This window comes from Pan troglodytes, chromosome 4 (assembly GCF_028858775.2).
Source record: "Pan troglodytes isolate AG18354 chromosome 4, NHGRI_mPanTro3-v2.0_pri, whole genome shotgun sequence".
Lineage (NCBI taxonomy): Eukaryota > Metazoa > Chordata > Mammalia > Primates > Hominidae > Pan > Pan troglodytes.
This window is the reverse complement of record NC_072402.2, coordinates 10,925,143-10,986,090: the sequence shown is the minus strand read 5'-3', so window position 1 is coordinate 10,986,090 and position 60,948 is coordinate 10,925,143. Positions and strand designations below refer to the sequence as shown.

Genomic DNA, 60,948 nt, shown 5'->3' with positions numbered 1-60,948 from the left:
AAAAAAAGCTGGGCATGGTGGCAGGTGCCTGTGGTCCCAGCTACTTGGGAGGCTGAGGCAGCAGAATCCCAGGAACCTGGGAGATGGAGATTGCAGTGAGCGGAGATCTCACCATTGCACTCCAGCCTGGGTGACAGAGTGAGACTCCATCTCATTAAAAAAAAAAAAAAAAAAACCAGAAACGATACCTGGCCCTCCAAGGATGAGAATGCTGGCAGCACTGAAGGCCTAATTATATATAACTCACATGCCACAGCAGTCCCTCCTCTCAAGGGCACAAACTCCATGAGTCACATGCTGTGCAACCATGACCACAACCCCCTTTTCCTCTCTAAAAAGCCATACCTATTCACAATCACGCTCACGCCCTCCTTTGCCCCAGCCCCTGGCGACCACTAATCTGCTTTCTTTCTCTATAAATTTGACTATTTCTGGACATTTCACATGAATGAAATCATATAATATGTGATCTTTTGTAACTGGCGTCTTGCACTTAGCATGTTTTCAAGGCCCATCCGCATTGTAGCACGAATCGGTCCCTCCTTTTATAGCCAAACGGTATTCCATCGTATGGGTATATCACAGTTCACTTATGCCTTTGTGGGTTGATGGACATTTGGGTGGTTTCCATTTCTTGGCTATTGTGAATAATGCTGCTATGAGCATTCAGGTGTACATTTTTGTGTGGAATATGATTTCAATTCTTTTGGCTATATACCTTGGAGTGGAGTTGCTGGATTATATGATAACTAACATTTTCAGGAACTGTCAAAGACTTAATTTTAGATATTTTGGAAGACGGATGTGGGTCCTGTTCAAAAAGCAACTGCACAGATCTGCAACAGCCAGCACTGGATAGATGACCTCCCAGACATCTAAGGAGAACCCACTAGGTGGGAGGAACTGCTCACTATATTGAAAGGAAGGAGACAGAACCCAGGGAGGGTTCGATCCTGTAAAGACCCCCTTCTCAGCGAAAAGGGAGGCAGACATTCCAACTCCCAGCTATAACCCATTACAGATGTTTCAACACAGAGAGTGCAGAAATCCACAGGAACAGCCCAGAAGCTCATGGAGCTGGGGGCTTTGATGAGGACGTGGAGAGGAGCTTGCCAGCTGAACTAATATTTGCCTTCACCTCCAAGCGACTTTGTGTTTTGGCAGCAAGTCAGAGAAGAGCCTTCTGGGAAGAGAGAGCAGCTTGGGTTAAAGCCCAGCCACGTGGGAGTGCTTGATGTACTTGGCAGTGATGAGAGGAGGAGGGCAGGACTTGGGGGAGACAGGCTTGGAAGGGTAAACTGAGCCATGACTTCAGTGCTATGCTAGGGAGCCTGGACTTGAACCTATAAGCACTGAGCATCAGTCGAGGACTTCGGGTTGGGCAGGGTGGTCAGCTTGTGTCCTGGAGCCGCAGCCTTGGAGGTGGTGAGGGAAGGAGGCCTGAAGATGGAGTCTTGGGGGAGGCTGCAGTTGGGAGAGAGAGACCACGAAGAGCTGAGAGTATACTTGGGGGGGAAGGGGAGGATGGGGAGGAGGAAACAGATCAGAATGTCCGCAGGACTGCATAGAAGGTGGAGGATAGCGAGGGAGAGGGGAGAGCCAGCCGGATTCATCATTTTAGTTATTTTTGTGCAGGGAGAGAGAAATGACAGTGTCTATGACATTGACAGCCCCCAGGGCATATACAGCCCTTAAATGCTTTAACTGCATGACGGTTTCATGCCATTGAGCTCCAAGAAGTTAGCTTCAGAAGAAAACTCAGAACTTGTATGGAAGTTTGCAAGTCTTTTGGTTTGGGAGAAAGCCTTAGCTGTCTGTCTTGATGTCTTGACTGGAGCGCCCCACCCAGTAGTGACTGCCCAGGAAGGCTCCCATCCTGGCACACACACCACCCCATCCATGCCCAGCAACACATGTGCAAACCCCTCCCGGCTCCTTGCTGGCACTTTAAAGGCCACCTCAGCATCAGCAGAAGTGTGGAGAAGGAAACATTTGTCTCCAGGAGCCACCCTTTTCCTTCCTCGTTTCCTCATTTCTCTGTTTCTTTGTTTCTTCTCCGTTTCCGTATTCCTCTGTCACACCCAGAGCTCTCCAGCTGCCTCGTGTCCCGGAAGGACCCGTTCCCAGGGTAGCATCATGTCTCCTCCAGAATTAAGGCCCTGGGCTCTGGCACAGGCTGGTGGGTCACAGAAAGGGCCCATATCTCAAGGGATCAGAGGATAAAACATTCTCAAAGGATGGATGGAGGCTGAAGATCTGGACTGGGTGCTACATAGAGTGGCGAGCTAGGGAGTACTTCCAGGACACCAAGTCCCTCACTTAAGCCCCTAAGCTTAGGTAAGGACATGACTTACCTAAATGTTCTTGAGAGTCAAGTGCATGGTCAGGGAGAACAGCTAATGCAAGGGCCTTGAAGTGGGAAAGAGCATGAAGAATCTGGCGAGGGTGAATAACTGGCACAGCTGTGTGGGCAGTTCCCCCGCCAGGATGTTTCTGCATGGCACTTTCTTCTGAGGGATTTCTTGGAATTCGCCCAGACTGCAGAGGTGGTCAGATGTCAGCATGGTCCTGGTCCCCATCCAAGCATTGCTCCTTATTGCCAGAATGTGACAGGCTTGGCAGCGTGTGGCGACAGGGGCCAAATCTGAGCTGCACGCACAAGGATTATCCTGGTCTTTCTCTGTGTCTTTTGCCCCAGAAAGCTAACAGTGGTCTGGCTGCAGTGTATAATTGTGTTCAGATGTGCTCACATCCTCTGGGGAGCTGGATCCTTTCATAATTCCATAAATTGTGAAATGTTTAGACATTAGGAAACCAAAGAGAGTTGACCTACAATTAGAGAATAATAGTGCATTTAAAATAGCTAATGGATTCCACATTACTTTTCTCTAAGTTGATAGTTAAAATCCCCATAAAAAAACAGGGGGTCAAGCTTCTCTGACTCATCTATAAGTAATTTCTCATAGTTTTGAAATAAGGGTTAACTACATTAAAGCTGAGCTGAATGTGGGCTTCCAATCCAAAATTCATCTTTAGCCTAATTTCATCCAGTTTACTAATGGTTCAGAGCCAAGAGCAATTTAATCAATGTTTATATCCACTTTAAACATCACTAACAATTGTGTGGTAGACTGTTACAGCCATGGCCCCTAGTGAATAGTGTCCCTGTGTCCTCACTCCTTTGCAATGTGACTTGCTGCTTCTCCCGAAATCAAGAGGTGGGACCTATTTCTCTATCCCTTGACTCTGAGCTGGACTTGAGACTTGTTGTAACCAATAAAATGCAGCAGAAGTGACATTGTGAAGCCTCTGAGAATAGGCCTTAAGAAGTATTGTAAATTCCATTTTTAATCACTTGGAACACCCAGGGTCCACGGATGAAAAGTCCAGCCGGCAGCTGTACCAAGGCCCGAGACTTACGAATGAAGTCATCTAGACCCTCCAGTCTCAGTGAGCCCAGATGAGACCAGCAGAATCGTGAGGAACAATACATTGTTGTTTTAAGCTACTAAGTTTTAGGGACATTTGTTCTGCAGCAGTACATAATTAATGCAAATAGTATCCTAAAAGGTGACAGAATGGATTCATTTTCCTATAAAAATAGACCTCATCTCTAAAAAGAAATGAGACATTTCCAAACTTTCCGGAACAGTAGAGTAGGGTTTCACCTTTGAAATAAGAAAGCAAGGTTGTTCAAGAAAGCCTACGATTTTAGATTCAAATGCCAAAATAAAATACTCTTTACCCACTTAACACGCCTGAGGAGTTTGATCATTGAGACTAAGAGCTAGTCAGGGAGAAAAGAAAAAGAACTTGATGCTGGGCACAGTGGCTCATGCCAGAAGTCAGGAGTTTGAGGCCAGCCTGACCAACATGGTGAAAACCCATCTCTACTAAAAATACAAAATTAGCTGAGCATGGTGGCACATGCCTGTAATCCCAGCTACTTGGGAAGCTGAGGCAGGAGAATCACTTGAACCCGGGAGGTGGAGATTGCAGTGAGCTGAGATCGCACCACTGTACTCCAGCCTAGGCAACAAGAGTGAGACCCGGCCTTAAAAAAAAAAAAAAAGAACTTGATAAAGGGGTTTGATGATGGTGATTGTGCCTCATTTTGCCCTTTCCAGTGCTTTGCTTGCTCCCAACTGGAAGGAGCCGGAGGCTGCCCTCCTTTGCACTTCACTGCTGTTTGCATTAGTGAAATCGTGCTCTCCCTTTCTGCCCTTTCTTCAGAGCAGCTCTCTCTGCACTAGTAGACATTGCTGTTTCCAAAAGGATGCGGTTTCCCTGTACTCTGTGGTCTCACCCTGACATCATGACGTCACTTGCAAGAATTTAAATTAAAACTTGTGCCCCCAGGTTATGATTTCAGGAAGAACTTCTCTGTTGTTTTAGTAGAAAAAACCCACCTGATTGGATGATACTCCTTTCATGGGTTCTCCTGAAATTAAGGAATTTGGTAACAGAATTTATTCCTCTATTTGCCAATTCTGAGCAGCAAATACCTGGAGAAAAAAGAACAAGAAATTATTGTCAAACGTGGTGGGTTCACACCTGTAATCCCAACACTTTGGGAGGCCGAAACAGAAGGATCGCTTGAGCCCAGGAGCCCCAGCTCAGCCTGGGCAGCATAGGGAGACCCTGTCTCGCCAAAAAAATACAAAAATCAGCCGGGCACAGTGGCGCATGCCTCTGGTCCCATCTACTCAGGAGGCTGAGGTAGAAGGAGAGCTTAGGTCTGGGAGATGGAGGCTGCAAGTGAGCAGTGATTGTGCCATTGCACTCCAGCCTGGGCAGGAGAGCGAGACCCTGTCTCAAAAATTAAAAAAAGGAAAGAAAAGAAAAGAAATTATTGTCTATGTTATATAATATTTGTCTATTTCTGCATTTTACATTATTTTAATTTGCATACTATAAAATGGTCTCACTACGTTGCCGAGGCTGATCTCAAACTCCAAGGCTCAAGCAATCCTCCTGCTTTGGCCTCCAAAGTTTTGGATTACAGGTGTGAGCCACTGTGCCCAGCCAAAATTGACTTTCAAGTTTGGTGTACAGTTCTGTGAGTTTAACAGGTGTATAGATAGTACAGATATATGTATCCACCACCAAAATCAGGAAACAGAGCAATTTCCTTCCCTCAGAAAACCCCCTCAAGTACCTTTTTGCTGTCAAACCCACCCCCGACCTCAGCCATTCACAATCACCAGGTTTCCCTTCCTGCAGGGTCACCTTTCAGAGTGACGTATCAATGGAGTCAGGTAGGTGGTAACCTTTTGAGACTGACCTCTTTCACTTATTCATTCATGTTTTAAGATGTATGAATACTTTTAAAAAAATATCTGAGTAGGCCAGGCGCGGTGGCTCATGCCTGTAATCCCAGCACTTTGGGAGGCCGAGGCGGGTGGATCACGAGATCAGGAGTTCAAGATCAGCCTGGCCAAGATGGTGAAACCCCGTCTCTACTAAAAATACAAGAAAAAAAAAAATTAGCCGGGCACGGTGGCAGGCGCCTGTAATCCCAGCTACTCGGGAGGATGAGGCAGGAGAATTGCTTGAACCCAGAGGGCAGAGGTTGCAGTGAGCCGAGATCGCACCACTGCACTCCAGCCTGGGCAACAGAGCAAGACTCCGTCTCAAAAAAAAAAAAAAAGAAAAAAAGAAAAAAAAAAAGAAAGAAAATTTGAGTAGTATTTCATTATATGGGTTACTAGGATTTGTTTATCCATTCGTTCACTGAGAGATGTCTGAGTTGTTTCCAGTTCGGGGCAATTACAAATAGAGCTGCTATAAACATGTCTTCATTTTATTTTTATTTTTAAAATTTTATTTTTTCATTTTTTTATTTTTTGGGGACAGAATTTCGCTCTGTCGCCCAGGCTGGAGTGCAGTGGCACAATCTCGGCTCACTGCAACCTCCACCTCCCAGGTTCAAGCGATTCTCCTGCCTCAGCCTCTGAGTAGGTGGGATTACAGGTGCGTGCCACCACACCCAGCTAATTTTTTGTATTTTTAGTAGAGATGGAGTTTCACCATGTTGCCCAGGCTGGTTTTGAACTCCTAAGCTCAGGCAATCCACCTGCCTCAGCCTCCCAAAGTGCTAGGATTATAGGCCTGAGCCACTGCGCCTGGCCTCTTCATTTTAATTCATAGAACTGTAATGCAATATTCACAGGCCTGGTAATTAGGAACAACAACAACAACAGTAATGCAAGGCCCGGCACAGGCACATTGAGCCCAGGAGCTCAAGGATGCATGAGCCATGCTCACACCACTGCACTCCAGCCTGTACAACAGAGCAAGACCCTGTCTCAAAAACAACAAATAAACAAAAACCTGTAACGCTGTTGATTTCAAAGCTACTTTGTCAGCAGAAATATTAAACAGTAGTTTATGATACTTTACTTTTTATTTCAAGAATTTACTCAAGAGCCGGGCACGGTGGTTCATACCTGTAATCCCAGCACTCTGGGAGGCTGAGGTGGGTGGATCACCTGAGGTCAGGAGTTCGAGACCAGCCTGGCCAACATGGCGAAACCCTATCTCTACTAAAAATACAAAAATTAGCTGGGCGTGGTGGGTGTGCCTGTAGACTCAGCTACTCAGGAGGCTGAGGTGGGAGGATCACTTGAACCTGGGAGGGGGAGGTTGCAGTGAGCCAAGATTGTACCACTGCACTCCAGCCTGGGTGACAGAGCGAGACTCTGTCTCAAAAAAAAAGGCCGGGTGTGTTGGCTCATGCCTGTAATCCCAGCACTTCGGGAGGCCGAGGTGGGTGGATCATGAGGTCAGGAGATCGAGACCATCCTGGCTAACACGGTGAAAACCTGTCTCTGCTAAAAACACACAAAAATTAGCCAGGTGTGGTGGCGGGCGCCTGTAGTCCCAGCTACTTGGGAGGCTGAGGCAGGAGAATGGCGTGAACCCAGGAGGTAGAGCTTGCAGTGAGCCTAGATCGCGCCACTGCACTCCAGCCTGGGCGACAGAGCAAGACTCCGTCTCAAAAAAAAAAAAGTACTCAAGTAGTTTCAGGGGAGGAGTTAAGCTTTTATTTTTAGAAAATCTAGGTGCAACCAGGCCGGGCGCAATGGCTCACGCCTGTAATCCTAGCACTTTGGGAGGCCGAAGCGGGTGGATTGCCTGAGCTCAAGAATTCGAGACCAGCCTGGGCAACATGGTGAAACCCCGTCTCTACTAAAAAATATAAAAAATTAGCTGGGTGTGGTGGCATGCACCTGTAATCCCAGCTACTCGGGAAACTGAGGCAGGAGAATTGCTTGAATCTGGGAGGTGGAGGTTGCAGTGAGCTGAGACCATGCCACTGCACTCCAGCCTGGGCAATAGAGCAAGACTCTGTCTCAAAAAAAAAAAAAAAATCTAGGTGTAACCGCTTACATTAAACAACCAATAGGTTGGATGGATTATAAAGGCCAGCACTGGAGTCAGCTGAATGACTGTATATGATGAAGTGTCATATTTCATTCTGCTGTGTCAATTAGGGGCCTTCAGAGAAACAGAACAAATAGGATGGATGGATAGATAGATACATGTATAGAAAGACAGACAGAAGATAGATAGATAGATGACAGAGACAGACAGACAGACAGATACAGACAGACAGACAGATAGGCAGATAGACACAGACAGACAGACAGACAGACAGATGGATAGAGTTCCGCCCTGGATTGTGTCCTCCCCAAATTCATAGGTTGAAGCCCTAACCCCAGTGTGTTTGTATTTGGAGATAGGGCCCTGGGGGGCGTGATTAAGAGTAAATGAAATCCTAAGGGTGGGGCCCTAACCCAATAGGACTGCGGTCCTTGTTAAGAAGAGGAAGAGGCACCAAGAGATCTCTTGCTCTGCAGGTACACAGAAGAAAGGCCATGTGAGGACACAGCGAGAAGCAGATATCTGCAAGTCAAGAAGAAAGGCCTCAACAGACACCAGCCCTGCCAGCACCTTGATCTTGGACTTCTGGCCTCCAGAACTGTGAAAGAATAAAATTCTGTTGTTTAAGCCACCCAGTTTGTGGTACTTTATATGGTAGCCCTACCAGACTAACATAGATAGAGATTTATTTTAAGGAACTGGCTTATGCAACTATGGAACTTGGCAAGTCTGAAATCTGTAGGGCAGGTTGGCAGGCTGAAAACTCAGGCAGGATTTCTATATTACAGTCTTGAAGCAGAATTCCTTATTCTCTGTGAAGCCTCAGGCTTCGCTCTTAAGGCCAACTGATTGGATGAGGGTCACCTACGTTATCAAGGGTAAAAATCTCCTTTAATCACATCTACAAATTAACTTCACAGCAACAACCAGACTCGTGTTTGACCAAACTACTGGACACCATAGCCTAGCCAAAGTGATACATAATATTACCCATCGCACTGTCCATCAAATTTTAGGAAAGCTCTCGTTTGGAACAGAGATAAGAGATATCTTCCTCCACATTGCTGCCCTTTGTCATCTTGCTTTGTAGATAGAAAAATTAATTGATGACTAAGGGGATTGTTTTTCTAGTCAGCCCACCAAGGCTGCTGTTTGAACAAGCATTGGATCCAGAATCCATTTCTTTGAACCCAGCCACCTTGCTGCAGAGACTGAGAAATCCCGCCTCTATATTCAACTCAGTAAGACTGATCTCTTTGCACAATGAGCTTGCAATGTCATGGTACAGTTTAGGAACACTGAAGTTCACAAACATGATAGTATCTTATTTATTGATTGAATGTTTACCAAGTACCAGGCATTGTTCTAAGCACTTAACATACAATTTAATCTGTTAGTCATACAGTTTAATCCTTAAAATAGCTTGTGTGCAGTAGACACAATTTCTACCCCCTTTTACAGATGAGCAAAGAAGCATTGAGAGTTAAGCACAGCAGCAGAGCTGTGATTTGCACGCAAGCAGTCTGCTCCAGAGCTCAGAGTTCTGCCGCTTAACTACCATGACTTAACACATTTCACAAACCATGACAACTCAAGCAAAGCACTTAAAGTTCACATAATAGTTTTAAATCAAGTAAAATGGTGGTTTAGAGCAGGGCAATTTAACATGTGATCTGAATTACAGAAAGGTAGGAATTAAAAAAACATTTTAACTTGGTGCATTGTAGTTGGACCTTAAAAAGTATTCAATACATTGGCAGCCAGAAATGGACAAGGGATGGCATGGATTTGTTAAAACGAGGTTTTTGGTATCCTTGAGGGTAGCTTGTAGGTACAGAGGAACTATGCAGATGTTCATTTTGGCTTTATGTTTTGATTTTCAACATATTAAATGTACAAATCCTAAATGTGTATTCTTTCATTAGTTATTAAAGTTTAGGTTATAGATCTCATTTTTCTTATACATCTAGGATACTCAGGAATCTGTTTTAAGAGGTCTTTGGATATTACTTGGTCTTATTTACTAACTTAGTTAATTAAAAAAGAAAAGTTTTTTTTTTTTGAGACAAGGTCTCACTTTGTCACCCAGGCTGGAGTCAGTGGTGTGATCTTGGCTCACTGCAGCCTCAACCTCCTGGGCTCGAGTGATCCTTTCACCTCAGCCCCCTAAGTAGCTGGGACTACAGGCACTCACCACCATGTCTGGCTAATTTTTTAATTTTCTGTAGAGATGGGGTTTCACCATGTTGCCCAGACTGGTCTCCAACTCCTGAACTCAAGCGATCTGCCCGCCTTAGCCTCCCAACGTGCTAGGATGATAAGTGTGAGCCACTGCGCCCAGCCTAACTTAGTTAATTAACCATCTTCAAACCTTTTCAACAACATTTATAAATTTAATGTAACTGATTTCCTTTTAGAGTACTTTTGCTGTCTGAATTAACAACAACAAAAATTCCCGAATACTAAATAATTATAGGAAATGTAATACATTAAATTTGCAAAGGAAGAAAAACAAATTCTCTCCTGAGCATTTCAATATGGTAAATAAAATGAGACTTCATCCTTAAATCACAAGTCTAAATTAACTATTTACTCATACCTTTTAACTTTATGTTACATGTCTGACCTTTTTAACAGGCCAAATTCTCTTAACTATATTAAGAACATAAAATACCAAAAATGCACATATCCCTATTTAAACAAATTTCATATTAATACTATGGTATGGTTTTGAGTCTCACAAGTTTTCAGTACTTAATTATAAATCTTCTCCAACCAAAAGATACATACCTGTCTGGTTATGGTGGTTCATGCCTGTAATCCCAGCACTTCGGGAGGCTGAGGTGGAAGGATCACTGGAGGCCAAGACTTGGAAACCAGCCTGGGAAACATAGCTAGACCCCACCCATCTCTGCAAAAAATGACTTAAAACAATTCTTCAGGCATGGTGGCGTGTGCCAAGGTTGCTAAGTAGTAAAAAGAGAGATGGCTGGGTGCGGTGGCTCACCTGCATTTCATGATACTGGTAATCCCAGCATTTTGGGAGGCATGGTGGGTGGATCATCTGAGGTCACGAGTTTTGAGACCAGCCTGGCCCACATGGCAAAACCCCATCTCTACTAAAAATACAAAAATTAGCCTGGTGTGGTGGTGCACACCTGTAACCCCAGCTGCTCCAGAGGCTGAGGCAGGAGAATCACTTGAACCTGGGAGGTGGAGACTGCAGTGAGCCGAGATGACACCACCGCACTCCAGCCTGGGCGACAGAGCGAGACTCAGTCTGGAAGAAAAAAAAAAGGATAGTTACCATGCTGGTTAATTAAGGCCACTAAGGTCAGGGACTGCAGGCAAACGTGAGTCCCAGTGCTGCAGGGATCTCGAATGACTCTTCCCACTGCCATTCGTCATGCAGGGCCCTTTCTACAGTTGCTTTGTCAATGACCCACCCCCATAACCTGAAGAAGTGTTAGCGTGGCCTATGTTGCTACACTTCAGTTATACACTTTGCTTAATTCAAACACCTTTGACTTTAATAGGGATCCATAAATATGTAAATCCTTGTTCCTTTCAATATGAACGAATTTAAACCTTGTTTGAATCTTGCTTTTTCTTATTTTTCAGACCACACACAACTTTTGTGGATATTTAAAATGCTATATGTTTGGAATCGATATAACACATGCACCAATTTTTTTTTCTTTTTTTTGAGACGGAGTCTCACTCTGTCACCCAGGCTGCAGTGCAGTGGCAACATCTTGGCTCACTGCAACCTGCCTCCCAGGTTCAAGCCATTCTCATGCTTCAAACTCCTGAGTAGCTGCGATGATAGGCATATGCCATGATGCCTAGCTAATTTTTGTATTTTTTGTAGAGACGGGGTTTCACTATGTTGGCCAGGCTGGTCTCGAACTCCCAATCTCTAGTGATCTGCCTGCCTCAGCCTCCCAAAGTGTTGGGATTACAGGCATGAGCCCCCGCTCCTGGTAGATGCACCAAGTTTTGAGGGTATTCTGACTGAGGCCTGGCAAGAATCCTGCCTGAGGTATGAGGTGCTTGCCCTAATACCCAGAATTCATTAATGTGAGCTTATTAGGAAAAAGGGTCTTTGCAGATGTGATTAAGTCAAGCATCTTGAGATGGGATCTTCCTGAATGATCTGGGTGAGCCCTAAATTCAAGAAGTGTCCTTGTAAAAGACAGAAGATGATGCAGCCCACGGAGGGGGGACAGAGATTGGAGTGATGCGGCCAAAAGCCAAGGAACACGTGGATCCTCCAGAAGCCAGAAGAGGCAAGAAGGGATTCTCCTTGATATGGTTTGGTTCTGTGCCCCACCCAAATCTCCTGTCGAATTGTCAGCCTCAATGTTGGAGGAGGGGCCTGGTGGGAGGTGATTGGATCACGGTGGTGGGGGAGTGGACTTCCCCTTTGCTGTTCTCCTCATCATGAGTTCTCAAGATCTGGTTGTTTAGAGTGTGTGGCACCTCCCCCTTCCCTCTCTCTTCTCCTGCTCCAGCCAGGTGAAGATGTGCCAGCTTCCCCTTCCCCTTCCACCATGATTGTAGGTCTCCTGAGGCCTTCCAGCCATGCTTCCTCTACAGCCTGTGGAACTGTGAGTCAATTAAACCTCTTTTCTTCATAAATTACTCAGTCTCAGGTAGTTCTTTTCTTTTCTTTTGAGACAGAGTTTCACTCTTGTTGTCCAGGCTGGAGTACAATGGCATGATCTCAGCTCACTGTAACCTCTGCCTCCTGGGTTCAAGCGATTCTCCTGCCTTAGCCTCCCGAGTAGCTGGGATTACAGGCATGCACCATGGCACCCAGCTAATTTTTTTTTTTTTTTTGTATTTTTAGTAGAGATGGGGTTTCACCATGTTGGCCAGGCTGGTCTCGAACTTCTGATCTCAAGTGATCCGCCCACTTAAGCCTCCCAAAGTGCTGGGATTACAGGTGTGAGCCACTGCACTCAGCCACAGGTAGCTGTTTATAGCAATGTGAGATCAGAATAATACACTCCCCTAGAGTCTTCAGAGGGGGCACACCCTGCCAGACTTGCGGTCTTCAGAACTGTGAAATAATATGTTTCTGTTGTTTGAATCCACCAAGCTTCTGGTCATTTGTTATGACAGCCACAAGAAATTAATATAGGTCTGGTCAGGGGCATATCTGCATGAAGTTCGTTCAGGCATGTGTATTACGAATCTTAAATTGCAAATACAGGCAGGGCGTGGTGGCTCATGCCTGTAATCCCAGCACTTTGGGAGGCCAAGGTGGGTGGATCACTTGAGGTCAGGAGTTCGAGACCAGCCTGGCCAACATGGTGAAACCCTGTCTCTACTAAAAAATACAAAAATTAGTCAGGTATAGTGACACACGCCTGTAATCCCAGCTACTGGAGAGGCTGAGGCATAACAATCGCTTGAACCTGGGAGGCAGAGGTTGCAGGGAGCTTGCGTCACTGGAGACCGAGCCACTGCACTCCAGCCTGGGTAACACAGTGAGAACCTGTCTCAAAAAAATTTTTAAAAGTTGCTAGAAATCCAGTATGAGAAATAAAAGTGAAATTCTAAGCCTCCTAAGCAACTGATGGTCTCCAGACTCCCTCCTGGCCAAGGGGACCCCAGAGAAACCTTGAAAACTGAGTTCCTGACCATGATGGTATGGAAGGTTGGACATGCCTCATTATACCCCGATGCCCTGGATAACGACCATGAGGCTTTCCTTCCTAGGGGTCTAAACAGAAACCAACCCTTGGGAAAGAGGCTTCACTCCTGGTATCAACCAGCCAGCTAATGCTGCCCTGCCCTCATGTGGTCTGGACAAAATAACTGACCGGCATCCTTGGTTAAGAGGACTACTAGCTGCGGAGTAGTTAGATAAGAGACTGCTGGCCACGAAGTCGTTCTGGCAGATCTCCAAAGGATGCACAGTGAGGATTTTCATGTCCTCTGACTCATCTTTTGATGTCAGAGGCCTGAAAACTCCACCCTCGGATCATGCTAACCCTGCCATTTTTTGAACACAGGTCCCAGGGAGAGGCATGGAGCTCGACTGCACATGTGCCTATGTCTCTTCTCATCAATATTCAATGCTCCTCCCATAGCTTATCAAATGTGTGTATTTGGTACCTCATTCAGCATAAATTCCTGTCTTGTTCTTCTGCCCCTGGAAGGGTCTGTTTCTGGCTTCTGGCTGGAGGCTCTGCTTCTCAGCCTGTCACAATGGCTGCCCTGCAGGCTGCAGCCCTTTATGAGAAGAAAGCTCTTCTTTCTAGGTTTATGAACCTCGTCATTCCTCAGTTGACAAGTGACATTATCTGAAATGTAAAAGGGACAATTTTAAGGATGGAGTTTGCTAGAACTGAAGGTCGGGGTGGATCTGGGCCTCTGAAAGGGATGGGAGCCGGAACCTAAAACATTGGCAGGACCCTCCCTAATTTTCATCTTCTTCATTGTTTCTCCTCACATTAGACCTGCTTCCCTAGCAGAATATGGCCAACCCACGGCTCCTGCATTTATCTGTTACTATTCCGGCACACTAGCTAGTTTACTGTCACCCTAAATCAAAGGTCTAACTTACATCAGGTGCCCACCCTAGTCTGATCCACCATGGTCCCGGGGGCAGGATCTTGCTGTCTAAACATGGCAGCTGCATGCCCACACCTATGGACCAGCAGGCTGATTCTCTGAGAAAAGCAGGCTGGTGAATGTAGCAGCAATCTCATTTGGCTGTGTGTGCTGCCTAAAAACACCAACCCAAAATGAAGTGCCTGAAAACAACATTATTTATTTTCACAGATCTGGAGGCCAGCTGAGGTAGACTGGGCTTGGCTGGACAGTGCTGCTTCAAGGGATGACTCTGGCTGGGGCTCAGGTTCAGGGGAGGACAGCTGCCTGGGAGAAGCCCTTCTCGTGGTAATGGCAGACACAGGAAGGCAGGCCCAAGCACACTAGCATGCTTCAAGCCTCAACTTGCATCATGTATACTAATATCCTATTGGCCAAAGCGAGTCCCATGGCTGAGCCAAGTAGCAGTGAGATCGCAAAAACACCCCTCTTATGAGAACTGGATGGGCCAGGGAGGATTTCTGGGCAATAATCTACTCTGCCACGTGGTATGAGATGTTTAGTAATGGAACCAAGTGATCAAACTTAACACCACTAATAGTAGAGTATCTAGCATGTACCTCCTGATTTATTGTGACAGGAAGTTCTTAAGACAGTCTATAAATATTCTTGTCAAAAATGTTTAACCTGAAACTAATCTAGCCTCTACATTTAATTTCTGGTTCACAGGAAATATGGTAAAGGAGTGAGTTAAATGGACACTGTCTCAGTTATCTATTGCTGAGTAATAAGTTACTCCAACACTTAAAACACCAGTAAACAACAGCTCACAAGGTGGCCCAAGAGAAATCAAGGGGAAAGCCACATGCTTTTTATGACCTAGTCCCGGAAGGCACAGGCTTTTACTTTTGCCAGATTCTAGTTATTAGAAGTGACTCACTAAGTACGGCCCACACTCAAGGGGAAGCTGTGTCTTTTGAATGCAGAGAATCAAAGCATTTGTGGGGCCTGGTGCGGTGGCTCACACCTGTAATCCCAGCACTTTGGGAGGCTGAGGCGGATCACTTGAGGCCAGGAGTTTCAGACCAGCCTGGCCAACACTGTGAAACCCCTCTCTACTAAAATTATAAAAATTAGCCAGGTAGCCAGGTGTGGTGGTGCATGCCTGTAATCCCACCTACTCGGGAGGCTGAGGCAGGAGAATTATTTGAACCCGGGAGGAACAGGTTGCCATAAGCTGAGATCATGGCACATGCCACTGAACTCTGGCCTGGGCGATAGAGTGAGACCCTGTCACGAAAGAGAGAGAGAGAGAGAGGGAGAGAGAGGGAGAGAGAGAGGGAGAGAGAGGGAGAGAGAGAGGGAGGGAGAGGGAGAGAGAGCGGGGAGAGGGGGAGAGGGGGAGAGGGGGAGAGGGGGAGAGGGAGAGAGGGAGAGAGAGAGAGAGAGGGAGGAAGGGAGGAAGAGAAAGAGAGAGAGGAGAGAGAAAGAAAGAGAAAGAGAGAGGAAGGGAGGAAGGGAAAGAGAGAGGAGAGAGAGAAAGAAAGAGAAAGAGAGAGGAAGGGAGGAAGGGAAAGAGAGAGAGGAGAGAGAGAGAAAGAAAGAGAAAGAAATAGAAAAGAAAGAAAGAAGGAAAGAGAGAGAAGAAAGAAAGAAGGAAGGAAGGAAAGAAAGAAAGAAAGGAAAGAAGGAAGGAAGGAAGGAAGGAAGGGAAAAAGCATTGTGGACATATTTTAGAATTAAAATCACCAAAGGGGTTACTTAGGTTAAAAAAGACTACAGAGATAAAAGAACCAAAACCTGCTGGGTGCGGTGGCTCACGCCTGTAATGCCAGCACTTTGGGAGGCCGAGGCAGGTGGATGACTTGAGATCAGGAGTTCGAGACCAGCCTGGCCAACATGGTGAAACCCTGTCTCTACTAAAAATACAAAAATTAGCCGGGCGTGGTGGCGGGCGCCTGTAATCCCAGCTACTTGGGAGGCTAAGGCAGGAGAATCGCTTGAATCCGAGAGCCGGAGGTTGCAGTGAGCTGAGATCGGGCCACTGCACTCCAGCCTGGCAGCCAGGGACATAGAGCAAGACTGTGTCTCAGAAAAAAAAAAAAAAAAGATAGAAAAAGAAACACACTATGCCACAAGTGGCTACACTGGGAAGCACCGTGGTGGGTCAAGAAGCAGAAGGAGCAGGGCAAATGTGAACAAGAGGCTTGACTGTGGTTTTTGAATAGGAATGGGTAAGGCAGGATAAGCAGGAGTAGGATTGGTGAGTCTGAGTACTTTCGGCAGGCTCCGGGGCATAAGGGCCAACTCTAGTTGTCTGGTACCTGGCCCTAGAGTCATTAGTGCAGGTGGATAGTGGCCCTGAGAGCCCTGATGAGGCAGCCAGGTGGGAAGGGCTCCCTGGCAGAGCCTCGGACCTACCTGCGCACTGGAGTGGAGCCACAGTAGTTCGCGCAGTTTGCGGAGGGGAGGAGCTTGGCCCCTCCTCTTCCTGTGTGGAAACTGGAATTCAATCTGCGAGGCGGGAAGCCCACAGGCAGGAAGCACGCTCTCTTGCTTTGCTAAAAGTCTCTCTTTCCCAATTTTTTCTTTTTGCCCAATAAACCCCGTTTTTCTCACTCTTCAATTGTCTGCAAGCCTCAATTTTCGTGCCTGTGTGATAAGGACTCCATCTTTAGCTGAACTAAGGAGAAGTCCTGCAACAGTGTGAGAGCTCAGTGAAGGAGGTGGTGCAGTAGGGGCTCTGGATTGGTTGGTTGGCATTTGAAAGGCAGGCACTCTCTCCAGTAGGAACTGGCCAGCCCCAGGAAGGGCAGCCTTTCCAGGGTCAGCAAGGCCCCCCCTGTGAAAAAATCAGAAACACATGCTTGGGCCAGGCGTGGTGGCTCGGGCCAGGCGTGGTGGCTCAGGCCTGTAATCCCGGCACTTTGGGAGGCCGAGGCGGGCAGATCACTTGAGGTCAAGAGTTCAAAACCAGCTTGGCCAACATGGTGAAACCCCGTTTTTACTAAAAATACAAAAAAATTAGCCGGGTGTGGTGGTGCGTGCCTGTAGTCCCAGCTACTTGGGAGGCTGACGGTGGGAGAGTTGCTAAACCCAGGGGACAGAGGTTGCAGTGAGGCGAGATCGTGCTATTGCACTCCAGCCTGGGTGACAGAGTGGGACTTCATCTCAAAAAAAAAAAAAAAGAAAAGAAAAAGGAAAAGAAAAAGAAACACATGCTTAATACACTTAGTGATGTAAAACACGCATATGTAGTATTTCATACAGTTTTTGAGGGTCAGGAATCTGGGGGTGGCTTAGCCCATGGTTCTGGCACAGGGTCTCTCAGGAAGTGACCATCAAGATGTTGGCCAGAGCTGCAGTCATCTGAAACTTCACTGGGGCTGGAGGATTTGTGTCCAAGATGACCCAGCCATATGGCTCCTGGAAAGAAGCCTCTGCTCATGGCTGGCTCTGGCCAGCAGCCTCAGTTCTTCACCACGTGGGCCTCCTCACAGGGCTGCTGGCACCTCCCAGAGCAAGTGATCTGACAGAGGGAGCGAGAGTGGAAAATAGAGGCCAAGATGAAGCCACTTATAAAAATAAGTTAACATCAGAAGTGACAGCCTGTTATGTTTTATCCGTTTTTCTGTAGCTTATAACAGAACACTTAAAACTGAGTAATTTGCAAAGTAAAAGAACTTGTTTCTTACAGTTATGGTGGCCAAGCAGTCCAGAGTTGAGGGGCTGCATCTGGCGAGGGCCTTCTTGCTGGTGGAGCCTGCAGAGTCCCAAGGAGCGCAGGGCATCAGGCGGCAGGGAGACTGAGCGTGCTAGCTCAGGTAGATCTTCCTCTTCTTATAAAGCCACCAGTTTCACTCCCAAGATAAATTCATGAATCCATGAATGGATTGATCCATTTTGCCCTCATGACCCAATCACCTCCTAAAGGCCCCACCTCTGAGCACTGCCACATTTGGGATTAAATTTCAACGTGAGCTTTGGCGGGGACAAACATTCAAACCATAGCACATTACTTCTGTTGCATGTCATTGGTCTCACAGACAAACTATGGTGCGATGAGGCACAGCGGGGTTGGGGACTACTGAAGGGTATGACTGCTAGAAGGTGAGAATCAGTACAGGCCAGCCAGCAGACAGCCACAGTCCACCTTCTGGTCTCCAAAGGTTCACATCCTTCCCACATGCAAAATACCATCAACTCCTTCCAAAGTTCCCCAAAGGCTTATCCTATTGTAGCATCAGTTCCATCTCCAGATCATCTAAATCAAGTCCAGGTGGGACTTTATTTCCTTAAATACAGTTTCTACATTATAATTCTTCTTGATAGGTTGTCTGTCTACCTCTGCCTCTCCCTCCCCAATTGAACATGTAAGAGAACACAGAATAACTACTCCAGACGCCCCTGTTCACAAAGGGAGAAAAAAAGGTGTCATGTGTGTGGCTGAGGAGCAGCCTCAGTCCACTGCTTGACAGTAGAATTTTTAGGGTCTTCTTTTTGGCCAGTCATTGTAGCTCATTCCTGTAATCCCAGCACTTTGGGAGGCTGGGGTGGAAGGATCACTTCAGCCCAAGAGTTCGAGACCAGCCTGGGCAACATAGTGAAACCCTCATTGCTACAAAAAATAAAAACAAAATTAGCCATGATGACATGGCTAATTAGGTATGATGACATGTGCCAGTAGTCCCAGCTACTGGGGAGGCTGAGGTGGGAGGATTGTTTTAGCCCAGGAGGTCCAGGCTGCAGTGAGCCAAGATCGTGCCACTGCACTCCAGCCTGATTGACAGAGCAAGACCCTGTCCCCTCCCCCCAAAATAAGTAACAAATAAGGTCTTCTTTTTAGGTTGTATTATTTCTGTTCCTTTCAGTCCAAGCTGGTAACATTTCCGTATATACAATTCTCTTAAACTATGGATTTGCTGTGAATTTTATTGGGGTTCACTCCATAGACAAATGCAACACCCACAAATCTGTTCTCTACCTTTGGCTTCTGCAGACAGCTGAGGGACAAAGCCCCTAAGCTTCCTAGAAGCACTCTCCTTTGATTGAGAGAGGCTGTGGGGTGCACCTTTACTCTATAGAGCAGGCCCTTTGTCTGACTCAGTGGTACTCTGAGATGCCACCTTATATCTCTTTGGAATCTTACAGTCACACCTAAGGGTTCATCTTGGACCACAGTTTTTCTGGCAGGACCTGCATTTGATCTTTGCTTAGAAGCCATTTCTTAATTGTTTCATAATTTGCTAATATAGTTTGGATATTTGTCCCCACCCAAATCTCATGTTGAAATATAATCCTCAGTGTTTGAGGTGGGGCCTGGTAGGAGGGAAGAGTTTGGATCATGGGGGTGATTCAAAACTGAAGCTCATGGATGGCTCGAGTCATCCTCTTGCTGATAAGTGAGATCTTGTTCTGAGTTCCCATGAGATCTGCTTGTGTAAGTGTCTGACGGCCAGGTGCTGTGGTCCCAACACTTTGATAGGCCAAGGCGGGCAGATAGCTTGAGCCCAGGAGTTCGAGACCAGCCTGGGCAACATGGTGAAACCCTCTCTCTACAAGGAAATTTTAAAAACAGCTGAGTGTGGTGGTTGCACCTATATTCCCAGCTCCTCGGGAGGCTAAAGTGGGAGGATTACTTGAGCCTGGGAGGTTGAGGCTGCAGTGAGCCAAGATTATGCCACTGTACTCCATCTTGAGCGACAGAGCCTGACTATTGCTGCAGTGCAGTGGTGTGATCTTGGCTCACTGCGGCCTTGAACTCCTTTGCTCAAGCAATCCTCCCACCTCAGTCTTCCAAGTAGCTGGGACTATAGGCATGCACCACCACACCCAGCTAATTTTTTCACTTTTTTGTAGAGACGGAGTCTCACTACCTTGCCCAGGCTGGTCTTAAACTCCTGGGCTCAAGTGATCCTCCTGTTTTGTTTGTGATCCTCTCAAAGTGCTGAGATTACAGGTGTGAGCTACCACACCTGGCCCAGGTATTTCTCTATAGCAGTGCAAGAACGGCCTAATACATTTGCCATCTAGGCAGACTGAGAATTTCCAGAACTATCCAGTTCTAATTCATTTATATTTAACTGTCTTTCCTTTTGTTGACCTATCTTCTAGCATCTTACTAGAAGGAATTAGAAAAAACTAGGTAGTACTTTAAACACCAATTGAAGATCTCCTTGGCCAGATTACCCAGCTAATTTGCTTCTGTCTACATAACTGCAGTCAACAGCATTGCCAAACTGTCTGCCACTGCATAACAAGGACCCCCTTCCTCCAGGTTCTAGTTCATTGACCTCACTTTCCTACAAGTGCTCACTTGCAATCTTTAAAGATCCGAGTCTTAGGCCCAGTGTGGTGGCATGTGCCTGTAATCCAGCACTTTGGGAGGCTGACTCAGGAGGATCCCTTGAGCTCAGGAGTTTGAAGCTGCAAAGAGCTATGACCATGCCACCGCAGCCTGAGCAACAGCGTGAGGCCCTGTCTCTAAAAAACAAAACAAAAACAAAAGACGTGAATCTTTTATCAACAGGTTTTTTCGGGTAAATCAAGGCTTTCACTAACACTCTCGATGATCCAAAGCCACAGTTCCAAAGTCACTATCACACATGAAGTGTTGTCATAGCAGCACCCCACTTCCAGGTATCAAAGGTATCAACATCTGTGTGAACTAACAATCGCTGTGTCACAATTTAGCCCAAAACTTAGCAGCTCACAACAATAAACATTATTATCTTGCACAGTTTGAGGTTCAGGAGTCTGGGAGTGGCTTAGTTGGAGTTTCTGGCTCAGGGTCTCTCAGGAGGTTACCATGGGGTTATAGCATCTGACACTTGGCTGAGGCTGAAGGATTCTTGTCCAGGATGGCCCAGGAACATGGCTGTGGGTCACAGATTTCTTTGCTCCAGAGGCTACTCAAGACATGGCTGGGAGCTGACTTCCTCTACAGCATGTGATCTGAGAGAGAAAGCTAGACACACACACACACAGACACACAGAAACACACACACAGAAAGAGAGAGAGAGAGAGAAGAGAGAGGTGGAAGTCCCAGAGTCTTCTCTAATCTAATGTTGGAAGAGACGTACCATCTGATATGGTTTGGCTGTGTCCGCACCCAAATCTCATCTTGAATTCCTGTGTGTTGTGGGAGGGACCCGATGGGAGGTAATGAATCCTGGGAGCAGGTCTTTCTTTTTTTTTTTTTAGATGGAGTTTTGCTCTTGTTACCCAGGCTGGAGTGCAGTGGTGCAATCTCAGCTCACTGCAACTTCCCCCTCTTGGGTTCAAGAGATTCTTCTGCCTCAGCCTCCTGAGTAGCTGGGATTACAGGCACCCACCACCATGCCTAGCTAATTTTTTGTATTTTTAGTAGAAACGGGGTTTCACCATGTTGGTCAGGTTGGTCTCAAACTCCTGACCTCAGGTGATCTGGCCGCATTGGCCTCCCAAAGTGCTGGGATTACAGGCGTGAGCCACGGCACCTGGCCTGGGGGCAGGTCTTTCCCATGCTGTTCTCATGATAGTGAGTAAGTCTCACAAGATCTGATCGTATTATAGGAAGGAGTTACCCTACACAAGCTCTCTTTTCCTGCCACCATCCACATAAGATGTCACTTGCTCCTCCTTGCCTTCCACCATGATTGTGAGGCCTCCCCAGCCACGTGGAACTGTAAGCCCATTAAACCTCTTTCTTTTGTAAATTGCCCAGTCTCGGGTATGTCTTTATTGGCAGCATGAAAACAGACTAATACACCATCACTATGTTGGTATACTATTGGTCACACAGACCAACCATGGTAAGTGTAGGAGACTACATAGGGTTGTGATTTCTCAGAGGCAGGGCACGTTATGAGTCATCTTGGAGGCTGACTACTACAAAATTATTAAGGGGTAAAATGTCAGATTGTCTATAATTTCTACACTTTTGAAAAAAAATTGATGAAGCAAGTTTAGCAAAATACTAAAGATAATTATATTTAGGCCTGGGGTATATGGGAATTAATTGTATTCTTCTTTCTACCTTTCTATATGTTTGTACATTTTCATTAATAAAAAGTGAAAAAAAAAAGCAAATTTAAGCTTTCTATCTGGGGATGACAAGATGGCTGACTGGTGCTCAAGAACCTTCTAGAAATCACCTACCCAGCCTCTCACCTGTCTTCACCAGCAGTGCCTGCCCTGTGCACAGGATTCAGCGCTTTCCCAGCGGGCTCCCTGCAGCTCCACCAAGGAGTGCTGGAGGCTGAGTCAGCAGCACGGCCAGGAAATGGTAACAGATGACATAGAATATGTGTGCCCTCAGGTATTATTTTGAGATGTTCTGAAACACAGCAGCACTTTTTCTGATTTTGTTCCAAGCGTCTTTAGAGGAGCAATTCCAAGGAATACTTTTCCTGGCCTTGCCTTCAAGGTCAGTGTAAATCACAGGAGTTTGAGCAGAGTCAGCAATTTTGTTTAACTTTGACCTTGCCCTGTTTGTTAATTCAGCTTGAACTCATTCTGTCCCTGGAATTTAGTTACCTATTTTATAATGAAAAATAAAGATAACTTTGGAGGGGTAATGAGCAGCAAACGCTGAGTCATAGCTCTTTAATTTATAGGGAACTCCATGAAATCTTAGAGTTCATTTCTGCTGAGAGTTTCTGTAAGAAGGAAACTTAATTTTTTTAAGAGCCTAGGTTAAATAATCACTTGTGTGATTAATTTTCCATGGAGTTTGTCACTAAAATTGGTGAAGTTGAAAAATTGTCCTTTTAGGTGTCACAAGCAATTTGCGCGTTGTAGGATGGAAACAAGAATTTTTCTTCAGCCTGGGCAACAGGGCGAAAGCCCGTCTCTACAAAAACAAAAACAAACAAACAAACAAACAAAAACTTAATTGGGTGACATGCCTGTAGTCCCAGCTACTTAGGAGGCTGAGGTGGGAGGATCACCTGAGCCCAGGGAAGTAGAGGCTGCAGTGAGCTGTGATCGTTCCACTGCTCTCCAGTCTGGGTGACAGAGTGAGACCCTGTCTCAAAAAAAGTAAATAAATTTTTTTCTTTGGCGCTGACCCTGAATTTGTTCTGGGTAATAACACTTTGGTAACTTTTTAAATTATTCTGATGTTTAAAAAATCCCTAACCATTATTTTAGAGAAATTCCAAGCCCATAAAATAATTCAACTGCAGATGTTTCAGACTGGGTTTTGAAAGATCCTGTCTGAAAGAAAATTAGTGTATCTCTAGCAGGAAAACACTGTTTTAGTCCGTTTGGGCTGCTATAACAAAAACACCAGGCTGGGCGAGGTGGCTCACGCCTGTAATCCCAGCACTTTGGGAGGCCGAGGCCAGTGAATCACCTGAAGTCAGGTGTTTGAGACCATCCTTACCAACATGGTGAAACCCCATCTCCACTAAAAATACAAAAAGTAGCTGGGCATGGTGGTACATGTCTGTAGTCTCAGCTACTCAGGAGGCTGAGGCAGGAGAATTGCTTGACCCCGAGAGGCGGAGGTTGCAGAGAGCCGAGATGGCACCACTGCACTCCAGCCTGGGCGACACAGCGAGACTCTGTCTCAAAAACAGCAACAACAACAACAACAAAAACATCATAGATAGACTTGGGTAGCTTAAACAACATTTATTTCTTATAGTTCTGGAAGTTGGAAGTCTGGGATGGGCCAGCAGGATTGGGTTCTTGGTGAGTGTCCTCTTCCTGGCATAGAGATGAGGAAGCAAGCTCCCTTGCCTCTTTTGTAATGGCACAAATCCCATTCTTGGGGGCTCCACCCTCATGACCTAAGCATCTCCCAAAGGCCCCGCCTCCAAATACCACCATGGGCGGGGTGGTTAGGATTTCAACGTACAAATTTTGGAGGGGACACAAACATTCAGTCCATAACAACACCTTTGCAGTGGGGATGGCAGGAAGTGCGGCCACCATGGTGCAATGGCTTTTTAATGTGCCCATTTGTCCAGGCTGAGCTATATTCCTAGAATTCCCTTTTCCTGTATGTTTCCAGTTTGAGTGAGCCACAGGGGTGTGCTTCTGCAGCCAAGTTGAAGCTGTTGTCATAACCTTGGGCAGATGACCAGAGAAAATACGAAGGAGGAGGCAAGTATGAAACGTGTATTAATTTCTTTTTTAAAAAAGGCTTAATTTGGGGCTGGGGCCGGGTGCGGTGGCTCACGCCTGTAATCTCGGCACTTTGGGAGGCCGAAGCAGGTGGAACACTTGAGGTCAGGAGTTCGAGACCAGCCTGGCCAACACGGTAAAACTCCGTCTCTATTGAAAACACAAAAATTAGCTGGGCGTGGTGGTGCGTGCCTATAATCCCAGCTACTGGGGAAGCTGAGGCAGGAGAATCACTTGAATCCGGGAGGTGGAGGTTGCAGTGAGGTTGAGGTTGACATCGTGCCACTGCACTCCAGCCTCGGCAACAGGGTGAGACTCCATCTCAAAAAAAAAAAAAAAAAAAAAAATTGTGGCTGGGCATGGTGGCTCACACCTGTAATCCCAGCACTTTGGGAGGCTGAAGGGGAGGATCACTTGAAGCCAGGAGTTCGAGGCTCCAGTGATCTATGATTGTGTCACTGCACTCCAGCCTGGGTGACAGAATAAGACCCTATCTCTAAAATAAAATAAAATAAACTAAACAAAAAATAGCTTAATTTGTATTTACAACAGAAGTTACTTGTCTTGGAAGCCAGGCACGCACGTAAATCTCACAGAAGGCTGGCTGTCTTCCTTCTCCTGGCCTCCCTGCCTCCTCCCTCAAGGCTTCCTGATTCTCTTCTCCCTTCCTCTCTGCGGTTCCCTCCCTCCCACCCCCTCTCCCTGCACCTTTCTTTATCTTGGAGCCTCTCCCATCTCTCCCTCCCTCTTCCTCCCTACCCCACCCTCCGACCACCCCACTTCTTCCCCTCCCCTCACACTTCCCTCCCTCCCTTCTCTCGTCTCCTCCCCACTGCGCCTCCCTCCCTCCTGGCCTTCCTTCCCTTCCCCGACTTTGCAGATTTCTCTTCCCCCAGGCCTCCCTCCTCCACCTCTCCGCCCCCTCCGGGCTTGGCTCTCCCAGGAGGCTACGACTGGAGCCACTGGTCCCGCAGGGATCCCCGCGTCCTCGGTCGCCGCGTCCACGTCCCTCTCGCGTCCCCGCCCGGCGCCACGCCGCCTCCTCTGGGTTCGGCCTCCGCGCGGTGCAGCGCAGTCTCAGGCCACGGGACAAGGTACGTGCGCGTCCCCGGGGCACACAAGCCCACACAAGCCCGGGCCCCGCTCCTCTGAACTCCCGCGTGTGTTCTGACTATGGCAAAGAAGGTCTTTGCCGCGTGCACGGGTAAGGAACTTCCCACAGTCCGTTTTCGGAAGCTGACTTTCATAAAAGTGATACGTTGTCCTTGCAGAACAGCAGCCTCCACGATCCCATGCGTCCGAAGCAGCCGCTGTTTACATTTTGGTATTTTCCTGTAGGTGTTTCGCCATGCATTTTAAAGACGTAGTGGAAATCACACCGTATGCAAACTTGCGTTCGTTTTGGCCATTTAGCACGGAGGAGCCTTTCCTCCATGCCGTTAAATACTCCTTGTAACTCTCTTCCTGCAGCGAGACATTCTGGTTGTAGCGTTTTTACTAATATAAAACTATTAAAAAACTGAGCATATTTGCAACTAAATCAGCATCCACATTCGACAGCTTTTCTTTAGGGTGGGTATTAAGAAGAGAGGTGCTGGGTCTATGGATCTAAAAGTGGGGCATCCTAAACGCTGGGTAGGTGTGCCAGGAACGACTGGACAGTTTACACCCCACAGCCGTGTGGTGTGCTGATGGAAGATGCCACCTGTTGTTTTCAAAGCCCATTTAAAATAAAGTGGTTGGTAATGAGCCTCGCCGGTATCCGGGGAATCCTGTCCAGGCCTGGGAACCCTATCCAGGCCTAGGAACAGCCAGAGAAAAAGCAGATTCTGCAGGGGCGTCGTTGGCATGTCTAAGAGGGCCATTGTGGGCTCATCCAGGTAGCTTCCTAATTCATGCTATCTCGACCATAGACACTTGGAAAATACAAGCATGGCTGCTGAAAAATAAATATTTGGAGAAGTTTGATGTTTGTAGAATCATCTAAGGATAAGTACTGGCCCTGCCTTCCCTGCTGCAAGATTGAAAATCACTTGCCATGCAAGTTCCTACAATGTTTAAGCAGTAAAGGAGAAACCTCGTGCCTTTCCCATTAGACCCCACTTTCCTGTGTTGTCTTGGGGTCCTCTGTAACCCTGAGCCCTGGATGCACTTCCACGTGGTTTCTATTTCTAAATTTCTAAAGCGTCCAGAAATGTATTCCTCCCTTCTCTCCTCTCCTCCCCACTGCGCCTCCCTCCCTCCTGGCCTTCCCTTCCCCTACTTTGCAGACCTCTCTTCCCCCAGACCTCCCTCCTCCTGCTCTCTGCCCCCTCCGGGCTCGGGCTCGGGCTCTCCCAGGAGGCTGGAGATGTATTCCTAGACTTCCCTGCTTGTTATAATCCCAACTGCACCAGTCCCTTTTGCTTGTCAAAATCTGTTTTCTCTATTTCTGTTGGAGAACTGCGTTGTGCCTGGAAGTCTGACTTGTGAGTTATTTGAATCCTTAGGGCGTGAAATCAGGAAAACCACACCCTCACCATACTTTATCACCTCTCTTACCTGTCTGACTGCCAGTGTTAGAAAGGGAATGTTTGATTACATTGTTAAAAGATAATTTTCAGCCAAAGGTGAAATCATGACTTTTATACAGATATAAAAGTGACAAATATTTTATTTTATTCATTAAAGAGAGAAATAGGCAGATGTTGTAACTGGTTCAAAAAAGAAGTCAAGAAGTGCAAATGTATACGGAGTAAAGGAGTGCCTTGTGAAGGTACACACAGGAAAGGAGCATACCCTTGGAATTTGCAGATCAAACACTCAACTGTAAGGTTGGGCACAGTGGCTCATGCCTGTAATCCTAGCACTTTGGGAGGCCGAGGTGGATGTATCCTGAAGTCAGGAGTTTGAGACCAGCCTGGCCAACATGGTGAAACCCAGTCTCTACTAAAATACAAAAATTAGCCAGGCATGGTGGCATGTGCCTATAATCCCAGCTACTCAGGAGGCTGTGGCAGGAATATCGTTTGAACCAGTGGGGCAGAGGTTGCAGTGAGCGGAGATTGCACCATTGCACTCCAGCCTGGGCAACAAAGTGAGACTCCGTCTCAAAAAAAACAAAAAACAAAAAACAAAAAACACTCAACAGTGATCCCCATGGGTTTTGATGTGTAATTTTCCAGAGGGACATGCTTGTGTTAGGCAGAGTGAGGCTCCTTCACCCCTACAGAGTGACTCTTGTGGCCCCTCCAGCTCTGCCTCACACAAGCAAGTCTCTCTGGAAAATTACACATCAAAACCCATGGGGATCACTGTTGAGTATTTGATCTGCAAATTCCAATTCCATATGCTCCTCTCCTGTGTGTACCATCACATAGAAGTCATTCACACATATGCAGCACCTTGCAGCAATGTCTATGGGGAATCATGCATTTGTGCTGGTGGCCAGTGTGGGCATTGCCGACGAACATGGCCACCAGGGTGTCCTGCAGGGCACTCCACAGAGCTAGGAAAAGCGTCCTGATTTCCAGAGACCTCACCAGTGGAGACCACAGAACTGACCTGGGGATGACCAGAAGGTGGCCCCAAACACATCTGCCATGATACAGAAAAGCCTTTATTGACAGCATGTGTAACGAGGACTCTGTCATGCATCTCAGACACACAGTCCTGCCCCAGCACAGGAGGAAAAGGAAACCTTCTTACTCACAATAAAGGACCTCATCATGTGTAAGAAGTGCCTCAGTGGAAAAGTACCCATGTCTATAGCACACCCTGTGGGCTGTCTGATTCCAGCTCCATTCATTGTAGTTGAGCCATTTTTAGGAGTAAGTGGCAGATCTGATAGATCTGTAAATTCTATCCCGTTTCCATGCAGAATTAATGGACTCTTTCCCCTCCTGTGGAAAAAAGTTAAAAAAAAAAAAAACATGTTGTCTAGGCTGGTCTCTAACTCCCAGTCTCAAGCAATCCTCTTGCCTCAGCCTCCCAAAGTGCTGGGATTACAGGTGTGAGCCACTGCGTTTGGCCAAAAGGATATTTTGTCTTCATTTGCAATTCATCTCAACATTTCTTTTGTCAACTAAAGAATGATGAGTTTCATAAATTTGGAAAAAGAGAGCTTTATTTCTCATAAAGTGTTGCAGCCTGCAAAGCGGCCATTCTGACAGGCTGGGAAGTGTAGTCTCTGGCCAGAAGCTGGAAACAGACCCTTCCAGTGTGGGAAGAATAGTACAGGGATCTGTGCTGAACAGTGTGGCCAAACACACAGATTCAATAAGCTATAGGAGGGGTTATGAATTTTTAAAATAATGAATTAGCTAATATTTTTGAGACAGGGTTTCATTCTGTCCCCCAGGCTGGAGTGCAGTGGCATGATCATTGGCTCACTGCAGTCTTGACCTCCTGGGCCCAAGTGATCCTCCTAGCTCAGCCTCCTAAAAGGCTGGGACCACAGGTGTGTGCCACCAAGCCTGGCTAATTTTCTAATTTTTTTTTTTTTTTTTGTAGAGATGGGGTCTCCATGTGTTGCCCAGGCAGGTCTTGAACTCCTGGACTCAAGTGATCCTCCTGTCTTGGCCTCCCAAAGTGTTGGGAGTATAGGCATGAGCCACTGTTCTCAGCCATGAATATTTTTGAAGGAGAACAGTGTACGTGGGCAATTGAGCTTTTTGCCTCTTCATGGGAGCCATGTTCAAAAAATGACTGCGTTAGCATGATCCAAGGGTGGTATTTTTGGCCCTCTGTTGTTAAAAGCTGAAGCAGAGGACACAAAAATCCTTACTGTGCACCCTCTGTAGACAGGCCAGAACCATGTCATGGTTGATGTTTTGTTATCAGGCAAAAAGGAGGGCAGCGTCATGAGGCTGGGTGATATCAGTGTGGGGTTGTTTGAAGAGGCTAGTTTCTGTTTAGCCTTTAGAAAAGAAAGCCTCATGGTGGTTAGTGAGTCAGGGGCGGATAATGAGAGGTGTGTGATCCCCCAACCCATAACTATATAACTGAGTTATATGGCCAATAACTCAGTTTTTAAGGTTATTCTGGGGTCTCCTTGGTGAAGAGATGATCCAGTCAGTTGGTTGGGGGCTTAGAGTTTTTAGTTTACACTTTCCAGCACATGCATTTGTGCTCTTTTGATTTTCCTTCAAGCCTGTTAGAACATCTGTTAGTTTTTTCCTGTTGTTCAAGTAGAGTACAATCCTCAATGTTGTTTTTATATCTGTTGAAGAGTGATGGTTTTACTTCTTTCTGAAAATTATCTTTTAATAAATACATGTGTTGTTGACAGAAGGAAGTCAAACTCTGTAAGATGTTTGAAGAGGTTTATTCTGAGCCAAATGTGAGGACCATGACCCATGACACAGCCCCCAGAGGGCCTGAGAACATGTGCCCAAGGTGGCTGAGTTACAGCTTGGTTTTATACATTTAGGGAGACATAGGAACTCGATCAATACATGTGAGGTATACATTGGTTCAGTCTGGAAAGGTGGGACAACTCAAAGGTCGGGGATGGCAGGGTCAGGGTGGTAGCTTACAGGTCACAGGGGGATTCAAAGATTTTCTGATTGGTGCTTGGTTGAAAGAGTTAAATTAATAATGAAAGACCTGGAATCAATAGAAAGGAGGGTCTGGGTTAAGATAAGAGGTTTGAGAGACCAAAGTTCTTATTATGTAGGTGAAGTCTCATAGATGGCTACCCTTAGAGGCAATAGATAGCAAATGTTTTCTGTTCAGACCTTTAAAAGCTGCCAGACTCTCAGGTAATCTTTTCAGGATCAGAAAGAGACCTGGAAAGGGAAGGGGATTCTCTACAGAACGTAAGTTTCCCCTACAAGAGATAGCTTTGCAGGGCTGTTTCAAAATACGTCGAAAATATTTTGGGGTAAAATACTTGATTTGTTTCAGGGCCTGCTGTCTATATCCTTGGATGCTGTATTTGAGTCAGGTTGGAATTTCATACCTTATTTCTACAAAAAGTCTGTTTCGTCAGTCTTGAGACCTCTGTTTGAATGTTAATGCTGGTCATTTGTGCCTGAACTTCAATGGAGGAGGGAATAATGAGGTATGTTGGACTCCTCCTTCCTGTCTTTTTTTTTTTTTTTTTGAGACAGAGTCTCGCTGCAACCTCCTGGGTTCAAGCGATTCTCCTGCCTCAGCCGCCCAAGTAGCTGGGATTACAGGTGTGCACCACCATGCCTGGCTAATTTTTTTTTTTTTTTTTTAGTAGAGACAAGGTTTCACCATGTTGGCCAGGCTGGTCTTGGATCCTTGCCTCAAGTGATCCACCAGCCTTGGCCTTCCAATGTGCTGGAATTATAGGCATGAGCCACTGAGCCTAGCCCCTCCTTCCTGTCATGGCCTGAATTAGTTTTACAGGTTTCTTTGGAATCGCCTTGGCCAAGAGGAGAGGTCCATTCAGTTAGTTGGGACGCTTGGAATTTTATTTTTGGTTTACAGTGCATTTGCAGGAGGAAGCTAAAATCCTGAAAGGTATATACAGAAATACAGTACAGTTAGTTGAGAGTCAAGGGTATGTTCCCTGAGACTTGCCAGGGTAGAAACTGTTCGCCCTGCCCATTGTGGACTTGGCCCCTGGCACAAGGCGTGGCCTGGCTGCTGTGCCCACGTGGAGGGTCTGGGCAGGAGTCCAGCCTTCGACACACACGGGGCCTCTCCTGTAGGAGAATAACCTTGCAGGATCAGCCTAGAGGACTGCTCGCCTGGCTGTAAGCATTCCTTTTGCAAAATGGATGTCAACTGAAAATAAAGTAAAAACATTCAGATTAGAGGCTTCCTGGAATGGCCAGGATTTTCTATGATCCCTAGGTCCTCATAGAACAAACAGCCCAGATAAGAAGTCAGCCCAGATAAGAAGTCAGCCCAGACCAGCCTGGCGAACATGGTGAAACCCCGTCTCTACTAAAAATATAAAAATTAGCCGGGCATAGTGGCGGGCACCTGTAGTCCCAGCTACTTGGGAGGCTGAGGCAGGAGAATCGCTTGAACCTGGGAGGCGGAGTTTGCAGTGAGCGGAGATCGTGCACTGCAATCCAGCCTGGGTGAGAGAGTGAGACTCCATCTCCAAAAAAAAAAAAAAAAAAAACCGAAAAGAAAAAGAAAAAAAAGAAAGCTCTACAGGCCTGAACTTGCTGCTTGTGTCTAAGGGGTGGGGCAGTCTTGGAACTGAGCCCTCACTGCCCCCCGCCGCCCCACCCCCTTACCTTTGGTCACTGTATTGTCAGAGCAGAGGGAAACATGGCTTGAGAGTTTTTCTGAAATGGTGTCAAATGACAATGTTGAATTATTGAGTCTTACTAATTATAGTTCTATAATGTAGCTTATGAAAACCAAACCAAGAAAACTACAGTCCAGTTGTCCTTGATTGGATAACTAGTTATTAATTTCTTTCTTCTCAAAATCTAATTACTTTATTTCTAATTATGAAACACTAAGAATATTCAGTAATGTGAAGGGAATTATATAACAGCCACCCTTTCACATCACCCATATTTAAAAGATAATACCATTTTGCCCTATATACTTCAAATCAAAACTTTTTAAGGAAATAAAATGTAATAAAGCCCACGATCTCCATTTTTTCTCCCCTCTCTTCCCAGTAACCATTGTCCTAATGGTGATAATTCATTCTCATGCGTGATACTTTTCCTACAGTATATTTATTAATAAAATGTATATTTTTGGTTATTTATTTAGCATCAAAATGTATGTTTTTTGGTTGTTATTTAGAATCAAAATGCTATGTCTTTTTACATAGCATTATGTTTTTGAGATTTTTTAAGTTTTGTATTTTTATTTTTAAATAAAAATAAATATATAAAAAATATTTATATAAATATATATAAATATATAAAAAATAAATAAATAAAAATAAAAATAAAAATGTCTCGCTTTGTTGCCCAGACTGGAGTGTAGTGGCATGATCATAGCTTACTGCAGCCTTGAATTCCTGGGTTCAAGTGATCCTCCTTTCAGTCTTCTGAGTAGCTGGGACTACGGGTGCATGCCACCATGCCCGGCTAATTAAAAAAAATTTTTTGTAGAGATGGGGTCTCCCTATGTTGCTCATGCTGGTCTCATACTCCTGGCCTTGAGCTATGACCATGCCTCGACCTCTCAAAGTGCTGGGATTACAGGCCTGAGCCACCATGCAGGTCTGGAGATTTATTATATTGATAAATTACAGGTGCAGCCTATTCATCGAACTGTTGTGTAATATTCTTTTTATGAATGTATTTGTTTTCTAGGGCTGCCATAACATTACCAGATACTGGGTGACTTAAAGCAACACAGTGCCTCATAGTTCTGGAGGCCAGGAGTCCAAATTGAAAGTGTCAGCAGGGCTCTGCTCTTTCTGAAACCTGTAGAGGAGAGCCCTTCCTTGCCTATTCCGGCGTCTGGTGGGGGCCAGCAATCCTTGGCTTGCAGGTGCATCCTTCCCGTCTCCACCTCCATCTTCACACGGCCTTCTCTTCTGTGCGTCTGTTGTGTCTTTGTCCACATTTTCCCTTCCTTAGAAGGACACCAGTCATTGGATTTATGGTCTACTGTACTCCAGTATGACCTCATCTTAACTACAGGACATCTGCAAGGACCCTGTGTCTAGTTAAGGTCACATGCACGGAGAGTGGGGGATAGGACTTAAACACGTATTTTGGGGGAACACAGTTCAACCTACATCAATCTATAAATTACAGTTTATTCATTCTCCTGCTGATGGTCAATTAGATTGGTTCCAGGTGTTGTCATCATATTAGTGGTGCCAAGAACATTTTTCCATAATCACTGCATGTGCCTGTGTGGGCATGTGCAAATTTCTCTCTCTCTGTTTTTTTTTTTTTAGATAGGGTCTCACTCTTAACACCAAGCCTGGAGTGCAGTGGTGCAGTCTTGACCTCCTGGGCTCAAGCAATCCTCCCACCTCAGCCTCCTGAGTAGCTGGGACCACAGGTGCACACACCACCATGCCTGGCTAATTTTTCTGCTTTTTTTTTTTTTTTTTTTGGAGAGATGGGGTTTTACCATGTTGCCCAGGATGGTCTCGAACTCCTGGGCTCAAGTGATCCCCACCGCCTTGGCCTCCCAAAGTGCTGGGATTACAGGCATGAGCCGCCATGTCCCACCACATGTGACATGAATTTCTCTAGGGAAACATCTAGTGGTGGGATATCTTGAGTGCGGGGCATCTGCTTCTTTAACTTTGCTAGACTCCTTCCAGGGTTTGTATCATTTCACATGCCCTCCCATTTCCCTACAAGTGTACCATCATCTCTGTGTTAACAGACTTTTGCCAATCTGCAAGATGGAAAAGAGTATTTCATTCTTGTTTTTATTATAGTTTCCTTAAGAACAGTGAGGTTGAATATCTCTTCATATGTTTATGGGCCATTCAGGTGTACTTTTTTGTAAATTGCCCATTCATATGAATTTTTCTATTGGGTTGTCTTTTTCTTGGTGACTTATAGGAATTCTTTATATATTTTATCTAGACACTAAGTCCTATGTTCCTAAAATAATACCTTCTCCTAGTCTATCTTGTTTTCTCACTTTGTTTATGGAGACTTTTATCTTGATATTAATGTTAATCATTATCTTATTAACCTTTCATCTTAGTTACTATCTTATTAATGCAATTTTAAGAGCTTTTTGTCATGGAAAATCTCAAGCATATATAAAAGTAGAGAGATTAGTACACAGGACACTCCAGCTGCACCACCATCAGCACGTGGACATCTTGTCCACCCTACCCCACATGGAGCTATTTTGGGTTTTTGTTTGTTTGTTTTTTGAGATGGAGTCTTGCTCTGTCGCCCAGGCTAGAGTGCAGCGGCGCGATCTCGTCTGACTGCAACCTTTGCCTCCTGGATTCAAGTGATTCTCATGCCTCAGCCTCCGGAGTAGCTGGGATTACAGGCGCTCACCACCATGCCTGGCTAATTTTTGTATTTTTAGTAGAAACGGGGTTTTGCCATGTTGGCCAGGCTGCTCTCGAACTCCTGACCTCAGGTGATCCACCAGCCTTGGCCTCCCAGAGTGCTGGGATTACAGGTGTGGGCCACCGCACTCAGCCCAAATGGGGCTATTTTGAAGTAAATCCCAGACCTCTGGTCATGTCATCTGTGTGTACATCATGATATCATGATGCATCTATGAAAGACAAGGACTCAAAAACACATGGCTGCAATGCCATCACCTTCCCCTGCCAAAATTCACAATAATTTGCAATTTCATCAAATATCCACTTAGTATTCAGTTTTCTGCAGTTGTCTTTCCTTTTTTTTAAAATTGGTTACCATGAAATGGGATTTATATTCCTTTTCTTTATGGTTTATGTTTTTTGGGTCAAATTTAATAAATTCTGCCTTATTCCAAAGTACAAGAAAAAAGTATTCAGTATTTCCTTCTGATTGTCGAAATTTCTCCTTTCCTACTTAGATTTCTAGCCACGCACTGGGGTATGTGGGGATCCATGGTGATTTGTTTTCTCACCTGGGTAGCTCAGTGCTGCAGCCGTGCCTCATTGATGGCCAGTCCCTCCTCCCCCCACAGGTCCCTCCTGCCCCCTCTCATGACTACAGAGCCCATTGTATCTGACCCCCTCTCTGCCTGCTCTGCGCCTGCTCTTCGCCTGTTCCCACTGCTGGACCTGGCTGGAGGAAACAGCCATACGTTTCCCCGACCGCAGTACTTCTCCCTGGTCCCCTGTTTTCCTGCTTATCCTCTCCCCAGCCCTCATCCCGCCTCTCACCCTGACCTGCTGACTCTGCTTCTCAGTTCTGTGAGCCAACAGATGCCAACAGGGAGCATCCACACTCTCCCGCCCCACACCCACCACCACCTGTGTCTGTGTCCACGTCCTCAGCCTCCCTTGGGTGCGTGAGGACTGTCCACGCTGCCAAAGAAGGCAGCTCCTCCGCTATGCGCCAGACCCTCCTGTCATACTCTCCAGTTCCCTCTCTCCCGGGGTCATTGATTGTGTTTTGTTTGTTTTCCTTTCTATGGTATCATTCTCATCCACGTACAAATAGGCTGAGATTTCTTCCACTTTAAAAAAAAAAGGCTCATCCCTGTATCTTCCCTCCATCTTTTGCACAGTCTCTTTGCTCTTTTTTTTTTTTTTTTTTTTTGAGATGGAGTTTCGATCTTGTTGCCCCGGCTGGAGTGAAATGGTGCGATCTCAGCTCACTGCGACCTCTGCCTTCCCGGTTCAAGCGATTCTCCTGCCTCAGCCTCCCAAGTAGCTGGGATTATAGGCATCCACCACCCTGCCTGGCTAATTTTTGTATTTATAGTAGAGACGGGGTTTCCCCATGTTGGTCAGGCTGGTCTCGAACTCCTGACCTCAAGTGATCCACCTGCCTCCGTCTCCCAAAGTGCTGGGATTACAGATGTGAGCCACCACGCCTGGCCTCTTTGCTCCTTTTTCTGTCAAAAGTCTTCTAAGAGTTTTCTGTGTTCACTGTCTTTAGTTCTTTCCTCTCTCATTCTCTCTCTCTCTTTTTTTTTTTTGAGATGGAGTCTCACTCTATTGCCTAGGCTGCAGTGCAATGGCGTGATCTCGGTTCACTGCAACTTCCGCTTCCCAGGTTCAAGCAGTTCTCCTGCCTCAGCCTCCCAAGTAGCTGGGATTATAGGCATGCGCCACCACGCCTGGCTAATTTTTGTATTTTTAGTAGAGACGGGGTTTTACCATGTTGGCCAGGCTGGTTTTGAACTCCAGGCCTCAAGCAACCCACCCACTTTGGCCTCTTAAAAGTGCTGGGATTACAGGCGTGAGCCACCGCTCCCAGTCTCCTCTCAGTTTCCTTTAAGCCCTCTATGATTATGCTGTCACCCATGCCCTCGTCCAAGCCTGTCCTTGTGGAGGTCACCAATGACCTTCACTTTGCCAAACGTGGAGGGCAACACTCAGCATTCATTGTTCTCCCCTCAACACCCATTCTTCACTTGGGTCCAGGACACCACACTTGGGGTCTTCCTCTCCCGTCACTGGCTGTTCCTTCTCAGGCTCATTCCTCACTCGCTGATTCCTTCCGATCTCCCTGAAGTGTTAGTGTTGAAGGACCCCAGGGCTCAGTCTTCTAGATTTCTCTTTTCTTCATCCACCCTTATTCCCTGAAGGATGTCATTCATTCTTAAAGTTTAAATATCACCTACAGGCCCGGCACAGTGGATCACCTCAGGTCAGGAGTTTGAGACCAGCCTGGCCAACATGGCGAAAACCCATCTCTACCAAAAATACAAAAATTAGCCGGGTATGGTGGTGCTCGCCTGTAGTATCAGCTACTCGGGAGGCTGAGGCAGGAGAATTGCTTGAAACTGGTAGGTGGAGGTTGTAGTGAGCCGAGATTGTGCCACTGCACTCCAGCCTAGGGGACAGAGTGAGACTGTGTCTCAAACAAACAAACCAAACCCACATACAGTCATTCTTGGCATTTGTAGTAGTAAAGTCCCTGCAAACACTGAGTTAGCAAATCCTAAACCATTCCTCCTGGGGGAAATACAGGGTTAGCTTCCTGTAAACCTGTGGCCTGGTCACAGCGGTTTCCTCAGTTGACCCATACATAACCCTGGTTTTATGTGTGTTTTTGTGGAAGATACCATTCTAGTATATATTGTTGACTCATTAACAGAAAGCTCATGGCCAACAGGACTGTAACTCGCGCCTGAACAAAGCTTCTCCAATACACGCATTTTCTCCATAAGGCACATCACAGCCTTCCCGTGCTTAGCAACGCTAGACAGCATGTGAGCACTAAGTGTGGGGCCCTTTTAAACAGCAAAATCAACCCCTCAAAAAGCACAAAAATGTGCACTAAGACCATGCAAAGGACACTTGTTTACACTGTGAGAGCTCAAATGAGAAGCAGAGTGTTGTGGGCAGTTGGGCTGCTCTAACAAACGTGGCTTCAACAACAAACATTTCTCACAGTTCTGGAGGCTGGAAAGTCCAAGATCAAGGCGCTGGCAGATCCAATGTCTGCTGAGGGCCTGTTTCTGGTTTGCAGATGGTCATCTTCTGGCTGTGTTCTCACCCGGCAGAAAGAAGGGAAGCCAGCTCTCTGGGCCCCTTATATAAGGCACTCATCCCATTCTTGAGGGCTCTGCACTTGTGAACTACTTGCCTTCCAAAGACCCTACCTCCAAATATCATTCCACTGGAATTAGGGTTTCAACATCTGACTTTTTGGGGACACATTCAGTCTATTGCACCCTGTGTGTCCTCAGCTGGGAATGTGGACATTGACAGTTCACATTTTTCGAATGTCCATAAATGATGGTGAGGTTACAAAATACATTCAGCAGGTATGGCCAGGCACAGTGGCTCACATCTGTAATCCCAGCACTTTGGGAGGCCAAGGTGGGCGGGATCACCCGAGGTCAGGAGTTTGAGACCAGCCTGGCCAACATGGTGAAACCCCGTCTCTATTAAAAATACAAAAATTAACCAGGCATGGTGGCAGGCACCTGTAATCCTAGCTACTAGGGAGGCTGAGGCAGGAGAATCGCTTGAACCCAGAAGGTGGAGGTTGCAGTGAGCCAAGATCATGCCACTACACTCCAGCCTGGGCAACCAGAGCGAGTCTCTGTCTCAAAAAAAAAAAAAAAAAAATCAGCAAGTAGGTGAATTCATCAATACAGGATCTGCAAACAATGAGGGTCAGCTGTATACTCACATCACTCTCAAAGTTTTAGTTTTAGCTTGGGCCCCTGGCCCTTGAACTTCTATCGTGTTACCCAACTTTTCTCTGGGATGTGTAATAGATACCTCAGCCTTAATATGCCCCAAACTGAAGTCCTTATCTCCTCAAACCAGCTCTTCCCACATCCCTTCTCATTTAAACACATTCCATCCTCCAGTTTCTTAGGCAGGAACCCTTGTAGTCATCACGGACTCCTCCTTTTGTCTGATGTCCCCACAGATACAATCTGTCAGCAGAACTGAGTGGCTCTGCCATAAAATCTGTCCACACTTGACCATTCCCTCCCTCTCACCATCACCGTCCTGGTGTGAGCTGCTTCATCTCTTGGCTGGATTGTTGCTGGAGCCATCCAACTGGACTTTCTTTTCTTCCTTTGCTACTTGATGATCTCTTCTTAAAACAGCATCTTCATTGATACTTTTTTTTTTTTTTTATTGAGACAGGATCTCTCTGTGTCATCCAGGCTGGAGTGCCATGGCATAGTCATGACTCACTGCAGCCTCGACCTCCCAGGCTCAAGGGATCCCCCTACCTCAGCCTCCTGAGTAGCTGGGAATACAGGCATGTGCCACCATGCCCAGTTCAGTTTTGAATTTTTTTTGCAGATATGGGGTCTTGCTGTGTTGTCCAGGCTGGTCTCAAACAATCCTCCCACCTCAGCCTCCCAAAGTATTGAGATTACAGGCATGAGCCACTGTGTCAGGCCAATGATACTGTAAATCAAGTCAAATAAAGCCACTCATTTCCCCAAAATTCTCCAGTGGCTTCTATCTCACACTGAGGAAAAACTAAATTCTTCCAGTAAAACTCTGGAAACTCACACTATTCTCTGCTGTTCTCTCCCCTTGCTCTTTCTGTTGCAGCCACACTGGTCTTGCTGTTCCTCAGACATGTCAGACATGCTTCTACCTCAGGGCCTTTGCACTTGCTGTTTGTTCTGTCTCAACCGCTCTTCCTCCAGATATCTGCAGGGCACCACCCCTCGCCTCCTTTGCCCAACTGGTGCCTTTCCAACAAGCTGTTCCCCAATATACCATTGTAAATTGCAACTCACACCCTCAACCAACATTGTCTTCTTTCCTTCTCTGCTCTGTTTTTCTTCTTAGCATTGATTACCATCTGAAAAGCATATTGTTTTTGTATATTTCATCCCACTAGAATGTGCTTCCTGAGGTCAGGGATTTTTATTTGTTTCATGCTCTGCTGTTTCCCCAGAACCTTCGACAGTGTTTGTCACAGAGTGGTGCCTCAGTAAACATTCTGTGGATGACTGGATGAATACACATGAGTCTGGTTCTAGAGTCTTTGGTCTGTTCTATTGATGTATTCATCTATCCAGCAATACCATACTATTTTAATAGGTTTTGTTGTTTGGTAAATTAATTTCTCCTTCTTCATTTTCTTTCAGTTATTGTGGCTATTCTTGTTTCTTACCTCTTTTTTTTAGTTTTAACATGTGTTGAAATCCTAACCCTCAAGGTGATGGTATCAGGAGGTGGGGTCTTTGGAAAATGATTAGGTCTGAGGGCAGACCTCTTACTATAGGGAATGTCCTTATAATGGAGACCCCAGAGAGCCAGCTAGTTCCTTCTACCCCGTGAGGACACAAGGAGAGGGCACCACCTATGAACCAGAAAATGGACCCTCACCTAACATTGCATCTGCCAGTCCCTTGAACTGCGACTTCCCAGCCTCCAGGACTGTAAGAAATAAACCTCTGCATTTATGAGCTACCCAGTTTACTGTATTTTGTTATAACAGCCTGAATGGACTAAGGCTTCATTCTATTTTTTTCTTCTAACTCCTTGATATTTAGCTTACTTTTATTCTTTCCTCTTGTTCAAGTATATGTAGTCTAGGCTGTAAAGATGTCTGTAAGTACTGCTGTATTGATTGTATCAAGTTTTGATATGTAGTGTTTTCATGGTAACATGGTAATCCAGTTCTAAATCTTTTGAGTTTTATTATAATTTCTTCGTTGTATTTGTATAGCATTTGTTATATAAAATCTTTACTGAAACTTTGATTGTGGGTTAATATGCAGGCAGTTCACATCTGCTTGTAAAGACTGTGTTCTCCAGTTGTTCATGAAGGGAATTACATATGTCTTTGGGTTTAGTGTTCCTAGTTCCTCTTTTTTGATGGAACCTTAATTTTTTTTTTTTTTTTTTTTTTTTGTGAGACAGAGTCTCGCTCTTGTTGCCCAGGCTGGAGTGCAATGGCACATTCTCGGCTCACTGCAACCTCCACCTCCCGAGTTCGAGCGATTCTCCTGCCTTAGCCTCCCAAGTAGCTGGGACTACAGGCGCCTACCACCACACCCGGCTAACTTTTGTATTTTTAGTAGAGACGGGGGTTTCACCATATTGGCCAGGCTGGTCTTGAGCTCCTGAACTTGTGATCCACCTGCCTTGGCCTCCCAAAGTGCTGGGATTACAGGCGTGAGCCACCATGCCTGGTCCGGAACCTTAATTTTTAAAAAGTCTAATTTGAACCAGGCATGATGGGTCACACCTGTAATCCTAGCACTTTGGGAGTGTGAGGTGGGATGACTGCTTGAGCCTAGGAGTTTGAGACCAACCTGGACAATATAATGAGACCTTGTCTGTATAAAATTTTTATTCTAAAAAAAGGAGCTGATTGTGGTGGTGTGTGCCATAGTCCCAGCTACTTGGGAGGCTAAGGTGGGAGGATTAGTTGAGCCCAGGGAGGAGGTCGAGGCTGCAGTGAGCCGTGTTTGTGACACTGCACTCCAGCCAGGGCAAGATCCTGTCTCAAAAAACAAAACAAAACAAATCCAAGTTGAGAATATGTCTCAGCTAGTGAGTTTAATCTGTTTCCATTTATTTAAATTTAGGCAGGCCTGATGGCGGTGAGTTATCTCAGTTGATTGTTCACAGTCATTTACAAATCAAATTCCTTGTTCTACTACTCCCACTTTCGCCACCTCATTTCCTGCTTTTTAATGAACAGGTTTTTAATTTCCTAATTCCTTCCTGTTTTCTATTTTGATTCACCAAGTGTTTCTAGGTGAATTTCAAACCCCATTCCCACTGTAAATTCCTCCAGGGTGTTGTGTCTGCTGATTCTTGTTTATTTGGATCGCCTCCTTGTGTATAGGTTTTCCTGATGAGCTGCTCTTCAGCGGGTCATATTTTTGGCCTGGATTGTGGAAGTCTTGTGGTAAAGTGGATTTGCATTTGCCTCTGCCTGGTGTTCCAGGCAGTTCACTGGCCCAGGGTCAATTGTATTAATTTCTCAGCCAGGTATTCCTACTTTGCAAGCATGGTATACATTTGAAGATTGCTTTCTTTTTCTTTTTTTTTTTTTTTTGAGACGGCGTCTCGCTCTGTTGCCCAGGCTGGAGTGCAGTGGCGCGATCTCGGCTCACCGCAAGCTCCGCCTCCCGGGTTCACGCCATTCTCCTGCCTCAGCCTCCCGAGTAGCTGGGACTACAGGCGCCCGCCACCACGCCTGGCTAATTTTTTGTTTTTTAGTAGAGACGGGGTTTCACCGTGTTAGCCAGGATGGTCTCGATCTCCTGACCTCGTGATCCGCCCGCCTCAGCCTCCCAAAGTGCTGGGATTACAGGCATGAGCCAGCATGCCTGGCCGAGGATTGCTTTCTTTTTTCCCTTCCACCCAGAATCTAGACGGAGATGGGTTTCTTCGCACACCCCTGAGCCTGGCGGATGGAGCTCTTCTCCTTTTGCTTTGGCCCTCTTCCCTGAGACATGAACCTTTGGGGCTCGACATTGCAGGCGTGGGTCTCTTACAAATTCCCGTCTCATGTGCTTCGATGGCTGTTTCTACACGTCGACACAAGATCCTAAGCACCCGACTGTTAGGGTGTGCTCCTGAGTCGGGCCCTGTCCCCCAGCATCACTGGGCCCCGTCAGCATCTGTGGGTGTCACCCTCACTCTGGCTTTCTGTTTCCTCTCCAATCCTGCCCCCTGAAGAGTCCCTTTTCCCTGTGAGTTCTTTCATCGCTATTTTTTGTTGTTTTGTTGTTATTCAATCTGGCATTTCTAGTGTTTATAGCCTTACTCTGCAGTGTTGCCAGAACCAGAAGTTACCATTGGTTTCTTACATAATACCATAGATGTAGCTAAAATGAATTTTTTTCTATAATCTTGATTTGAGGTTTACTTACCATTTATAGCCTTTAGATTTGCAGCATTCAGAATATAACGCATGTTTCTCTCTCCATAGCCCGACTTAAATCTCTGCAATGGCTAACGAAGCTTATCCTTGTCCGTGTGACATTGGCCACAGACTTGAGTATGGAGGGCTAGGCCATGAAGTTCAAGTCGAGCACATCAAGGCTTATGTCACCAAATCCCCCGTTGATGCAGGCAAAGCTGTGATTGTCATTCAAGATATATTTGGCTGGCAGTTGCCCAATACCAGATATATAGCTGACATGATCTCAGGAAATGGATACACGTATGTATAAAGTTGTGTTTCTTTGTTTAAATTCATATAAATTTCAGTGGTTTATTTTGTTCCCTTTAAAAAATAAAACCACAGCGGTCTGACTATACAGTATCTACTGTACATTAGAAACTTCCTTATCTCACTGCGGTGAAGATAGATGGGAAATGTCTTGGGAAATTAAACACCCACCTGGTGCTCCTAACCCCATCCCTGGGTTTCCTGTCCTCCTGGGAGTACCTGGCCTTTAGACTTGCTGGACATTGAGAATTCTTTTCCCGTGTGGGGCCTCAGCCAGACACAGGCACTGGACATCTTAGGCCAACCTCACCTGCTGTCAAATGGACCCGTGACTTGGCCCTTCAAGCAGCTCAGCCTCGTGTCAGATTTCATGGCCCATTTGGACGGCAGGGTGTCCAAGGCTCCTCCTGGTCCATACACGTACGGTCGTGGCCCCCTCTGAATTAGACTGGGGTTCAGAAGTGGCACAGTGAGACCTTGCTCCCCTCCCCAAGTTTACCTCTTTGTCTGGCCAAGTGGCCGTGGCCACCTTTGGCCAAGGCTGATACCCGATTGCTTCTTATTTGCCCCAATGTAAAGCGCAGAGGAGGGCCAGAACCTTCCTTCCTCTCCAGCGTTGGAAAGCATCAACCCAGCGAGCCCTGAGGTTGGTGCACGGCTGGATTTCCTTTGTTTTCACAGAAAGAGAAGCTGGAAACCCGAGGATGAGCCTACGTTGTTTTTCTAGGAAGAGAAACTGGCTTAAAGGAATCATGCCCACCCTGGTGGGATGCAGAGTCGGTGCTGAATGAAAAGACCTTCCTTGAAGTTTTCCTTTTTCACGTCCCCATGTGAGGGGACTTAACTTTCTAGGGGCAAGCCCAGTAAAAATAAATAAGTAAATAAATAGCTAGTTTCAATTGCTCAGCCAGACGCAGTGCTAAGGGCATGACTGGGCTCATTGCCCTTAGTCCTCCTGGCAGCCCCTTGAGGGAGGAGCTGTTATTGCTCTCATTTTGCAGATTAGGAAACCAGGCCATAAAGAGAGCGCTTTGCGGCTGCCCCAGATCACTGGCCCAAGCAGCCGATCAAATGGCATTGCTGTTTCTGTTGTTTCACGGCGGGTCCTTTAGCAGGGGTCAGGACATAAAAGATAAGGAAAGACCCCTATTTTACAAAGCCCTTTCACAGGTATACAACTTTTTTTGCCCTCGAGAGGATCCTCTGGGGTTAGGCAGTGCAAGTGTGCTGTTTATTTGTCAGATGAGAAAATGAGGCTAGAAGCGGTGACATGACTTGTGAAGGCCACACAGCAGCATGGGGGGTACCGAGCCTTGAACTTGGATTTTCTCACTCCAGTTTCAGTGTTCTTCTACCCCTATAGGAGGAGCCCTGTTCCTCCAACCAGGTGGCAATTCTATTTTGGGAAACAGGACTCAACCCCAGCGGTTGGCTCTATCCCTCTGGGTTGACTTGCATGGAAGAGCGACCTGGACTGGGGCCAGGCTTGTTTGCGCTCTGCTGCCCGTCTTAGAACATACCCTCTGGATAGGAAACTGTGCTTCGTCGGCGTCTTGGTGGAGGCTGGGAACATTGCCTGGTCATAGTGACTGGACAAGTTAGCCAGGTGTGCCCTCTGGCCTGAGGCTCATGTGAAAGGCCAGGAGTCCCCCCCAGGCTGGCTGAGAGGGGCAGGAGGGGCCCTCAAAGCCACCCGCGTCAGGCCCACTCTCCCAGGTGCCCCCACATCCCATGCCAGCCTATCCCATGGGAGTGTGCCCTGTGGATAGCCTCATTGCCAGGGCTGGGTTACCAGCAGGCTGCCAGACGCTGTGCACCTGCGGTTGTGAAACCTAAGAGGGCTTGGCCCGGTGCCAGGTGGCTGCTTTGCTGCGATCAAAGTTGGCCTTCACACCCACTACTTTTCCTTTTCTCTGAGCCAGAATCGCCAACGTAGCAAGTTTTTAAATAAATGCAAGCAAAATACTGAGTCAAGCAACTCTGAAACTAAGATCAATTCATGTCCATATTTTGCAGAACCATTGTTCCAGACTTCTTTGTAGGGCAAGAGCCTTGGGACCCCTCTGGCGACTGGTCTATCTTCCCTGAGTGGCTGAAAACAAGAAATGCCCAGAAGATCGACAGGTGAGTTATCCGCAGACGTGGCCATGTGCGCGGCGTGGCCCAGGGAGGTGAGAGCTGGGTGGGCTTCACCTTTCAGACACTACTCCTTACCTTGGGGTAGGACTTCTCCATGGCCAATGGAATCCTTCCCATGGCACAAAGGAGAAAAATTTTTTTTTTGTTTTTGCTCTGTTGGAGCCCAGGCTGGAGAGCAGTGGCATGATCTCGGCTCACTGCAACCTGTGCTTCCCAGGTTCAAGCAATTCTCCTGCCTCAGCCTCCCAAGTAGCTGGGATTACAGGCGCCTGCCACCAGCCCGGCTAATTTTTGTATTTTTAGTAGAGACGGGGTTTCACCATGTTGGCCAGGCTGGTCTCAAGTGCTGGGATTTTTTTTGTAATTAAAATTTTTAGGCCGGGCATGGTGGCTCACACCCGTAATCCCAGCACTTTGGCAGGCTGAGGCTGGCTGATCACTTGAGATCAGGAGTTTGAGACCAGCCTGGCCAACATGGTGAAACCTGCCTCTACTAAAAATACAAAAAACAAACAAACAAACCAAAAACTTAGCTGGGTGTCATGACGCACGCCTGTAGTCCCAGCTACTTGGGAGGCTGAGGCATGAGAATTGCTTGAACCTGGGAGACGGAGATTGCAGTGAGCCAAGATGGCACCACTGCACTCCAGCCTGCGGGACAGAGCGAGACTCCATCTCAAAAAAAAAAAAAAAAAATTAATTAAAAATTTTAAAATAAAATAGAGATGGGGTCTCACTGTAGGCGTGAGCTGCTGCACCCAGCTGGGATAACATTCTTGATGTGATGATGATCAATATCAAACAATATTTTTATGAGCACCATCTATGAAAATAGAGATTTTAGTGCATCTGTCACAGAGTAGTGTACAGTTTACCCAATATATAGTTTTTTAGCCCTCACCCCCTCCCACCCTCCCCCTTCTGAGTCTCCATAGTCCATTATATCACTCTATGTGCTTCTGTGAACCTACTCATAGCTTAGCTCCCACTTATAAGTGAGAACATACAGTATTTGGTTTTCCATTCCTGAGTTACTTCCCTTAGAGAAATGACCTCCAGCTCCATCCAAGTTGCTGCAAAAGATATTATTTTGTTCTTTCTTATGGCTGAGTATAGTCTATGGTGTATATAGGCCACATTTTCTTTATTCACTCATTGGTCAATGGGCGCTTCGGTTGCATATCTTTGCAATTGTGCTGCAATAAACATACGTGTGCAGCCCACCTCCACTTTGGTACATTGCTTCTAGTTGAATATGTGTTCTGAGTTCCAAACAATCAGTTTGCACATGAATCATTTGCCAGACAAGGGCCACTATTCTTGGTCCCCTCATGGCTGAAATAGTCCTGATGGCTTTCCAAATTTGGCTTCACTGGACAGCAGGGGGAGGAGACGAGCAATGCAGAGTGGGGAGTTTTGGGGAGAGAGTGAACGTATGAAGTCAGAGAGTGTCTGGGCGTCTGCCTGTCGTTATGGCTGCTCATGGGAGAGAGGAGAGAGGAGACTCTTCTCCTGGGAGACTCAGGGGACAGAGGAGACTGGGGCACTGCAGGGAGCAGATCATGGACTCGGGTCTTACGAACCGTGCCGTGGGCTGTGGCCTTCATCCCCAGGCTGTGGAAGACTGCTCAGCTCTCAGCTGGGAGTGAGGCAGTTGGACCTATGTTTTGGGAAGAGCCCAGCTTGCCTGCAGCTGTCAGGCAGTTGGAGGAGGGCTGGGCTTGGCAGGAAGATGTGCTGGGATGATGCATCAGTTGGGCCAGAGGTAGTAAGGATGGAGCTCCCAAAAGAAGAATCCTTGGCAACTTCAAAAACAGTTGCTGATACAGCCCTGTTATCATCAGCACAGCTCTTTGAGGGGTTCACAAAATAAGCCTGATTCTTGAATATTTTTTCTTTCTGTTCTAGAGAGATCAGTGCTATCTTGAAGTATCTGAAACAACAGTGTCATGCCCAGAAAATTGGCATCGTGGGATTCTGCTGGGGTGGAACTGCTGTCCATCATTTGATGATGAAATACTCAGAATTCAGGGCAGGGGTGTCCGTCTATGGTAAATCTGCCTTGTGCATTTTTACTCCATGCAGAAGGGAGGGGTGGAAGAGTGACAGCAATCACAAGCCTCCCCATCCAGTGTAACACAACCCCCAATAATGCGAAGACTGCCCATCTTATGGAAATGGGCTTTAAGAATCTGAAAATAGAGGTGGAGGTTTGTCTTGCAGTTAACCAGAGGATGTCACCGGGAGTCAAGAGGTCTGGGTCCCAGTGGTGTGACTTTGGGAAAGCCACCTAATCTGAACTCTCCATTTCTTCACCTAGGATGAAGGGGATAGCTTTTTTTGTTTTTTTAATGTAATGATGATTAATATCACACAAGATTTTTATGAGCAACATCTATGAAAATATTTTTCTGGTGGTGGCTAATGCCTGTAATTCCAACACTTTGAGAGGCTTAGGCAGGCAGATCACTTGAGCTCAGGAGTTCGAGACCAGCCTGGACAACATGGCAAAACCCTGTCTCTACAAAAAATACAAAAATTAGCTGGGCGTGGTCACGTGCACCTGTAGTCCTAGCTACTCAGGAGGCTGAGGTGGGAAAATCGCTTGAGCCCAAGAAGGTCAAGGCTGCAGAGAGCCATGATCATGCCGCTGCACTCCAGCCTGGGCGACAGAGCAAGACCCTGTCTCAAAAAAAAAAAAAAAAAAGAAAAGAGAAAGAAAGAAAGACTGATTTTTCCAAGATACAAACTGTACACAAACATGCACACACACTAAGAAAGAAAGCAAAGGCAGCCAGATGCGATGACTCACGCCTGTAATCCTAGCACTTTGGGAGTCCAAGATGGGCAGATGGCTTGAGCCCAGGAGTTCAAGACCAGCCTAAGCAACATAGAGAGACCTTGTCTCTATAAAAAATTTTAAGGCTGGGCGTGGTGGCTCACGCCTATAATCCCAGCACTTTGGGAGGCCAAGGTGGGTGGCTCATGAGGTCAAGAGTTCGAGACCAGCCTGGCCAATATGGTGAAACCCCGTCTCTACTAAAAATACAAAAATTAGCTGGGCGTGGTGGCAGGCGCCTGTAGTCCCAGATATTCAGGAGGCTGAGGCAGGAGAATTGCTTAAACCCGGGAGGTGGAGGTTGCCGTGAACCAAGATCATGCCACTGCACTCCAACCCAGGCAACAGAGTGAGACTCTCTCAAAAGAAAAAGAAAAAAATTACTTGGGTGTACTGGCACGTGCCTGTGGTCCCAGCCTCTCAGAAGGCTGAGGCAGGAGAATCACTTGAGCCCAGAAGTTTGAGGCTGCAGTGAGCTATGAATGCATGACTGCACTCCAACCTGGATGACAGGGAGCAAGACCTTGTCTCTTAAAATAAAAAAATAAAAAAAAAAAAAAAGGAAAGAAAGCCAAGGAAAACACACTCTAAAATCTAAATAGCAATTTATACATTTTTGGCCAAAACAAACCAAAGTTACTACAGCAATGAAATAACATTATATCTGTATATAGAAACTGCTTGCTAAATTCATGATATAGAAGCATTCAGACCAATAGATAAACGAAAACAAAAAAGACACATAGGAAATATAGCCTTTAAAAATAATGCAGATGCTCCTGTACTTACAATGGGGCTAAGTCTTGATAAACCCATCATAAATGGAAAAATCTCAAGTCGAAAATGCACTTAATCCACCTCACCTACCAAACATCATAGCCTCACCTGGCCGACCCGAAACACCTGCATCAGGCTACAGTTGGGCAAAATCATCTAACACAAGGCCTATTTTATTATAAAGTCTTGAATGTCTCATGCAGTTTATTGAATTCTGTACTGAAAGTGAAAAACAGAATGGTTGTCTGGGTACTTGGGGAACAGTTTCTACTGAATGAGTGTCGCTTGTGCACCATTGTAAAGTCAAAAAATGACAAGTGGAACCATCGTTAGGCCTGGGACCATCTGAAGTGGATCATAAAGTTATACTAATGATTGCTTCTTGGGTTAATGGTTCCTCATTGTGGTATTTTCAACTACTTTTAGAGTTAAAAACGCCTTTAAATATTGACTTAGGACAACACAAAAGGACATAAACTCAAAAGGCAGTGGCCAGCTGCCTCTGGGAACAATGGAGCTGAGAGATGCTTTGTCCAGACCATGCTTTTGCGCGATTTAGCAAAAGGCGGTCGGGAGTGGATGCCTCCCCGGCGCCACCTTCTGGCCGCTGTTGTGCAGTGCGTGAGCTGCAGAGCGTGGCCGGGCTCAGGCCCAGGGATATCAAAAGAGGCCCATCCACATGAAGTAGCTTTGCTAGAGTGGGGAAGGGAGCGTGGCCACCTTTCCCGTGGCTCCCTGCCTCCTGAAGAGGAGTTACAGGTGAAGGAGGCTCTCTCTGTTACTTAGCTCTTCTGCTGCCAGCAGGAAGTGGAAAAAAGTTATGTTATTTACGTCTTCTTATCTTAAAATGGTAACTTGCTGCAAATCTTTTACTTACTTATTTTCGCATAGAAGTGGACACACCCACAGGTTGTTTTCAGACAACCTGGGTCAGGCAGAGCATGCTTCTAATTTCAGAATTAATCTCGAATGAATGCTGAGATGAAAGATGAAAACTATTGTTATTATTTTTTGAGACAGCATCTTGTTCTGTCACCCAGGCTGGAGTGCAGTGGCACGATCTTGGCTCACTGAACCTCCACCTCCTGGGTCCAAGCAATTCTCCTGTCAGCCTCCTGAGTAGCTGGGGCTACCACACCCAGCTAATTTTGTATTTTCAGTAGAGACAAGGTTTTGCGTGGGTGGCCAGGCTGGTCTTGAACTCCTGACCTCAAGTGATCCACCCGTCTTGGCCTCCCAAAGTGCTGGGATTACAGGTGTGAGCCACCTCGCCCGGCCAAAAACTGATTTTTATAGACTGACCTGCTAGGCCCAGGCAGTTTCACACTTCCACACTTCCACACTCATGGTCTGGTGCGAGTCTAAATACCCACTCAAAAGACAGCTCCTCTTACAAACAAAAACTACTCAGTGCATTCAAGCCAGAACCCGTGGGACTTGTGTAGACCTCAGAAACTTCTCAAGCGAAGGTTTGACATTGATCCTCTTTGTAAATGAAGGTACATCCCAGCGGGACATTCCTCAGGCTGCTCCGCATCTTTCCATACTAAGCAGCGGACGAGGTCTCATTCAATTATTTAATGGCCTGATTCCCAGTCCATAAAGTGGGGAGGTAGAGAGTAGGAAGATCTGACTAAATAAATGTCTCTTGTACTCTTATAATCCTCTTTTTTTTTTTTTTTTCCGAGACGGAGTCTTGCTCTGTCGCCCAGAGCTGGAGTGCAATGGCAAGATCTTGGCTCACTGCAACCTCCACCTCCCGGGTTCAAGCAGTTCTCCTGCCTCAGCCTCCCGAGTAGCTGAGATTGCAGGCGCGTGCCACCACACCTGGCTAATTTTTGTATTTTTAGTAGAGACAGGGTTTCACCATGTTGGCCAGACTAGTCTCGGACTCCTGACCTCATGATCTGCCCTCCTCAACCTCCCAAAGTGCTGGGATTACAGGCTTGAGTCACTGCACCCAGGCTTTGGGTTTTTTGTTTGTTTGTTTTGTTTTGACAGGGTCTCACTTTGTTGCCCAAGCTGGAGTGCAGTGGCACAAACGGCTCACTGCAGCCTCAACTTTCCAGGCTCAAGCAATCCGCCCACCTTAGTCCCCCCAAGTAGCTGAGACTACAGGCACGCACCACCACACCCGGCTTATGTTTGTATTTTTTGTAGAGACAGGGTTTTGCGATGTTACCCAGGCTGCTCTCAAACTCCTGAGCCCAAGCCATCCACCTGCCTCAGCCTCTCGAAGTGCTGGGATTACAGGCGTGAGCCACCACGCCCGGCCTTCTTTTACGCTCTTTTTTTCAAGTGGGGCCACTTCTGTGGAATGGCTAAAAAAGCAAATAAAGTCCGCAAAGCAGAGATTTTACTTTGAAAAATCAAACCCAAATGTTGCAGTTTTCTGTGGCATGAGTGTGGGGATCATGTGGCATGGGTGTGGGGATCATGTGGCATGAGTGTGGGGATCAGACATCATGCCTCTGTGCTTGTTTTTCAGGCATCGTCAAAGATTCTGAAGACATTTACAATTTAAAGAACCCCACCTTGTTCATTTTTGCTGAAAATGATGTTGTGATTCCACTCAAGGACGTAAGTTGGCATCTTTTCTCTTCGTATTTATTTATTTGAGATGGAGTCTCGCTCTGTCGCCCAGGCTGGAATGCAGTGGCACGATCGCGGCTCACTGCAACCTCCACCTCCCAGGTTCAAGCCATTCTTGTGCCTCAGCCTCCCGAGTAGCTGGGACTACAGGTGCCCACCACCGCACCCGGCTAATTTTTGTATTTTTAGTAGAGACGGGGTTTCACCATGTTGACCAGGCTGGTCTTGAACTCCTGACTTCAGGTGATCTGCCTGCCTTGGCCTCCCAAAGTGCTGGGATTATGGGCGTGAGCCACCACGCCTGGCCTCATTTATATATTTAATAGCACGATTTGACATTCTGCGGGGAGTGGGAAGTCTTGAAGGATGCATTTGTTGCTCCAAATGTTTCCAACATTAACATTTTAAAGATGGGTTTTATTCAATTCCACTTATATAATTCCACTGTGGAAGTATAACCTTCCCAAAACATGCTTAAGGAAATGTCTGAGGGAAGTATTCTCAGCATGGCCTGGTTACCTGGTGGAGAAACGGGACCTCTTGCCCCACCTCCATGCTAACCCACAAATTACAACAAAGTCTGTGACCTTAAAGACAAGGATTTATTAAACAAAGTCAGTTGATAAGGAAAAAGCAGAAGAAAAGTATGATTCAAAAGCAGTCATTTAGCTGGGTGTGGTGGCTCATGCCTGTAATTCCAGAAACTCAGGGGGCTGAGGTGGGAGGATTGATTGAGGCTGAGAGTTTGAGACCAGGCTAGGCAGTCTAGCTAGATCCCTTCTCCACAAAAATATAAAAAAATTGGCTGGGATGGTGGCACACATCTGTAGTCCCAGCTATTTGGGAGCCTGAGGCAGGAAGATTGCTTGAGCACAGGAGTTGGAGGCTGCAGTGAGCCACGATTGTGCCACCGCACTCCAGCCTGGGTGACAGAGTGAGACCCTGACTCTTAAGAAAAAAAAGCAGTCATTTAGAAATTATTGTTATAATATTAGTAACTAATATATTAATGCAAATTATTTCAAATAATAGATGTATCATTTTTCCATTGCCCTGAAATCTCTCCTTTGCCAGACATAAGAACTGTGTTAGTTATAAAATTAGCAGTAGAGGCCGGGCGCCGTGGCTCACGCCTGTAATCCCAACACGTTGGGAGGCAGAGGCAGGCAGATCACTTGAGATCAGGAGTTTGAGACTAGCCTGGTCAACATGGTGAAACCCTGTCTCTACTAAAAATACAAAAATTAGCTGGGCATGGTGGCGGGTGCCTGTCATCCTGGCTTCTCCGGAGGCTGAGGCAGGAGAATCACTTGAACATGGGAGGCAGAGGTTGCAGTGAGCCGAGATGGCGCCACTGAATGCCAACCTGGGCAACAGAGTGAGACCTGTCTAAAAAGAAAAAAATTAGTGGGAAAGAATTCAGTGTAACTGTGGAACTTGTTTCTAATTTAAAGCATTGATGTTAAATTTCTGTTATGAACGCTCACTAAAGATTTGGAGAATGGAAAGTATCACTAAAGGGTTAAAATCATGAAATCTTTTGCACACCAGGTATCTTTGCTGACTCAGAAGTTGAAAGAACACTGCAAAGTTGAATATCAAATTAAAACATTTTCTGGGCAGACTCATGGGTTCGTGCATCGGAAGAGAGAAGATTGCTCACCTGCAGACAAGCCCTACATTGACGAGGCCAGAAGGAATTTAATTGAGTGGCTGAACAAGTACATGTAGCAAGAATCAAGGGCAAGCCTTCCTAGAATAGCTTTCATCCCAAAATTTGCTTGGAAATAGTTAGATCATTTGATTTAATTTTCACTTTTATAAAATAAGTGTAGGAATCCTAAAATTGATTATTTCATTTGAAACACAAATTCAGTAGGACGTAATGCATGAAATAATTTAATTTTTGACATGTACATCGAATCATAATTTAAAAACAAGGTCTGACCAGGTGTAGTGCCTCATGCCTGTAATTCCAGCACTTTGGGAGGCCAAAGTGGGTGGATCACCTGAGGTCAGGAGTTTGAGACCAGCCTGGCCAACATGGTGAGACCCCATCTCTACAAAAAATACAAAAATTAGCCTGGTGTGGTGGTGCACGCCTGTAGTCCCCACTACTTGGGAGGCTGAGGCACAAGAATCAATAGAACCCAGGAGGTGGAGACTGCAGTGAGCCAAGATTGTGCCACTACTGTACTCCAGCCTGGGCAACAGAGTGAGACCCTGTCTCAAAAATAAATAAGTAAATAAATAAATAAATAAAATAAAAACCAGGTCAGTACCTGGAGAATTTGAATGATAGAGAATGATAGAGTAATACCCTAATTATTAGTTAAAACCTACAGGCCGGGTGCGGTGGCTCACGCCTGTAATCCCAGCACTTTGGGAGGCCAAGGTGGGTGGATCATTTGAGGTCAGGAGTTCAAGACCAGCCTGGCCAACATGGTGAAACCCCATCTCTACTAAAAATATAAAAATCAGCCGGGCATGGTGGCATGTGCCTGTAATCCCAGCTACTCAGGAGTCTGAGGAGGAGAATCACTTGAACCCGGAGGCAGAGGTTGCAGTGAGTCGAGATTGCGCTACTGCACTCCAGCCTGGGCAACAGAGGGAGACTCTGTCTCAAAAAAAAAAACCTACAGCTGTTCAAGGACCAGCTGACAGGTCAAGTGTGGCCTTTTCTGGTCTTTGAACACATCATAGAAAGTGACAAATGCTGCAAAGCCATGAAGAACATGAACTATAAACGGGTAGACTAACTGCCCAGCTTAGACACTTATCTATGCCACAAAACAGCTGAATTTGTCACATTTATATATTGCAATATGGGAAGTATTGAGATCAAAACAGGATTCCATTGACCTAATTATATTAAGCTAATAAACTAATTTTTTGAATTTTTGAATTTGCAGCTTTTTAAAAAAGATAGCAGAGAACGGTGGGCTAGAGTTGTCACCCAGCTGTTGTCTCCTAAGCGGTGGATTTCCAAGCACTGGCATTTTTGGGTCCCAGGGCCTGAGGCTACCTCAGAAATATCTCCTGTGTTTCTGGTGGTGGCGTAAAGGGGAGAGCCGGTGAGAAACTCTGCACCTGTACCTACGGGGTGCGTACATGTGACTTTGGGCAAGTGACTTGATGTTGTAGTTTTTTTCCTAATTTTGTCTTGACGTCCTTCTCAGGAGAGAGTGGCTGTAAACTCTAGCCCTGCCCTGACGGGGATCCTGGGGATGTGGTCGTGGGTGTTTCCCATGTGCCTTTCATGGGATCCTTCTTTGTCCTGGCAGACGACCTGATTCCTGAGTGTCCAACCTGTGGCCAGGTGTCCCTCTCACAGGAAGCTTGTTTATCCTGGCACATGGCCTTGTGGCTCTCATCTGACCTGTGTCCAGTTTATTCCTACTGAGACAGCCACTCTCCCGGAGAGCCCTGACCGGGAAAGAAGTTAGGATGGGGTAGAGGAGGCAACTCATCAGAACCCAAGAAATGGCAGAAGCAGTTTATTGCTTACAGATCCAGAGAACAGAGGGCAGCACGCTTCGCAGGGCCAGCAAAAAGGGGGAGCCATTCAGGACACATGGGCTCAACCAGAAGGTGGAGAACGAGAGAGAGGGAGCTATGAACCAAAGCCTTCATTAGGGCCCAGGGTGTCATCTATGCAGGTTTCCCCTGGAGGTTCTAACTGGGGGGTTTAGAGCAAGCAGGCATGAGCCCCGGGGACTCACGCTGTGACTGAGAGGGGTCAGTGTGGGTAGGATATTGGCATGGCCCATGTGGGTGTGGGGGTCAGTGGGACAAGTCAAGCAGGTGGTATCCAGCTGTCCATGGGAAGGTGGTCCCAGGAGGCGGTTTTGTAAGGCAGATGTCTGGATCGACCACCTTGGGGAACTGTGAGAAGTTGGATAACTGGAAACTGTGTTACTAATCCCTGCTTCTAGTATGAGAAAGTCCAACTTACATTCAAATAGATGCTCAGGAAACATAAAATTCAAAGAATTCCCAAACTTGAGCTTCCTGAGCCTCAGTTTTTGCATCTGTCAAATGGGTATGGGGAGATCCTTTGCCTAATGTTGAGAGAATCCAAGCCTGAGCAGGGCTGGTCTACTGTGGACACTTAGTTGTGGACCCCAACAGGCCAAAGCCCTTGCCTGCTGAGGGCTGCTCCCAGGAGGCCTCACACATTCATCCGGCCTCCCAGGAAACCCCTGAGATGTACTGGGCTTTTGCCGTGGAACGGTGTCGGTGAGCATGTAGCCAGTAGCCAGAGTCTTCAACATAGGTGGGAGGTCTAAAATTCGTGCGCGAATGAACCAAGGGTGTGGCTGTATCCTTCATGGTGAGCTTGGGGCCTGGGCAGCCTTCCCTCTGCTGAGTCCTTTGGTCAAATGTCATGGTGTTCTGAACCAGCACTGCAGAGAGAAGTATAATGTAAGTCACACACGTACTTCTTTAAAAAGATTTGTTCTTCAGTGACTATTAGACAAACAGATAAATGAAGGTAAAGGGAAAAAATGGCAACTTTAGCTTTTTTCCCCATGTATGTAATTTTAAATTTTCTCATAGCCCCATTAAAAAAAGGAAAGAGACACAAGTGAAATTAATTTTAATAATGCATTTAGCCCAATTTATCACAAATGTTCCATCAGTGTGTAATCAATGTAACGAATCATGAGTGAGATATTTTGTTTTTTTTTTTTTTTTGGTCCTCTATCTTTGACATCTGGTGTGTATTTTCTGCTTACACATATCTCAATTTGGATGCTAACTTTTCATCAGAAGTACTTGATTTGGCCAGGCACAGTGGCTCATGCCCGTAATCCCAGCACTTTGGGAGTCTGAGGTGGACTGATCATTTGAGGTCAGAAGTTCAAGATCAGCCTGGCCAACATGGTGAAACCCCATCTCCACTAAAAATTCAAAAATTAGCTAGGCATGGTGGTGGGCACCTGTAATCCCAGCTACTTGGGAAGCTGAGGCAGGAGAATCACTTAAACCTGGAGGTGGAGGTTGCAGTGAGCTGAGATGGTGCCATTTTATTCCAGCCTGGGCCACAGAGCAAGACCCTGTCTCAAAAAAAAAAAAAAAAAGTACTTGATTTGTGTTTAGATTTCACAAAATTTACAGTTGAGAAAAGTAGATTTACATATTTAAGTTTTCCGATAACTGAGTCTAGCATCAAAAGTCATTTCCTTTACAGTTCACCTCCCACATTGACAAAACTGCTTCATTTGTTTTAGAATAATTGATTTGACTTTGAAGCAAAAGCATATCCGTTTCAAAATGACGTCAATCTAAATTAAGTGAATTCACTGGCTTTTGTGTCACTGTCATCTCAGTGCTGACAGCATCGAGGTCAGAGGGTCTAGCACACACTGAACAGAGATCCGAGTGTGGTGGGATCAACAGAGCTTTCCACAATATTTTTTCTTGTCGTTTTTTCAGGAGAAGTTTTTTGTTTGTTTGTTTGTTTTGAGACAGAGTCTTGCTCTGTCGCTCAGGCTGGAGTGCAGTGGTGCTATCTTGGCTCACTACAACCTCCGCCTCCCGGGTTCAAGTGATTCTTCTGCCTCAGCCTCCGGAGTAGCTGGGATTACAGGCGCCCACCACCACGCCCAGCTAATTTTTCTATTTTGAGTAAAGACAGGGTTTCAACCATGTTGGCCAGGCTGGTCTCAAGTGGACCTCAAGGGATCCGCCCACCTCGGCCTCCCCAAGTGCTGGGATTACAGGCATGAGCCACCGCGCCCAGCCCAGGAGAAGTATTTTACACTGCTTCAGTTTTTTAATTTAAGTGAATTAAAATGAAATGAAAAGTTGACCTCCCCAGGAGTGCTAACCCTGTAGCAGGGTAGTCACTGGCCACACCTGCAAGTCTACACTGGCGAGGAAGATTCGCATCCCCAACTGCATCCTGTTGACTTTCCATTAATCCTGTTTGTCCACCTTATGGCAGCCCTGCAGCTGGTTGTGAAAGAAAATAGACGCTCAGGACCCGAAAGTCACTATGCCAGAGGGAAAGTTCAGCCTGGGAACTGCGCAATACTGCCTTCCTTTCCTTCCCAAACAGACAGCTGCAATGTCACAACCCTGTGTTAGAGCCTCGTCTGTAAGCCAGGATCCCACAACCATGGAAAGCCACACATCTCCCCAGATGGCCTCCCTCCCAAAGCGCTCACACAGAAATTCCTTGTGAGCAGCTAGATCTTTCAGGCTATATCCACACCCTATAAACTAGCCCTGAAACAAGTTTTTTGGATCTCACCCTGACGATGTCAATTACCAGGTGATCCTCACAGAGAGGACAAAGACAAGACCAGAAATCATCCCTGAGACAAATGCATAATTGACTTTTCCTGTGCTTCCTTTTTTCACGTGTAAAATGTAGATTTACTGAGACTCAGGGCCTCACAAGAATGCGGGCATCTGCCTCACTGCCTTCCTCCCCCGTCTTTTCCCTCCTGCTTGCCCTTGCCTTTTTAAATATCGCCGTGCCCCAGACCCCCTTTGGAAAAAGCACAGCTCACAGATGTTTCTGTGGCTTGTGGTTGTTTTCGTGGGCATGTTCTCAACCTTGGCGAAATAAACCTCTGTGGATTGACAGCTGCCTTGGTCGCTTTTTGGTTAACATGGTTTTTCTCAATTACAGCCAGATCATTTATTTACTTGGCAAACTCCTCAAGCCTAGATCTGTGCCTCCGCTTAGCCCCTCTCCATGTCTGCAGACACCAAAAAGGCCATTTCTTTTCCCTCCCATGCAGGCCTGGGCCCTGCAGGCAGCTCCCTCCATCAGGTGAGACCTTAATTCTCCTTGAGTTCCAGATTGGGGCTGTTTTTATCCCAATGCCTGGCCAACGTGGGCAGTCTTATCAGTCCTGGGGCGCCAGCAACCTGCAAACTCAGTGCATTCCTGTTCTGGAAGACCAAGCAAGAAGGATGCCTGCGGCCTCAGGATCACCCCACCCCTTCTTCTGTAAAAGGGCAGCCAGTCCCGGTAGGGCTGGCCCCTCTGAGTCCCAAGGTGGGGATGTGCTTTTCAGGCCTTTAGGTGAGAGCAGCAGAACTTATCAATGGTATTTGCATTTTAGAAAGATTAAAGTTCGGCCCCTCTGGAGAGGGAAGGAGCACAGTAACAGGAAGCAGAGATGTGAGCCTGACTGATGTGGTTTGGCTGTGTCCTCACTCAAATCTCATCTTGAATTGTAGTTCCCATAATCCCCACGTGTCATGGGAGGGACCTGGTGGGAGGTAATTGTATCATGGGGGCAGTTACCTCCCTTCTGTTCTCATGAAAGTGAGTGAGTTCTCACAAGATCTGATGGTTTCATGAGGGGCTTTCCTCCCACTTCGCACTGTACGTCTCCTTGCTGCTGCCATGTGAAGAAGGATGTGCCTGCTTCCCTTTCCACCATGACTGTAAGTTTCCTGAGGCCTCCCCAGCCATGCTGAACTGTGAGTCAATTAAACTTCTTTTCTTTATAAATTACCTAGTCTCAGGTATGTCTTTAGTAGCAGCGTGAGAACAGACTAATACACTGACCGAGGCAGCAGAGTGGAGAGTTGCTGAGAGATGCAACTGCTTTTACTGCAGAGACTGAGAGGACACCAAGAAGCAAGACCCTGAGGTTGGCTTAGAGATTATCCAGCACAAATTATCCAGCACAGAATCCTGAAGAGAAGCGGGCTGTGAGGAAACAATTTAAGTTTGGTTCAGCCTGGAATATCAGTTGAGTTTTCTTGGGCTGCAAATAACAGAAAACCCGACTGACAGTGGCTAAGAGGGTAACATTTAAGTATCTCCCACACAGTCCTCCAGGGATCCCAGGTGGTTTGGGGGTTTCCTGGTGTCAGGACCTGGGTTGGTGCCTGCATTCTCTGGGCCCTAGGGCCTTACAAATCCCAGCCACAACAGGAAGGGAAGGAAGGAGCTCTCTCCTGCACCTCTGTTTTAGCGAGGGAGGGAAATCCCCCAGCTGTGTGCCCCCTGTGTCATGGGAGAGGCCGAGGACCTGGGCATCAGCTGAAGGGGAATTGGTGACGGGATTGGATTAGACCCTGACTCACTTAGCCAGGGATGGGGTGCACTCCCTCTGGACAGAGCTGGGCTTTGGTGGGCTATGAAGAGGAGTGTGGAGGCTGGTTGTGGGGGGCAGTTGTATGAGACCCATGTGGCTCTGTAACGTTGGGAGTCATCCATGAGGTGGCTGTGGCGGATATGGCAGAGGGAGAGTGTGAGGAAGATGAGGGTGAGAAGAGGAGGCTCAGGAGGGAAAAGCTGGATGTGTCCATGCTTCATGTTTAGCTTGCTGTGGGTTTGGGCAATGTGCTTCTCTGACCCTCAGTTTTTCTCAATGTAAAAGCTATAAACTCAGTAAAATAACATAACTCTGCAGGGGTGCATTGTTAGAGTAGGTAGTCAGGAAGACATAAGCAGGGCAGGAGAGGTCTACCTCCCCAGGAATGTCAGGTGGCCATCAGGCGATGGTCAGGTGGTTGTTAAACTGTCTCTCTAAAATAATACTTGGTCACAGCCAGCACCAGGGAAAGGCAGTCTCCCTATAGAGAGAAACATCTGAAGCTGGTGATCAGTAGCTTCCTGAAAAGATCTCAGGATTTGGGCAAGCAGACCCAAGCATGCACCCTAAGAGGCAAGATGGTGGACAGCCTGCTCCAAGGGAAGAGTTTGAGTTTTCCCTTGGAAGGGAAAAGAAATGCAAACCTCGGAACCATGCCAGCGTGTAAAACCCCAAGTCACGGACCGAACGGGGCACTTGGCCCTCTTCCAAGTGTACTTTGCTTCCTTTCGTTCTTGCTCTAAAACTTTTTGATAAACTCTCACTCCTCCTTTAAAACTTGCCTCAGTCTGTCCCTCTGCCTTACGACCCGCAGCTGAATTCTTTCATTCGAGGAGGCAAGGATTTGATTTGATGTAGACCCTTCAGATTCACAGTGGTAACAGTAGGTGAAGTGTCATCAGCATGCCTCACCCTTGAGTAAATGCTGGTGGACCCAGGGTAGTTCTCCCTGAATGCATATTAAGTGGCAACCGCAGAGGGGGATGGCCAGAGGTGGGGAGCAGCCAGGGATGTAGGAGCAACTAGAGGGCAGAGCTCCAGGAAAGTCACCAGAGGAGCTTCAAAAAGGAAGATAATTTTTTTAAAAAAAAGACAGGAAAAGGTTGTGTGTGTGAGAAAGAGGACTCCAACTCAGAGAGCACCCCAGGGATTTGCAGCAGAAGGACACAGTGATTGCAGCACGAGTGGTTTCTATGCAGGGTGGGGTCCACAGACCATCGCTGTGGGTGGAGGGAGCAGAAGGTGGAAGGCAGGAGAGGAAGGGGGGCTGACAACAGTGCTGCAGAGTAACGGAGTGAACAGGAAGGGATGGCTCCAGGGGCCACAATTGAAGGGTTTTGTTTTCCTATGCTTTGGTTTTTTCTTTTTTTTTTTTTTTTTGTTGAGACAGGATCTGGCTGTGTTGCCCAGGCTGGAGTGCGGTATTCCAATCACCACTCGCTGCAACTTCTGTCTCCCAGGCCCAAGCAAACCTCCCTCCTCAGTAGCAGGGACTACAGGTACATACCACCACACCTGGCTTTTTTTTTTTTTTTTTTTTTAAGAGACAGAGTCTCACTGTGTTGCCCAGGCTGGTATCGAACTCCTGAACTCAAGTGATCCTCCTGCCTCAGTCTCTCAAAGTGCTAGGATTACAGGTGTGAGCCACTGCACCCGGCTGGTTTTTGCTTTTTAAGGTGAGATTCATGCTGGAAAGTGCTAACAGAGGAGGGGAGGCTGTGTGTGCAGGTAAGAGAGATTTACAGACAGGAGGAGCCTATTCTCAGGGTCTAAACCAGCAAAGAGCTGGATTCTTACCATGTTCCATGTCCCTTGCGTGTTGCCAGAGGACTTACATCATCTTCACCTCCGGGGAGCCTCAGCGGATGGGGCAGCCACTGCCTTGAATAGTGCACTGTGCTGTGTGCTCAGAAGAGCGAGCCTTGAAGGGTCTTGCCTTGGCATGTACATGCTCTAACCTGGAAATCATACTGCTGCCACAGACGCTGGACTGTACTAGCATAGGGGTTAAGGGAAAACTTCCGTATCACCCTCTGAAAGTCACTGACAAGAGGCAGATTAATAGGAAAAAAGGCATACAAATTTATTTGATCATAGTTTTATGTGACATGGGAGCCATCAGAACGATGACCCAAAGACACAGGGGAAATTGTCCTTTACTGATTGGTTGTTTTAGAGACAGGGTCTCGCTCTGTCACCCAGGCTGCAGTGCGGTGGTGTGATCATGGCTCACTGCAGCCTCCAGCTCCTGGACTCAAGCAATCCTCCAGCCTCAGCCTTTCAAGTTGCTGGGACTGCAAGTGCGTGCCA

General features: G+C 46.5%; 1 protein-coding gene and 1 long non-coding RNA gene across 6 annotated transcripts; one reads left to right on the top strand and one right to left on the bottom strand.

Annotated features, from left to right (window-relative positions):
- Window positions 1-676: 676 nt before the first annotated feature.
- LOC129143923 (uncharacterized) lies at window positions 677-10,297 on the bottom strand. Its single transcript, XR_008547872.2, has 3 exons — window positions 10,177-10,297; window positions 4,410-4,505; window positions 677-2,829 (listed from the first exon to the last, which is right to left on the bottom strand). It is a non-coding gene; the product is annotated as an uncharacterized LOC129143923 (long non-coding RNA).
- A 14,720-nt stretch (window positions 10,298-25,017) lies between these two features.
- CMBL (carboxymethylenebutenolidase homolog) lies at window positions 25,018-53,470 on the top strand. Of its 5 annotated transcripts, none has more exons than XM_526833.9 (6): window positions 25,018-25,158; window positions 41,980-42,213; window positions 44,239-44,346; window positions 46,270-46,412; window positions 50,466-50,557; window positions 52,121-53,470. In XM_526833.9, exons 2-6 carry the CDS (start codon window positions 41,999-42,001, stop codon window positions 52,298-52,300), a joined length of 738 nt encoding a protein of 245 aa, XP_526833.3. In that variant the 5' UTR covers window positions 25,018-25,158; window positions 41,980-41,998; the 3' UTR covers window positions 52,301-53,470. The 5 variants fall into 5 exon arrangements, with proteins under 5 accessions (XP_526833.3, XP_016808432.1, XP_016808433.1 ...); XM_016952943.3 differs by lacking the exon at window positions 25,018-25,158 and adding an exon at window positions 25,177-25,268; XM_016952944.4 differs by lacking the exon at window positions 25,018-25,158 and adding an exon at window positions 29,746-29,805.
- The last annotated feature ends 7,478 nt before the right edge of the window (window positions 53,471-60,948 follow it).

Excerpts from the sequence above, each read along its gene's own strand:
- CMBL (XM_526833.9), top strand. The coding sequence starts at position 41,999 with ATGGCTAACGAAGCTTATCCTTGTCCGTGTGACATTGGCCACAGACTT. Across the intron at positions 46,413-50,465 it reads GGCAGGGGTGTCCGTCTATG|GCATCGTCAAAGATTCTGAA; the intron begins GTAAATCTGCCT and ends CTTGTTTTTCAG. Across the intron at positions 50,558-52,120 it reads TTGTGATTCCACTCAAGGAC|GTATCTTTGCTGACTCAGAA; the intron begins GTAAGTTGGCAT and ends TTTGCACACCAG.